The sequence below is a fragment of the Protopterus annectens genome, chromosome 3.part1, assembly GCF_019279795.1.
Source record: "Protopterus annectens isolate FY-2018-M chromosome 3.part1, PAN1.0, whole genome shotgun sequence".
Lineage (NCBI taxonomy): Eukaryota > Metazoa > Chordata > Ceratodontiformes > Protopteridae > Protopterus > Protopterus annectens.
In genome coordinates, this window is record NC_056732.1 from 1813094335 (window position 1) to 1813166423 (window position 72089).

Below are 72089 nucleotides of genomic sequence, written 5' to 3' on the forward strand. Positions count from 1 at the left end.
CATCCATGGGACCAGATGACATCCCGGGCTGTGTACTACATGAACTACAATATGAACTGGCACCTCACCTAAGTGTCATGTTTAATCATAGCCTCACCTCAGGTTTTGTGCCCACTGAGTGGCGCAGAGCTACAGTTATCCCAATCCACAAGGGGGGATCCATCTTGGATCCCGGAAACTACCGTCCCATCAGTCTGACAAGCCTTACCTGCAAGGCCATGGAGCGTATTATCATGGAACTTATAAACAAAGACATTGGCAACCTTCAAACACTGGACCCCACCCAGTTTGGGTTTGTGAAGGGCCGATCTTGTCTCCTGAACCTGATTGACTTCTTTGAATCAGTCTCCAGAGCCATGGACAAGGGTAAGGTGGTCCACACAGCCTATCTAGACCTTGCCAAGGCCTTTGACACCATCCCCCACTCTGGAATCATCGATAAACTTACTAAGTTGGGCATTAATCCCTATGTCACCCAATGGGTTGCTAAATGGCTTACTGATAGAACCCACTCTGTAAAAGTAGCCGACTCCAAATCCAGCTCCAGACAAGTGACAAGTGGAGTACCTCAGGGTTCAGTCCTGGGGCCACTCTTGTTTGGCATCTGCTTCTCTGAAGTACAGGTCAACACTAAGGGACTCTGGCTAACAAAGTTTGCAGATGACTGCAAACTGGGAGCCATTATTGAATCCCGAAATGATGTGGATATTCTACAAAAGGGCCTTACAGAAACAGATGCTTGGTGCCAGAGCCATGGGCTCAAGCTCAATGCCAAGAAATGTATTGTTATCCCCTTTGGGAAAAAACATGTATCCATGAATTACTATATAGGTGGCAGTACACTAAACACAGAAAGTGTGATAAGAGACTTAGGGACACAGGTGGACAGTGGTCTCACCTTCGATAACCACATCGCCACAACAGTCAGGAAATCCTTCTATGTGGCACACCTCATCACGAAGGGCTTTTCATCCAGAAAAAGGAGGTCATTGTCCCACTGTACTCATCCCTCATTAGACCCATTATAGAATACAACGCCCCATTTGGTATGTACCTCTCAAGACATCTGCAACAACTGGAAAGGCCTCAGAAATACCTCACTAAAAGAATCACAGGCCTAAAGCAGATGCCCTACGCTGACCGCCTTAAAAAACTCCAGCTATGCTCTGTCGCATATCGTCTACTCAGAGGCGATCTCTGCTTAACATACAAGGCCATGTCAAACCCAGAGCTGTTGGACATGCTACACTTAAAGAAATCCCAATCCCTCAGAGCTACACGCTCCAGGGATCTAAACCTTGTCATCACAATAAACAAAACATCCTGGAGGGATAGGTTCCTGACCCAGAGACTCCCCAGACTCTGGAATAGATTGCCCATACATGTCAAGCAGAGTGCCTCTTTGGACCTCTTCAAGAGGAACCTTGACGATTGGATGGGAGAAAGGAAATTCACCCCAGGGATCACGTCAGTCGCCCTGCTAGACAGGGGTCCAGGAAAGTAAATAATGTGGGAAGAAATAGCCAGGGAATTGTTATGGCTAGGCTTGTATAGGCCCTAGGGCTGATAGCCTAGTACCAACCTATGAACCTATGAACCTATGACCAAGATATACCTCACAGGTCTATATGAAGAAAGACATTCTGGATCTCTGAGCATGTCACAAGTATGTGCCTTTTCAGTGAGTTGCATTCTGTTTGCCAAGGATGATGTCACAGTATAAGCAAGTAATGATTGGCTTGGTTTCTGGTCATTCCAGAGGAATTTGGTACTTGGCAGCATAGGAACAGACAACATTGTTTTGCCAGAGATGATCTGCACCCATTCCCCCTGGCTTCCAGGTATTGTCTAAAGCTTTATCCACTCTGCTATTGCCTTTTTTAGGCAATATCAAAGTGACGGCTACCAATTTCACAAATAAACTAAAATAACCTAAAGGTGTTACTGCTCAGTGCTAGGAGCCTTAAACTTCATACCCTACAAGCTCTCCTTGTTCTGGAAACTATAAATATCTGTGCCATTAGAGATGCAGTTTAAAGCAGCACAAAGTATTCTTAAACTGCAAAGCTTCAGTGCCTTCCACCAGCTGCACAGACATGGAAAAAGGTCTACCACCTTTCTCCTGCAATTTCTCATTCTGGCTTCCTCACCTGCTCTGCCTTTACTACTATGGTTTCTGTACCATACCGTAGTACTGGTCACTTTTCAGCTTCTTTAGGATTTTTGTCATATACTACACCTGACACTGTCTGCCAGTTGGCTGCAGCCCCTCTGGTTTTAGCTTTGACCTCCTTCAGACACCCCTTCTCAACCACCCCTCCTAGATTCTTTAAGCTGTTATAGGATCTTAGTATTATAGGTTACTAGACCATTGACCTGGAGGTCATTTCAAGCCTAGCTGTTTTATCCCCATTTAATACATGGGCACTGTAGTCAATATCAAAACGCCAACGTCGCTGAACAAAGTAACAGCCAGACTGTGCTGAATGAATTTGTTTAATCAATTCTGGTACTTCGGCCTTCACCTTCTCATGGGAAGGCGAAGGCCGAGGTACCAGAATTGATTAAACAAATTCATTCAGCACAGTCTGGCTGTTACTTTGTTCAGCGACGTTGGCGTTTTGATATTTGTTTTATTTTCGATTGTTTAACTAGTGGTTACTGTAGTCAATACCCAGGATTACATTTAGTAATGACTACCCATGTCCAGGAGGGTTGTGAGAGCTATCCCTGGTAAGAATTTACAGAGCCCCATCCACTCGTCAAAGTGTCCTAGAGGTGCTGTGCTTCACAGGAATTGGCAGCCTGTTCCAAAGATGCAGCAGTTCCTGGGAGACAATTCTGTTGCTCCAGCACATCCTACTCAAGTCGTAGGCTATATTTAGGTCCATGGAACAGGTAGCTCAAATCAGTTTGATGTACAGCATATTCAGTGGGTTTGGGTTGGAGATTGCTCTGTAAGTCAGGCATAAGCCTCTCCTAGATGCCTATACAGTACTGAGTATAGTGACAGGGACTTTAGTTTGTCTGTATAAGGCACATGCTGGATTCCTTTGATCTTGGTTGGAAGCCTTTTGAGGTCTCTCCAATTCCTGCAGGTGCATTGTATGGTATGAGTTGAAAGTGGTTTTACTCTATTATGGGCCTGATTAGCGACAAGTACAGAAGGGTTATAGTCACCTCTGCTATAGAGGTGATGCCTTTTCTAATCAAGTGTGCTACATAGGACAGCTTTCTTTGACTACAATAGACACATGTTGGTCAAAGTTAAGGTCACAGTCTACTTGTGATCCCAGATACTTAACCACTTCGTAGGTACATAGGGTATTAATTTGATAGTGTGAAGGGAGATTAGTTTTACCAAAGGGGATGATGCATTTCTTTGCATTCATTTTTGAGACCATGACTTAAGACACCAGTCTTTGGTCTGCATAATATCCTTCTGAAATATACTGACATTTGGGAAATTCAGTAATTGCACCCAGTTTGCAGTTGTTCACAGATTTGGTCAGCCACAGCCTCTTAGCTTTGGCTAGAACTTCTGAGATGCATATACCAAACAGTAAGGGGTCCAGCACTGGCTCTTGTGGCACCCTGCTAGTGACAGAACTGCTGGTTAATGTGGATTCATCCACTTTGATATTGTCACCAGTTTGTGAGCCAGCTGGCAACCCATCTTACAGCAAAGCGGTTTACATTCAGTTTAAGTTTATCAGTAATGCCTGCGTGTGGGATTGTGTCAAAGGCCTCTGCCAAGTCTATGCTATGTTCACAGATATGCCTTTATCAATGGCTCTGGTAACATTTTTGAAGAAATCCACCAGGTTTAACAGGCAAGATCTGCCCTTGACTAAGCCACATTGGGTCTGATCCAAAGTTTTTAGGTTACCTATGTCTTTGATATCCATGATATATTCCATGGCTTTGCTGATGAGGCTGGTCAGACTTGTGGGTCTATAATTCCCTGGGTCTGTTGCTAAGCCGCCTTTGTGGAATTAACACTATTGAAGGGTATAAAACTTGTCATGTGACCATGAAATGTGGGTAGTCATAAGAACAAATGAGGAAATGTAGGTAAGGAAGGGAGTTGAATGACTTAAAGGGTGTGCAAAATGAGACTAAAGCAGAACAGTTGTAGATGGAACATTTGGGGGAAACATTTTTATCTACAATGATGGAAACCTCAAGGGTGGCACGCAGTGATGAACTGGTTGTGAATGGTACTGCATTCACTGAGTAGAGTGACATAATGAACTTGCTGACAGATTCTCCTCTAACCTCTCCACCCCCGTAAAATCCCTACTAGGAAAACTCCATCCTGCAACATTTTAGGAGGGAGCAGGTCATGGTGGTGCTTGAGGCCAAAAACGCTGCCTAACAGCACCACATAAGAGGACTGCAGTGGTCATCTCTACAAGGGTGGGCCATCAACTGACCCTGAAAACTACAGACCCATTAGTATGACAATTTGATCCATGGCTTTGCATATTAAACTACTCATAGAAATGAAGACACTGGCAACTTAGACACTAGGTCGATCCCAGTTAAGCTTTGTCAAAGGAAGGCCATGCCTTCTTAACCTGGTACCCTTCTTTGATAGGTTTGTCATGGGAATGGAGGAGGGGAAAACTGTGTGTGCTAAGGTGTTCAGTACAATGCCACAATGGTATTATTCTCAAACTGGGCGTCAACCTCTACAAAACTTGCTGGACTGCCAGATCAAGATGACTCGTTAAGACCCAGGAAGTTGAGATTGGGGCTACCTCCAAGATGCAGCTTGCCATCGTGGTACCTCAGGGCTCCATGCTGTCCACTCCTGTTTAGTCTTAACATCAGAAATTGATGTCAGTGTCCAAAGGCCTCTTCTCAAAGTTCACAAACTAATGCAGTTGGGTTAGCTGTAGTTCCTTCAATAACATTCTACAATAGGCTCTAACAAATGGCTGGTGCAAAAGCCATGGATAAAAACTCCATGCCAATGAGAACAGTATAGTGCCTTTAGGGAAAATGTACACGCAGGCTAATTATTCCAATAACATGCCCCTTAAGTGTTGTCCCAGTGTTTGGATCTGGGAACATATGTAGAATGCAGTCTGGCCTTTGACCAACATGTAGCCAAGGTGGTAGTAAAATCATTGTTGCCCAACTTGAGTATAGCATCCAGATCCAAGAAAGCTAGAGTACAACTTGGCCCTTATCAGATCCACCATTCAGTACTATGCCCCCTTGGCATATACCTGACCAAGCAAATGCAACATTTAGAATGTCCAGAAATGTCAAACAAGAGACTCTATGTTCACTAGGCTAACTACCACAAGGGTCTTTTTAAGCATAGTCATCCATCCCAAATATTTGGCCAGTTCTGATACCCTTAAGTGTAAGCAGGGGCTTGGGAGATGACGCATTTACAAGCTGCCTGTTTTTAGAGACTGGTGCCAAACAAAAAATCTAAGAAATAGAAGGGAGGTCGAACTAAAACTTTGAAAACTGAAATAAGCTGGACAAATGGATTAAGCATAATGTGAGAAAAGATCAAAACATTATCTAAAGATATTGAGCATAATGGGAAATGTTTTTATAGATGTGGAAGGAGTAAAGACATGCACATTGACAAACTGTGTGCATATTCTAAAATTTATTCTCAGACAGAACAGATTATAGATTACAAAATCTTATGCAAAACAGTTTGGCTCCACAAAAGGGGTGATGAGTTCTAGCGACAGCCAGGTAACCTCAGATACTGGAAGCAAATTAAATTATACTGAAAATGAACTGCACAAACTGGATCCAAATGAAGCACAGACAGAAGACTGAATTAGTAACAATGTAACAATGACCTGACAACACCAGCAAGAACTTACAGTACCAGTATATCTGTTTACTAGATCATATAAATGTGGGGAGAGTCTTCAAGATTGGTGACATGCACTTTAAACCTGCCTTTAAGGGAAAGGGGAGTAGGACAAACCCAGATTCATAGGACCCTTAAGTCTACTTTCATGAAGATAATATTTGGTAAGTTATTGTCGGAACTGGATAGGCTAGGACTTGAAACCATGTATCAGCATGCATATGTCAAATCTATTAACACAACACTAATCAATAATAGTACAGCTAGGTATTGATCAATTCCTGATAAGAGAGATAGCTGCATGGCGTACGAATATGGCATGGCAAGTATCATACAGCAACTGGACAGGTGAAATCCTTGGTTAGTCAGTGCCCCACAGTGCTCTGTTGTGTTAGACTGTATCTTTGAGCTAACTTTTTTTTCATTTTGAGGTGTTCCGCAGTCTATATGCAGACTTCCTGAAACTGGGTAAACTGATTACATATGGTACAGATAAGGCATGTCATGTCTGCAAAACAACTTTACTAAATTGACCATTTGGGCAAAGGAGAATATGCTTATAAATACATCAAAAACTAAGCATATGAGATTTGGGAGACAAACTGAAAGGTGAGTATTTAATGCAGCACACAGTGAAACTATAAACTCATTGAAGGACCTGGGTATATGGGTAGATTCAGCTATGAGTTTTTCTAATCGTATCAAACAATTGGCTAATGATGGTTATAGAACTATAAGTTGTATAAAAAGATTTAAAGTCTAGGAAATCAAAAATTAAGTCATTGTTACATTAGACCCAAACGTGAGTATGGAATAACAATATGGAAACCCTGTAAGAAAACAAGCATGAGTCAACTGGAAAGAGTACAGTGGAAGTTCCCCAAGGGCATCCTTGGATGTGAAAATTTTTTAAGTCATGAAAGATTAAAATATCTGAATGTGTACAGCCTGTCTCTTAGAAATCCTAGAGATCTTATTCAGGTATATCAGGGCATTTAGAGAACTGCCTCTGGGAATGTTTGGGGTTAGCAAAAAGTATTAGAGAATCGGACAACCTATGTAGAAGATTCAATAGGAATGAGAAGTGTACTAATTGGTTCTCTGGCAGAGTAGCTGATGTGTGGAATAGACTACCACACTACATTAAAGCAAGTACTAGTTTAGATATATTTTAACAGCCTGGACACTTGTTATGTGAACAAGTGTTTTGGTTTCTTGGCAAGCTAGAAGGACATCAATGCCCGTGCTTGAAATATTTGTATGTAAACAAGGGATGACTTTCCTGTCGCCCATCCAACTGTCCAAGTTGCACTTGAATTGGGTTTAGGCGGAACCATGTTTCACATGGATGGAGGGAGCCTCTTCCAGTAAACCTCTCCTTCTGTCAAGTCCTATTTATATCACAGGCAAGGTTTAGCCCTTTAGAACAGGTAATTCTGCTGCTGTTTGTTATGAATATGCAGGAGGTCCATCAGAGCTGCATCTGACAAGGCTTTCTATGCCAGGCAAGGAGACCAAATAGATGGATAGGGCCTTGAAGTGGTCTGCTTAAGGTTACTTATGCACTATATTTTAGTGAGGAACCTCTGTGTTCCAGTTGGATATGCCTGGTTAGGTAGACACTAAAAGGGGCATTGTACTCTGTGACTGGTATGAATGCCAGATAGTGGAACAATGACTTCCTTTGACCCTGATGCCATATCTTTGTTTATAACTTGCACAACATAGAATGCCACACTGCTGTAGATGCATGATGGGTCATGGGCTAGATTACTGTCTGTCCCCATGTCCCTGCACTTGTTAAAGAAACACCATCTGTTACCCTGTACTGCTTTTGGGTTGTTTTAACAGTTTTCTGATATTTCCTAACCACCTCTTAAAGTTCAGAAGCTGTTCTGAGTTTGCCAAATTTCTCCTGAGTTTGTCAAAATATTTACATTTTGGAAAGTTTTTCTGTTCCAAGTTTGCAAAATCTGTATTTGTGAACATTTATCAGGATTTGTGGACTATTTCCAAGGATTCCTGATACTGCAGGAGTTCTGGCTTTTGTTGTAAATTATTTGTTACTGCACTTGTGCTCAAAACCAGTGTATTTGCATTGTGAATTTTTTTGTACTCTGGTGGGATTAGAGGGTTGATATCAATCCATCTGCATTGGGAACTGATGGTGGAAGGTTTTATTGTTTATTTGATGGCTTGAGGGCTTAACTGTAAGCCTTTCATTCTCCTGGTATAAAAAAGCCTCACATTTGCTCAAATGTGGTTACCTGTGCCTTGTATATTAGCAAACCTTTCTAGTTTAAAATCAAATCCTCTCTAGGAAACGCTCTCCATAGTTTCCCACTGTTAAAGGGCGGCACCACTACTGCAAAACACTCTCACTTAATACCTTTGTGACTCTCTCCTACTATAATGGATAGGTGCTTTCCTGTCCAAGGTTTCTGGCCTAGTGGATATGAGCATCCTGAGGCATTGTAGTAACTGCCTCATGTTCACTGACTATGATTTTAATTTTGAAAGATGGTCTCAGATGTCGATATACTGTCATTGGTGGCAAAGCTCTTGTGCATGAAAAATGCAAACCAGGTTTAGTGTTCCACCCAAAACCAACACTTAAGGAACAAATAGACCCATATATGTGGAGGTACTCACTTGTAATGTACCCAAACCTCCAAGACCACATAAAAGCATCTCTGTGGCCATACAGCACGTCACAAAACACAACCCTGAAAATCATAGTTGCCCCTTCTTCCAAGCCCGTAAGGCACCACCATGCAGCCAAACATTCCAGTTATTGGGGATTCCATTGTAAGAATTATTGATGTCCCCCTTACCAGGCTAAACAAGGAAGATCACTGTGAGCTGTCTGGATATAGGACCTGCCAGATCACACATGCACTTAGGGTCTTTAAAACCACAAGTACTAGTATGACATGGTCCTAGTCCATGTGGGTGTAAATCATTTTTTGCTGGTATTGTAGCTTCACTAGTGAAGGTAGGATGCTGCTCACAGCTACAGTCATAGGTTCATAGGTTCATAGGTTTATACTAGGCTATCTGCCCTAAGGCATTTATAAGCCTAGCCCAAAGTTATGTGGCTTACGCCACCCCTTAGGTTAGAAATAATGTGCCCATTAGTTTGTTGTGCCTCTGTCCAGCAGTGACACAGAGATGATTCCCGGGGTAAACCTACGATCTCCCATCCACCGGTCAAGATTTCTCTTGAACAGAGCCAGCGAGGTGCTCTGCCTCACATGGACCGGGATTTTATTCCACAGCATGGGGAGTCTCTGGGTGATAAATCTATCCCTCCAGCACGTCCTATTTATATCCGTGCTAAGGTTTAAGTCACTTGCTCTAGTGGTTCTGGTGGATTTGGATTTTTTTGAAGTGGAGCATGTCCATTAATTCCGGGTTGGTCATGGCCTTGTATGTCAGGCACAGGTCACCTCTGAGCAGACGGTATGCAACTGAATAGAGTTGGAGTTTCTTCAGTCTGGCAGTATATGACAGGTTTTGGAGTCCCTTTATCCTTTTGGTGAGGAACTTTTGGGGTCTCTCCAATTGCTGCAGGTGTCGGGTGAGATACATCCCGAATGGGGCATTGTACTCGATCATTGGTCTGATAAGTGAAGAGTACAGGGGAACAATGACCTCACTTGATCTGGATGTGAATCCCTTCATGATCAGATGGGCAATGTAGAAGGTCTTTGAACCACTTTAGCAATGTGAGTGTGAAGCGAGAGGCCACTGTCAACCTGGGTACCCAGGTCCCTGATAACCTCTTCTGTGCTTAGTGGGTTGCCACCTATATGGTAGCTTGGGGTTACCTTGGTTTTCCCGAAGGGTATGACTATACACTTTTTTGCGTTTAACTTCAGGCCATGGCTCTGGCACCAGCTATCAGTTTCCGTGAGACCCCTCTGAAGGATGTCTGTGTCCAATGTACTATCCACTATGGCACCCAGTTTGCAGTCATCCGCAAACTTTGTCAGCCATAGTCCTCCTATGTTTGCCTGTACTTCTGAGAAGTAGATGCCGAACAATAGGGGGCCAAGGACTGAGCCCTGTGGGGCACCACTTGTAACCGGCTTGGAGTCTGACATGGCTCCGAGATGTGATGAAGCTGGGTTCTAGATGGGTATGAATGCAGCTGTGAGTAGCATCCCACCTTCACCAGTGATGCTACAATACCAGTAAAAAATGACTGACTTCAGCTGTTGGTGTAGTTTGCCACACCAAGGGGATCCAGTATTGGTCAGCCTGAGGAGACCTCATCATCAAACCATGATTTTTGCCAGAGGTGTTACCACTTAGCTTCTTGATAATGAGAAACGTTATCTGTCCCCATAGTGCCTTTTTTCAGCTATGTCAAGTTAAACTGTCAAACATAAAAATAACTCACGACTACCTAAAGGCACTGCTACTCAGTGCTAGGAGTTTAAATAAAAAAAAATGCACTCCCTGGAGAATGCATACATATGTTCAGTCATGGAAACATGGTTCAGAACCATAGAAAGCTCCCTGGCTATCAAAGGCTACAATGCCTCTTGTACATTTCTATCTCCCTTAGGGTAAAAGAAAGGGATGAGGTGTATATGTCCATAAAGGACAATTATACTGCTAGAGTGGTCCAACAAAATGAGCTGTTCCATGCCCAACTAACCATAGGTGTGACTCCTAACATGAGTCCAGAAAACTACACCTTCTACCTAAACCTACCAGAAACTCTTAACATTCAGCTCAACACCATAGTTATAGGTGACTTCAACTTCTCTGAACTGGGAGACTTGTACAGCCTATAATTCACTTGCTCAGAGGTTTTTGGACTTTGTCAATGCAAGCACCCTGGAGCAAACTAGTTAGATCTCCAGCTAGAGGTACAAATATCCCAGACCTAGTACTCACAAACATAGGGGGGGGGTGCTGCTTCCTTCTTGGTAAGGTCTGACCACAAAATGATCTCCTTTACTATTAAAGCTAACTTAGAACCCCCGCCAAACTCCAAACCTGTTAAGAACTTTGCTAAGGCTGATTACCTTGAGCTAAGTAACTTATTAAACTTACAAGTCCCTCTGAACCCAGATGACACTGAGACCTACTCTAAGCTGTACATAAATGCACTGTATAACCACATTTCATAGCTGCATAGAGGAGGCAGTATCTGTCGAAATCAAACTTATGATTACTGACTAAAATAAACCACCCTGGTGGACCTCTAGCATAACTAGACTGTTCAACAAAATTAAAAAATCCTCTTCATAGCCAAGAAGGAACAAAAAATGATGCAAAAACACACTTGCCAGTCTAAAATTGGAGAGCTGGTCAAATCTGGCAAAGCAAACAGAGGCAAAAATAACTATAAGACTTTGTAACCTCAGGGGAAACTCTCGGAAATATGCTGAGTTAATCGTGAATGGCAACACTAACACGCAGCCTGAAACTATAGCAAACCCACTGGCTGACAATTTCACTTCAGAACCCCCTCCCCTCCATCACCACCTACCACACCCAAAGAAACACCCCCAACATTCCCCCTACTTGTCCATTGAGGGGAATAGGTCCTGATTGCACTTGCTAAAGCCAAAAACACAGCCCCTGGGTCCCAACATTCTAGGATGCTGCTTAAATAGCTTAAAATAGAATCCATCAGGGCCACTGGAAACCCTCTTTAACCACAGCCTCTGGACAGGCTTTGTCCTAGAGGACTGCAACAGTAGTCCCCCCCCCCCGCACAGGGGGGTCCATCAACTGACCCAGGGAACTACAGGTCATAAGCTTGATCAATTTATCTGCAAGGCCATGGACAGAATTATCATGTTCCTGTGTTATTGAGGAGGTCCTCTCCAAAAACTAGACTAGACCCAATTTCCCCTTGTCAAAGGGAGGTCTTGCCTGTTCAATCTGGTGGACTTCTAGGAAGTCACCAGGGCAATGGATGAGGTTAAATGGTACACGCTGCTTATCTAGACCTGGCTAAAGCTTTTGACACAATATCCCATTCAGGGATCCTTGATAAACTTGCCAAGTTAGGCAAAACCCTAGATCAGATGGATAGTCAACTGGCTCACTAACGGGATACATGCTGTCTGGAGAGGTGAATCCACTTCTGACATGAAACTTGTTAAGTGTCCCACAGGATACAGTGTTGGGACCACACTCATTGGTCTTCACTTCAGAGAAGTATATACCAATGTTGGTCCTCTGGCTCACCAAGTTTGCTGACAACTAAGCTGGGAACAATCCTTCAAACAGATCTAAAATAAAAAAACGACTGATGCCAAAACCATAGTTTGAGACTAAATGCTAAAGAAAAATGCATAAGCATACACTGTGGTAAATCCAATCTCTGCAGATTTATAATAGCACACCCCTAAAAGTATCAGTAGTGAGGTACCTAAGAACAGTGATAGTAACAAAACGTTTGACCACAAGGTAGCTACAGTAGTGACGAAATCCTTTTGTATGGCTCTACTTATTAGTAAAGACATTGCATCAAGATCGAAGGAAGTCAGTTGCATTGTGTTTGGCCCTAATCAGGCCCATAATAGAGTAAAATGCTGCTCCTGCATGTACCTAACCAGTCACACCAATTGGAGTGGCCCCAAAGGTTTCTTGCTTTTCCTTGCGCCATTTCATATTATTATTGAGGGGACTTGTGCCTGACCTACAAGGCAATCTCTGATCCAGCCCTGATGAAAATCTTACATATTCACAAGAAGTGTACAATGGTTACGCATTCCATGGACCTGAACATTCTCTGCTAACAACTTGCTTCAGAGGATGATTTGTATCCCAAAGTCAACCTCATCTATGGAATAAACTTCCCATTTTTGTAAAAGCCTGTCTTACTCTGTCCAAAAAAGAATTTGAATAAATGGATGGGGAGGTTTGAATTAATTCCTAGGGTACTGCCAATGTCCATTGTAGACAGTGGCAACACCCAAAGACCCCTTACCCTATCCCATATCTGGGAGAATTGAGATGTGAGAATATCCTGGTATTATTGGCTAGTTTTGTAAAGGGTCTTGTGCCATTAGCCTAGTAATGGCCTATGAACCTGTATAGTTACCAGGAGTGGATGACTTCCAAAGGCTATTGTTCATTTCTTGGCATTTAGTTTTAGTCCATGGCTCTGATACCAGTTTGTCAGCCCTTTCTGGAGAACATTTGTGTTGGTGGGGGATTCTATGCCTGCTCCTATTTTACAATCATTTACAAATTTAGTCAACAAGAGGTCAACATTGAGCTTGACTTGGGGAAGTAAATGCCAAAAAAGTGTGGACCCAAGACTGATCCCACTCATTAATGGCCCCTTTGAAGAGGTGAACACAATTCTAACTTCCTGGATCCTGTCTGATCCAACTGGCTAACTGCTGGATGACATAAAGGTTTGCACCAAACCTCTTGAGTTCATCATTGTCCAAGTGGGCATTATCAAATGCCTATACCAGGTCAAGGTAGGCAGTGTAAACCATTTTGCACTCATCCATTCTTTGGTGACTTTCTAAAACTCCACCAGGCTGAGTAGGCATGACTTGCCCTTGATGAAACCAAACTGGGTTGGGTCCAGTGCCTGGAGATTTCCTCTGTCATTTACATGATTCTTTCCATGGCTTTTATGAGACTTGTGGGTCTGTAGTATCCTGGGTCTGTAGATGGCCCACCTTTGTGCAAACTGACTGTTACTGCTCTCCATTCATGAGGCATGAAACCTATTTGAAGGCTATAGATAAATAACAGTTCCAGAGGGCCAGATAGGTCATGTTTCATGCTATTTAAAAGGCATCCTGGCATATTGTCTGGGACCATTGATGCTGTGTTCTTGGCCTTAGAGCATTAAGCATCTGTCCCTAGCGATGGCAGGAGGAGTTGTATTTGGTATCCTCTCAGGGGAGATTGAGGGAGGAATTGGTTAAGTTGGAGCTGAATTTGTTATCAGTAAGTTAGCTATATGTAATATAATTTTATCTTATAGAACTAAGATGGTGGCACCATGATGACAGTGGCCTCTCCAGCTCCTGTTTTGCACTTAACATTTTTTTTTGTGTTATACTTGCCTGTTTTGTCGGGTTGTGGGTCATTAGTATGGTCGGGTGTGTCCGGTGCCAACGGTTGTTTGTGCTGAACCTAATCAGCTCATTCTGAGGGGAGAATAATTGGAGGTGACATTTACACTGTCCCTCCCCTGACCAGATCCTTCACCCCCTGTGCCATTGATTGAACATGGTTATCTGCACTGGAGTTGTTTATAGCTCTAGGCAACGGAGCCACACTTTATTTCTTCATTTGTTAGCTGTTGTATTTAGAATTTACATAATGATATACTAGTGAAATAAGTACTACAAAACAAAACTTTTACTATCTGTAAAGAGCTCTTTTACACCCCTATCCCTTTGTCTTGCCCAATGGGTCCATTTCCTTTACCCGATTTACTCGTACCTTCCTGTCTCAGGATAGGAGCCAGGCATCTCCAATCCAGATTAGTCAGTTTCTTCCCTAGATGCCGGCTAGAGATCTTATTGGCATGGTTTACCAGGAGAGGTAAGGGTCAAAAAAATGGGGATCTGTCCAGTTTACCTGATTCTGTTGACACATTTCCTAATCCTATGAGCTTTTATAACTTGGGCAGTTCTCTTATTTTTCAGAGGGCTGTCAACTGCAAGGAAGCCTGCATGTCTCTACACGCATCTTTCCCATGGCCCACTGCTGTGAACCCTGGCAGTGTGTACTTAGCAGCCCTGTTCTAATGGGACAGCTAATACTCCTGCTATGTTTCACTTAGCAAACTATAGCTACCTTCTCAGGATGGACGGGCTGCCAACTGCATCACTCTCCATCCCCTCCAGAACATGTTTAGTTGAGCACAAGTTACCTAGTTTACAGTCTGTTATCCTTTGATCATGCTGCCAGGCAGTATATAGCCGTAGTAACTTCTCACTAGAGACCACAGGTTCTAGAAAAGCTTTAAATAGCCAGTTAAAATGAGCTCTTATGAGCAGTCCAGCAATCCAACCACCACACGGAGGGATGCAAAAAAAGTTTAATGAGGTAAGCACTTTCACTACAACTGTAGCTTCATCAGACCATTCAGTGATGACGTGACCAGGTGAATCACTCACACCTACTCAATGTTGCTGAGCACTGGAGAGCTCTTGAGCATCAGGATTCAGTAATTTTCATGACAAAGTACAAATTGGGTCCCCTTCTCCTGCTGCTTATATACGGTGTCCCATAAGAATCTCTTTTCCTGTTTATAAATAAACATAATATGTTTTCCATATATTTTATTTGGTTAGAGTAGTTGAGAGCTAGTGCCTCACACTTCATAAAGCTTTAAAGGAGGGTCCCTTGGAGATAAGGTGGATTTAAATTCCTCTTAAATGCTATGATCTTCAACAGCTTACTAAACATCCATAGTCCTACCAATGTGGCAACACGCTGTGGATTAACAGTAAGTCATTAGTGTCCTATTTGATAGCTATCTACATGTGGTTCTGTCAGTGCTTTAACTTTGCCAGTAAGTGGACTGGTCCTATGACCCTTTTTAACCACGACTTGAGCTTGGTGCACATTCAGATTACCAGGACAAATTAACATCCTGTTTCCAGGACAAGAAAAATGGATATTGCTCACCTGGAGTGTAGTGTCCACATTGTCATACATGCTTCCCTCCATGGGGAGCGCATTTCTCATTGCTGAAAATGCCTCCATCGATGGATGATATCTAGGTAGTTATAATGTGACCCCTAAAGCACCACTGTAGCAGCTTAACTAAAGCAAAAAGGGGAAGCAACAAAATTGCCATCCTACTTCAGACTTCGTTAAAAAAAAAAAGTAAAACAGCTCTTCGTTTCTTTGGTAGTAGGTAAACCAAGGACAGCCATTCCTAGAACGTCTTCTTATTCACCCTTTACTACTTTACAAACCAAACCCCTCAAACTGGTTTAGTAATCTCACAAAAATATATAAGCCCAGTGCAAATTTGTATTTATTTAACATTTGTTTACTGGGAAAGTCTGACTTGGAACAAAGCCAATATTCAGCAGAGGCCAGGGAGAAATGCTCCAGATGCATGTCTTTCAAACGTGGGAGGAAACTGGAACACCTGGAGGAAACCCACATGAATGCAGGGAGGACATGCAGACTCTGCGCAGAAGGCACTCCAGCAGAGAATCGAACCAGATAACCTCTTGCTGTGAGGCAAGAATGCGACCACTGTGCCGTCCAAATGTTTTGCATGTCTGTGTAGCCTGGCTAATCACAGCAGATTCACTATAGCTGAGTTTATGAAAAGGTTACCTTGATTTCTTTTTTCTGACACTGTGGTCCTACACAACATTCTTCCCTTTATTTTCTGTATTTAGTTTCTATTGCTTTTTAGTGAATTCAGATCATTTATTCCCCAATGGCATTTCTTTTTCATTAACTCCATGCTTCTTCCTAACCAGAATATCTATCCTATATTAAACTATATAGGTTCTCTGACCACATTTTGAGCGCTCTATTTGTGCACAGTGGTTGTACAATTCTGGGTCTTTCATTGTACTGTAAATGTTCATTTACTACAACTGGTTGATGGAAAAATGTCTTAGTGTTGGGCAGGTTTAGCCCAGGAATACAAACTTCCATTTTAGATTAGTATTCTAACCTGGTTAACAGTTGCAGAAGACCCCTAATGTTTTCAGGTACACAATTCACTGTTACAGAGCTGCTTATAGAATGCTTAAAATTCAGCAATTTGCAGAATGCAAACTGTCCTACCTTTTGGGAGAAATTCACCCATTCCAGAAGCTGTCTTAATTCTTAAAATTCCCAGCTGGATTAAAGAAAAGTACATGTTTAAAAGGTGCATAAGATGTAAAACGTGGTTTACTATGTCAAACGTCAAAACAACTTTTGTTCAACATATCGAAAGTAAACCGTGAACATTTTTAAACAAACGGGACATAATATCGAATTGGCTAATCAAATTCGGCAGATTCGACATTGTTTCTGAACACATCATGTGACGTAAACAAAACTTCTATAGCTGACATCACAATTTTGCAAGGGGGCAAGCCCCCCCGTGCCCCCCTACTAACTATATATTCAACTCTGATTGCACTACAGTGAGGTAAGAGATGAAGTTCCCAAACTGCACTGTACCACAATCTCTGTAAATTTCTTTGAATTTATATTAGTGAAATTCGCTAATATAAACATTCGAACATTGAGATATTCAAGCAGATGAACATTCGAACATCTGTGAACATCTCAATGTCGCTATTTTGATAGTAAACCATAAAACGTATTTGATTGTTATTGACCTTTACCTTGCTTTAACCAAGTTGATAAACATAACTTCAAAGGGGCCCAGTCTAAAGCCTGACCATTTCTAAGATTGGCTTTCATAATTTGAGAGGTCTCACTTATTTTATATGGTTAGAGTAGTTTAGAGAGCTAATGCCTCACACTTAAAAGATTTAAAGGAGGGTCTCTACTGACTGTCTTAGACATTTGGTGGACCACAAACTCCTTAAATGCTATGGTCTTTAACTTGCTAACCATCCACAAGGCTACCAATGTGGCAACGTGTTATGGATTAACAGTTGGCCGCTAGTGTCCCATGTAATAGCAGCCATTAAGTACCAGACCCTTTTAGTTGGGTATAACTTTCTTACCACATTCAGTGCCAAATTATGCAGTTTTGGAAGTGTTTTTACATTTTTAGGATAGCCCCATGAAAGTTTTCTTTGACCTGAAAACCCCTTCCTTGACACACAAGACCTGAATCCACAGTACATCACTACCTAAATGTAGAGTCTGTTGTATTTCCATATTAAATACAGAAGCAGACATGTGCTTCCTAGTGAGGCAAGTTACCAACTAGATGTTTCAGGTGGAACACCTGTAACCCGATGTAGTAATGACACAATAATGTAAGAGGCTACTCTTCTAAGGGTACAGGGTATTTTTATTATCTATAATATTTTTGAGGTTTACAATAGCTCATTCTTTTCAGTCTATTGATGGATGTCTCACTATATAGAGATAGACTAGGAGGCATAGGTACTAAATTATTTTGTAAAGTATGCTGGAAAAATAGTCTTTTAGACTATAGCAGTATGCATCCTAGACATGTTTTTCCGAACATTATTAAAGGACAACTGAATAAAGTTAAGAATATATGTAATGTAGACACTGACGTGGAAAAGGAGGTTGAATATTTACAACAGCTATTTATAGAAAGGGGTTATAGTAAATCCACCTTCCAAAACATTAAGAATAAGACCCTTCAAAATAGTGAGTTTAATCCCATAGAGACAGCTCCCAATGTAGATGTAGGTTTAAAAAGAAATGGGGTAAGTTTTGTTGTGAAATATGCTAGTGACAATAATAGGGTTTGACAGGGGATAAACTGAATATTATAGCGGAGGTCCCTAGCTTTACATTTATAATTGTAACTTGAAGCAGTTACTATGCAAGGCTCAGCAAAAGACTGCTACATCTACACATAAATTAGGAACATATCCTTGTAAAAACTGTAAGATGTGTGAACATATATCTACAGTTCAAGAATTCAAGCATCCAGTTTTATCTTTTATTTTTGAACCCAGGCTGTGTGTTACTTGCAATACGACTACTATAGTCTACCTGGCAGAGTGTAAAGGATGTAAGTGTTTTTATGTAGGCAAAACTCAAACGTCTGAGGGATACGATGTATCAACATAGGTATGATGTGAAAAATAACAATAGATTAAATGCTTTAGCTAAACATATAACGGAATTTCCTATACATAAATTTGGTTTTAAAGTCTCGCAAATTATTTGTGATGGGGGGGGGGGGTAATTCAGGTAGAATGTATTGAATTAAAAATGGATTTTAAGATTGCAAGCCCATGTATATCCAGGACTAAATAACTATGTATGTATCAAACCTGAGCTTGATGCTCGCCCCCTTTAAATGAGTGTAATGATGAATACTGGATAATTGATTCAAATTTGTTTTTAACTGATTTATTTTATTGGTCAATTTTGATTATAAAATGGGTGTGTTTTGTATTTTACTGAGGACTTGAAAAAGCCTAGGTGTTCTACATGAAAGCGCTTGTCTGTATGAAATCTGTTTTTACGCTGAAACGAACCAAAGAATGTAAAAACTGGCAGAGTCCCAACAAGAACGAGGCACAATGAAGAAAACTATTTTAATATAAAATAAAAACAACAAAAGTAAAATCCGTAAGCGCTTTCGTTTAAACAGTGTAAACTTCATCAGACAAGGTTAAAAATGCAAGATAACCATTTAAATACATCTCAAATCAATCAGATTGGGCACAGGGAAAAAGTAGCTGATTATTAACAAGAAAAAAGAAAAAAAAACATAATTAACCCTTCTGTTTTTACAGCCGTGGTGGTCCTGTGTTTTTCTTTACATTATTGTTGATCCGTTGATGATCTTTGGACTTCTGCTGCTATTTTACTTTTGTATTTATCCATAATGTTCTGCAGTTTATGTAAATTATCCACTGCCTCCTGTGGCATCATTTGATGGTGTGGCTATAGAGAAGCTTAAACTGAAATTGGAAAACTTTTTTTTTTGCAAAGTTATTTCCAACATTCACATTGTGAATATAACTACAGATGAAATTGTGAGTGGACAAAACATGGGAGGTTGGATTAATGGTTAAGGTGTTTACCTTACAGACACAAGGTGCAAGGTTTGATTCTCGTTTGGGGTAATCAGCTAGACTTAAAATGGCCCACAAGAGCAGTTAGTCTAGTACAAATCTATGAACAAGTGCTCTTTTTATTTTTACTGCTGAATTGACTATATTGTCAACGTTTAGAAAATGCCACATGCACAGCTAATGCAGCATTTACTAATTGTCTTATTTTAAGAACTCTGCATTCCACCCCTGCAGCTCTATGGCTTACAGGGCTAATGCACTGAGAATCCCATTGGCACCTGATATTCAACTACCAACACAAGAAGCTGGAGACTCCAGGCAGGGGCAAAGTTTCCCTCAAGTGTGGTGCAAAGCTCAAAGTGAATCTTCTCACTTGTTATATGCTGAAGTGGATGTGATCTGAATTATTTCTACTAAATAGGACTGTAGTTGGTTCAGTGTTCACTTTTTCACAGACATGGAAGAATGAGACCTACTTTAACGACTTTGAAACACTTTGCACTGACAGAGGCCAGAATCTGTGACCCCCTGGATGGCGCTAAAAGTTGACACTTCACACTTCACTCTTGTGATTAGCTTGTGATTAGCTTGAGCTTATCACTGCTGTTCTGTGGTGATGTGACTGGTATACGATGTTCTGTGGTGATGTGACTGGTATACGATGTTCTGTGGTGATGTGACTGGTATACGATGTTCTGTGGTGATGTGACTGGTATACGATGTTCTGTGGTGACTGGTATATACGATGTTTTGTGGTGATGTGACTGGTATAAGATGTTCTGTGGTGATGTGACTGGTATACGATGTTCTGTGGTGATGTGACTGGTATACGATGTTCTGTGGTGATGTGACTGGTATACGATGTTCTGTGGTGATGTGACTGGTATACGATGTTCTGTGGTGATGTGACTGGTATACGATGTTCTGTGGTGATGTGACTGGTATACGATGTTCTGTGGTGATGTGACTGGTATACGATGTTCTGTGGTGACGTGACTGGTATACGATGTTCTGTGGTGATGTGACTGGTATAAGATGTTCTGTGGTGACTGGTATACGATGTTCTGTGCTGACATGACTGGTATAAGATGTTTTGTGGTGACGTGACTGGGGTATACAATACTGTCAGTGGTCTAACTCAAGACTTTTCTCACTTGCGTACTGGGTGACATGACTGGGGTATATGATCTGTGGTGTGGTGACTGGTATGTACGATGTTCTGTGGTGACGTGACTGGGGTATACAATACCGTCAGTGGTCTAGCTCAAGACTTTCTCACTTGTGTACTGGGTGACGTGACTGGGGTATACGATACTGTCAGTGGTCTAGCTCAAGACTTTTCTCACTTGTGTACTGGGTGACGTGACTGGGGTATATGATCTGTGGTGACGTGACTGGGGTATACAATGTTCTGTGGTGACGTGATTGGGGTATACGATGTTTTGTGGTGACATGACTGGTATACGATACTGTCATTGGTGTAGCTCAAGACTTGTGTACTGGGTGACATGACTGAGGTATACGATACTGTCAATGGTCTAGCTCAAGACTTTCCAGTTTCTCACTTGTGTACTGTGACCTTAGATATTTAGGAATTGTGGTGGTAACTATTTTGTATCCCTATAACTATGGGTATTGCTGAACCAATTCATGCATGTACATACACTTCATGGCTGCAGCCTTTATTTTATAGCCAGGAAGACTTGACTGTCAATGTCCTTTTGTTTATAAAACAAAATGTTTACAAATATCATTCACTTTGTGAATACCTTATGTTCTCTGGCTCTAAAATCAAATGCAAAGAGGGCACCCATGCCTTTTAGGCTTTTATTTCTCTTGATCACAGGAATGGTTATCTTCTCCCACACTCGTAGGCTGAGATGGATGTTTCACATTGTAGGCCAGGTTGTATGGCTGAATGAGTATTTCATATCTGCATCTGTGGTGAAAGTCCTCTCTAGATGGCGCCATTGAACAAGCCCAAGGTTGGTTTATAGGATCTTGGCCATTTTTGAGAAACTCTACCTTGGGTAGCTGTGTATAGGAGCAGATTTCCTTTGGGTGTGGATTGCAAAAGCAACATAATTGCCTGGCTGGGAGTGGGGTTGGCAAAATGGTTAGTCCTTTCTCACATGTACAGGGTTTGATTCTTACCTTTAGTTATTGGCTAAGTTTATTTGCAGACTGATAGCCTAGTGTTTACCTACAATCATATACATCTGTTAGTGCCTGTAGTGTATTAAGCTAAAATTTTGAGGTAGAACAGTAACAGTTTCCATGCCAGATATTTTTACCTGAAAGGTAGTGTACACAAAGTCAGACCCTTTGGAGAGGGTTTAATTTTGTGCATTGGGATGTAAGACATTAACTTTGTATAGAACTGTGATTTCTGTTTAACATTATTTTTGACTTTCTGCACTTTTCAAGTTTGCACTTCTGAGGACCATGGGAATGTGGAAAATGCGCTATGGACAGTGCCGTCAGCTAACCTGTCTTGTGTAGGTCACTTGGGGTGCTAGCTTTTGATTTTTGTCCCTCTTCATCTTCAGAACCGACAGAATTAGATTGGGTATTCCATGTAAAGTTTAAGGTGATTAAAGACCTGAAACAACACTGTAACAGCTCTATTCAGTGTTTTTAAATATATTAAGAGGTTAGCCATTACAACTTCCATTGTTTTTTTGGTAGAATGGAATGCCATTGTAACCCACCTGGGAGTTAAAACTGGAGACCTAATGCTTAGAATAGGTAAGGAAGGTGGCAAAGGTGTAATGCTTCAGGAATAAGATGATGAATGCAGTGGGATTATGTTTAATAGATGCTAACAGCATTGCATGTGGTTGGGGAGCATTTCTGGGGAATTGTACTTGTCCACTGGAGGTGGTTACAGTATGGTAGAGAAATGCCATATTGGTTGATCATGTACTAAGAAAGCAGTAGGGTATGCTGAGGTCACTACAGCAGTGGAAAAGGTGAGGAAGCACCTGTTCAGTTTGAAGTACTAATCAGGAAGCAGCAGGGTTTGGACTGTATCCTGAGATGACCAGATGGACAGAATTATACAAGAACAGATCATGCTTGCCATAGTGTTGTTGCCTACTTGTTAACCAAATCTGTGAAATGCCCATGGGATCTCTTGCAGCCATGACATGGACTCCAAGGGGTATGTGTGGGTGTGTGTAGTCTGTCAACCAACATGTCCGATGTGGGAGGACACCACAGTACTAGAGAAAGCCCTGGAGACACTGGGAGACTACACTGATTACTGGTGAAGTCTAACTGGGTTAAAATGCCTTTTCAGCATTGGCCCTGGGAGTAAAGCTCCATAAGTAACAATTGTGTAACAAATCTAGTAAACTGAAAATAGTAGGCTACATGTGCAGAGTGCAGCAGTGCAATACAAAAGTGTAAACCTAGAATAACTAAGTACATGACTACATTTTGATAGGTGGATTAGTCTAAAGTGTGGAGGTCCTGGTAAACATGAGTTGAGACTCAATAGTGAGGAAACTCAATAGTGAGGAAAGAGAAGAATTGCAGTAGTACACATTGTAGAGCACTAGGAATGGGTGTAGTACACATTGTAGAGCACTAGGAATGGGTGTAGTACACATTGTAGAGCACTAGGAATGGGTGTAGTACACATTGTAGAGCACTAGGAATGGGTGTAGTACACATTGTAGAGCACTAGGAATGGGTGTAGTACACATTGTAGAGCACTAGGAATGGGTGTAGTACACATTGTAGAGCACTGGGAATGGGTGTAGTACACATTGTAGAGCACTAGGAATGGGTGTAGTACACATTGTAGAGCACTGGGAATGGGTGTAGTACACATTGTAGAGCACTAGGTATGGGTGTAGTACACATTGTAGAGCACTGGGAATGGGTGTAGTACACATTGTAGAGCGCTGGGAATGGGTGTAGTACACATTGTAGAGTGCTGGGAATGGGTGTAGTACACATTGTAGAGCGCTGGGAATGGGTGTAGTACACATTGTAGAGCGCTGGGAATGGGTGTAGTACACATTGTAGAGCGCTGGGAATGGGTGTAGTACACATTGTAGAGCGCTAGGAATGGGTGTAGTACACATTGTAGAGCGCTAGGAATGGGTGTAGTACACATTGTAGAGCACTGGGAATGGGAGTAGTACACATTGTAGAGCACTAGGAATGGGTGTAGTACACATTGTAGAGCGCTGGGAATGGGTGTAGTACACATTGTAGAGCGCTGGGAATGGGTGTAGTACACATTGTAGAGCACTGGGAATGGGTGTAGTACACATTGTAGAGCGCTAGGAATGGGTGTAGTACACATTGTAGAGCACTGGGAATGGGAGTAGTACACATTGTAGAGCACTAGGAATGGGTGTAGTACACATTGTAGAGCGCTGGGAATGGGTGTAGTACACATTGTAGAGCACTGGGAATGGGTGTAGTACACATTGTAGAGCACTGGGAATGGGTGTAGTACACATTGTAGAGCGCTGGGAATGGGTGTAGTACATATTGTAGAGCACTAGGAATGGATGTACGTATTATGGAGGCTGAGAACTGGAAATTGAAGTATTGAGGAGGAGAATGATTGGAATATAGGATTGGTAAATGGCAGTATAAAGGTATGAGGGGATCGGTAAATGGCAGTATACAGGTATGAGGGGATCGGTAAATGGCAATATAAAGGTATGAGGGGATCGGGACAAGAGTACCCCTGGGAGCATACTGAGGAGTTGGAGAACTACACGAGGGGTACTATTGGTAAGGACCATCCTGAGGGGTTTAGTGTATGACATGAGGTACTGTCAGTGAGGAGTGTACTATGTGAGGGGTATGTAGAGTTTTATGACTAGAAATCTTACGGATGTATTGTGCACCATATGAAAAGCTGTGCTGGTGGACAAGGGTTTAAGCTGGGGGGGGTATATAGGAACAAAGCCATATGCTTATTAAATGTAGCTTAAGTTGTGATTTGAAGGATGCTGCATTTGGAGTTGAGTATTTAAAGGGATGGAATTCCATAGTTTGATATGAGTATTGGGAGTGTCCTGTGGTATTTACAGAATTATAGTGAGTAACTTGTCTTGAGCATAACACTGTTGGAGTAGTAATGTATGTTTACAGTTGGTCAGTTTTGGGGGTTATAAATAAGCTTTTATCCAACCATGATTGGCTTATTCATTGGCAGTGGACAGTTTGGTTAAGTGAAGTTGGCTGCTGCATGGAGAAAAATGTCCCTTTCTCCTGAGGTTTTAATAGTGTATGGAGATTTGAAAGGTTCATTCCACATAAGGCATTCAGAACTTGCTTTCATTCCCAGATTGGTCCTGTGTACTTTCAACCTCTGTATTACTTGTAGGTTTTATAGGTGTTTACCTATTACCAGAAAGTCTTTTTTAAGCATAGCCATGCATCCCAAATCTGACGAGTTCTGGTACCTTACAGAAGTGTAAGCAGGGGTTTGGGAGACTAAACCTGTACAAGCAGGGGTCCAACTGTCCAAGTTAAACTTGAATTGGGTTAGGGAGGAACTCTCATGGGGATGGATCCTGTTCCAGAGACTGGGTAGTCTCTGGGATACATGCCTGTTTCTCCAGCAGGCCCTATTTATATTGCAGGCAAGGTTTAAATCTTTAGAATGGGTAATTCTGGTGCTGTTTTGCTGATATGCAGGAGGTGCATCAGAGTGGGGTTTGACAATACCTTCTATGCCAGGCATAGTTCTCCCCTCAACAGCCTGTAGGAGGCAGAATACAGGGATAGATCCTTGAGGCAGTCTGCATAGGACACTAATCCTGTATTTTAGTGAGGAACCTCTGTGGTTGTTCCATTTGTTGGATATGCCTGTTTAGGCACATACCAAAGGGGGCATTGGCCTCTGATAGGCCTGATGAATGCTGAATAGTGGAACAATGACTTCTGTGGACCTAGATGCCATACCTTTAAGTTGCACAACATAGAACAATTTCTTTACTATAGACATGTGATGGTCAAAGTCTAGATTACTGTGTCCCAAAGTCCCTGACTACTGGGTCTACTCTAAGAGGTGTGTTGTTGGTGATTATTACCAGAAGTGAATGACTTCCTGAAGGATACTATTATGCATTTAGTTTTAGTCCATGACTGACAGCAGTTTATCAGCCCTTCCTGGAGAACATTGGTCTGTGTCGGATTCAATTATGGCTCCTAACTTGCAATCTGGAAATTTAGACAGCCATAAACCATTGACATTGGCTTTGACTTCAGAGAAGTATATGCCAAAAAGGAGTGGTCCAAAGACTGATCCCTGAGGAACTCCACTTCTGACGGGCCTCTTTGTAGAGGTGGACTCCCAGTTTTAACTTCCTGGGTCCTGTCTTTAAGCCAATTGGCTATCCACCAGGTGACATGGTACCCAACCTCTTGAGTTTGTCAACCATGCCCAAGTGGGGAATTGTCAGATACCTTGGCCAGGTCAAGGTAGGCAGTTTGAACTATTTTGCCATTATACATGGCTTTGGTGACCTTTTCATAACCCCACCAGATTGAATAGACATGACCCGCCCTTGATGGAATTCAACTTTCTAAGTGTATAACAGCAGTATTTAAAATTGTCCCTGTTTTGGGGGTTTTGTCCCCCCATCATCCTTGGAGAAGGTAAAATTCCAGGCTCTTACCAGCCTGGACACTTATTTGGAGAGCTCCATGATCTGTCTTCACATTAGTCTAGTGAGGTAAGTCTCATCTACATCCACATGGACTGAGTCATACTGGTACTTTTTTTTTTCCTGCTTAATCTAACAGAAGCTTATCAGCATCAAGCAGGAAGGGAAATCAAACCAGAAGCGGATAAAAATCAGGCAGCAACTGAATGTGCCAAAAAACAAAAGAATATAAGGTGAAGGATCAGATGAGAAGGCAAGAAATGTGGAAAGCATAAATATAGTTGCAAGTATACAGAACTTCTTGAATAACCTCGTGTTTATCAGGAGCGGACACAGGAATGGTTAAGGAGGCAAATTCAAACCAAGAGATGAAAGGTTTAATATTGGCAGCCCAAGAGGAGAAACATACAAATGTAGGTTTTGCAAAACTGAATTGGAAACAGTTGCACACCTCGATGCTGGTTGTGACATACTAATGGCAGAAGGACTGTATACTGGAAGGCATAATAATGTGGTGAGACTGTACTGGGGATTGTGCAAACATTATGGCATTGAAGTGGCTGAAAAACACTGGAAACATGAGCCACAAAGGAGCCACAAAGCATGATAGAAAGTGAAGTCTACATCACATGGGATCATCCATTACAAACTGTTCAAAAGATAGATGCTAGAAAACCAGATCTAGTGGTCCAAGAAATGACGAGAGTAGCATTGATCATCGAAATCGCCGCACCCACTGACTTGTGTACAGAGAGAGATGGTGATAAAAATCAGGATCTGCAGGCAGAAACAAGAGCAATTACTGGGCACATTGCGGGTACTGCGAAGAGCACGTTTGGCTAACATCAAGGATTGAAACAATACTAGTTTCATGAACTTTAATCGTACTTTTACTTAGGAATGGGGTCCATTCCCATCATGGTATTAGAAACCCAAAAGACTTGGAGAAATTAAAAAGGAAGTACTTGTGGGCCAATGACCTGAGTGTGTGCATAATATTGTGTATCCTGGCCCCTGATAAGCGACTGACTGTGACTCTCCCTTACTCAAACCTGGTGAGAGGGACATCAGTGTATTTCATGAGTCTCCAGTGAACAGAATGTTGGATTGTGTGGTGGCTTGCCTTATTCGCTTAGAAGTAGAGGCTTCATGGAGGTGTGGTGTGGCTGTACATGATGTGGGTGTTTTGAGAGAGTGCATTCAGTGCTGTTGAGGGCATTTGCCTACTTTGTTGGAGGTCTTCGGGTTTAGGAAGGTTCCATTTAAGTGCCTCAGTTATGTGGGTTTGTATGTGCTTTGAGTTGTGTGTGATGAGTGCAGTGTGTACCACTGACAACCTTATTGACATTAGGAGTGCTTTTATGTGACCTTTGCCTTCAGTGACATTGTGTTAATACATCTCTTGTATACCATATCAGTTTGAGAATTAACTGGTCCTCTGTAAACTTGAGGCAATTTCTGCATTTGCCTCAGGATACATATATCCAACAAGGTGGTAAATGAGATAGTGGGGAAAGTTCATACCCATGGCAAGAGACCCTTTTTACTGAACTCAGTTGGAGCAAGAATATAAAGCAATGTCAGTGTCCAGTTTGCATCTCTGGGGACAGTGCTTGTCACTACAAACTAGCTGTCCTGTGTGCAACTAGATGTTGGTGAAAGTTCAGTCCTGCTTTTACATGAAAAATGTTAGTCAAGGTGTCTGCCTGTACAGGGCACTGCCAAACACTTGAGTGGAAACTAGTCCCTGAACATTTAAGGATGGAGTATTTAGACAGATATTCTGAAGTTAGAAATAAATCTAGCAGTGTTTGCTGAAAAGAGATTGTTTGTCAAGAATGATGTAAATGGAGTTGCATGAATGGCTACTGCCTGGTTACTGCTAGTGCTGGTCTCATCACAGCTTCTCTGCTGGGATGCAGTGCTCCTTTGCATCTCACCAGAAGCAAAACATTGGCACCAGTTCCAAGATGGGAAGAGGGCCACAGCCTGTCTAGTGAAACACCATCTCATCCCAGATGATGCAAGTGTCTGCAGGCTTGTTTTAGCCTTTTCCTGGTAGATGCCTTGAATATCAACCAGACCAGTTGGGAATGTCAAGCAGACATGCTGCCCAACCAGAAATGGTTAGGAATCAATGCACTTTGCTTCTCTCACCAAGAGCAGAATATAAGCACAAATTCCAAGCTGTCACCTATGAAGCATTTAGGCTTTCTGGTGATCAGCATTTTCCTGTGCTCCTCCTACCAGGAGAAAACACGCAATCCGGAGACTACTACTGAGGAGAATGTAGGCTCTGCAATAATTGGTAGTCTTGCAATAGATGTCGAGATTTAACGGTAATATGGAAAAAGATGGTTAATATCCTAAGCACTGCAGTGTGTACTAAGCAGTTGGATATGCAAGGGGGCGGGGTAACTTAAGCTTTAGCTGTCTAAGGGGAGAGCAATTATCTTAAAGAATGAAAGCGGGTGGGCACTTTGTATTCTGGTTCTGTGGAATACAGTGGAATGGCCAAGAAATTTAAATCATTGAAGGGGAGTGATTTCACAATCACTTTGTGCTTTTAACAACCAATGAAAGGGGAGGGATGGAGATATGTTCAAATTAACATAAGGGGCAGGCAAATAGAGAGACAGCAGAGTTTAAGAACACATCACCACCAGGGCAGGGAAATTTTGTGACTCAAAAGAGCCACCGTTGTGGCCTCTTTGCTAGTTTTAATATGCAGTTAAAAACAGAATATAAGTAAAACACAGTGTAAAGAAAACAAATCACGGCATACAAAACAGAAGGCAGTAAAGTAATACAAAAATAATAGAAAGCAAAAGTAAACTAACCTTTCCCTCAGAGCAAGTTGTAGCAGAGTCTGGGTGAGCTTTTCCAGTAAAACCTAGACAGCTTTGTAGCATGGATGGCTAGAGTTGTTAGCAGCATGGATGGTTAGACTTTGCTTTTTGCAAGATCTTGAGGAATGCAGAGAAGCTGTCAAGGTGAACACAAAATGCAACATTTCTGACCAACCATATTACAGTCTTTGAAGTCAGCTGAATTCTTCTACATCCATAACAGTATTCAGCTGGGTAAAATCAATCTGGATTCTTTTAAGGCTGCCCAGATGAAGGTGAGTTATGGTTAAAATAGCTGGGCAGCTCTTGAGCAATTTTACTTCTAAAGAGCTCTAGTAGGATTTTAGTGCATGGCTTGTGCAAATGTGACAACTTACCTGCCACTTTTTCTGTCGTCAATTTTTTTTTTTTACTTGTATGGGATCCTGACAGGACGTTGGTGTACTGTCAGTGCATTAAAAGGTATGTACTGCTTGTGTATGCCATGTCAACTTGACTGCCATTTATTCTGTCAACCAGAGGATTCTAGCAGAATTTTAAGGTAGTGCTTATGCATTTACATTATATTAACTGCCAGGGATCACATGATGACACCTTGCCTGCCTTTCTGTCAAACCAAATTTATTCCTAAAGGATTCTGTCACGATAAAGTAGTTGCGCATTTACTGGGCATGTAATGTTTATCCATGCATTGACAAGTTACCTGACATTTATTAACTTTAATGTGGGGGGGTTCTGACAAGGTTTGTGTAGTACTTGTGCATTGAGGCATGCAATGCTTGTTTTAATGCGGGGACAGCTTAGAAGACATTTTGTCTTCTAGTTTTACTTGTATGGTACTCAGGATTTTGGTGGCCTGTGTGCATTTGTGGGGCATGTAGTGTTCTTGTCCATTGACAAAGTGCCCCCCATTTATTTTGACAGACTGATTTTATTTAATGGTTTCTCAAGAATTTAGTGTACTGCTATGCTTAGAAAAGGAATGGACCAAACTGCATAGAAATGAAAACAATACCTGCAGAATAATGTTCAGGAGGAGAGAAGTTTAAGGGAAGGCAGGAATTTGTCAACTTATATAATGCTAGATTGAGTTTCAAGGAAAGATTGTGATGTATATGTATGTAAATGGGAAAGTTATTTTTGGTTAGTGTGTTTGGCCATGTCTTAAGTGGTAATTTGAGAGATCTTCGAGGTTAGTATAGTGTTTGTGTATTATGGAGCATCTGCTGCTTGCCTGTTTGTTAGGACAGTTTACCTGATATTGTTCTATTGCTTTTGCTTACTAAGGACTCTAGTGCCGTGCTTGAGCATTCGCAGTGCATGTATGGGTCAAGTCTGATTTACCTGCCAGTTCTGTCACCCTAACATTTTTGAAGGGTTTCTGACAAAATGTAATGCTCATGCATTACAGGGCATGTGTTGCTAGTATCGTGGGGCCAACTTGCCTGCCATATTCCAAATTCTGCATTTCCTAGAAAGAGAATTTATCTGGAAGCCTTTGCAGAATGGAGGCCGTAGTCAATGCCTCATAAGAAGGTTGTAGAATATGCAGTGGAAGTTTCTCAGACTGCTTATATTTCCAGTTTCCTCTGGTATAGTCCTAACTGCCACCATGAACCAGCAGTCAGCTGTGTCCTCTAGCAGTTTCTTGTGTTAATCTTGACATGGGAGAACCATCTTTCTGAGTAATGGAATTTAAGGGATGTTACTGGATGTGTATGGGGGGAAAGGCTTCTGATGTACTCTAATTCCTCCTCTAGTTGGTAACAGAAACCAAGAAAAGTATGGTATCTGCAAAAATATATATATCTTTTAATTGTTGGCAGCTAAAGGTGATGTATCAGTTGACTAATGAGCAGGTTAGTCATTTTTCTTGAATATCAGATATATGACAGACTGGACTTCATATTCCGTGAATCTCTTCTTTCTTTGATGCTGAAAAACTGGTCTGCATAACCTCTTAAGTGATTCTTTTTCTATGTCCAGGATGTATGTGATGCCAGCCTTGGAGGTCTTGTACTCTTCCTGTAACCCTGATAACTGTTCAGTTTAATAAGGAGTGTAGATATGCTCCTGTTGCCTTCTGAGCACTATCTTTGATATAGAACAGCAGATTTGGAGACTGACTTTATCTTGAGTGGCCAAATATTAAAGCTTTGATATGGTGTAGAGGCTGCTTTTAGAACCATTGTTACTGTTTCAGGGGCGTTTCTTGGGCAAAATTATTGGATTAAAAGGTGGAAGTTAATTTTGGGAGTTAACATTTTCAGCCCACCCTTTCTTTTAATCTTGCAAATATTTTTTGTGCTTAAGGTATACAAATCCTCCTTTCAGGGTTGTCATTTCTCACCACTCTGCTAATATCTAGGAGTGATAGAACCAGCCCTTTCTTCCACAAGCCCCAGGTTCATATTTCAGAATGATGGCTATAAAGAGATGTCCTGAACACTAGGGGTCACAGTCGCTTCAGTGTAGAAAATTTACATTGCACCCTTCTGGTTTCAGAACTGCTTGCTGCTTTTTAAACTGGAGATGCTGTAGTGGAGACTGGTAGCAGCAGTTACAGGTCTCCCCTTTTTTCCCCAACCATCTGTATCGAATGACTCCTTAGTTTCCCTGGAGAGCAGTCCCTTGAGGTAGATAGGCAAGCCCTTTGCTTTTCTCACACAAAACAAAACCACAAGTTTCAGCTATTTTTCCTCAGTTGAAATTAATGAGTGTGTCCAAGATGTGAACAAAATGGATTTGACTGGTCTTTTGAGAATCCTCATTTAATTAACAAAGCATTACCACCGACTGTTATGTTAAGTATAATAAGTGGGGGAATGTCAAATTGCTACTCTTGTTTCCTTGTGTATGTAATTTTGCTGCTGCCTGCATCAAAGACCAGAGAAACATGTTGACAAGTTTGATCATTTCACCCTGAAGCTGTTGATGCTGAGGCAGGCCTCGGCCCCTTTTGATAAGATTTTAAAGGTTTCTGATTTGCAGCATCTATTCAGAAGGCCCAGCAAAGGCTTTGTGACCCTTTACCTTTTCTTTTGTGCAAGGATCTCACTACAGTTTCTCCCAAACTTGCAGAATCTAAAATGTTTTGTATGGTTCACCACTGCAGTAGAATTCTTGACCTAAGAATTGGCTACATGTAGATGGCTGCCTGACTAGGAGGCACAAGAGCAGAGGCTATTCTTAAACTTTGGTGTTGTCTAATCAGCATCATAGCTGGGGAGGGGAAAGTGTACAGACCACCTGTCCTAGGGCTGTTATAACCTAAGTCAGACCAGCAGAACATGACTAGATGGCTATAAAAAGCCTGGATGGGAGTTACTACAAACCATGGGTCCAATTCTCTAGCACTGTGGACTCTGAAATGCCATATAGTACCCACACTAGCATTTTCCCAGGACGCATCCTTGCATTTACAGCACTTGGGTAAAAAAATGAATTGCGCCATGGCAGGCAACCATGGTAAGCTACTGTCCACTTCATTGCTGGGCATCTCTCCCCAAGGAATCTCTCAGTTGATGTAGCTTGTACCATCCTGCTTCCCAGCATGCTATTCCTCTAATAATGAGGAAACTGTCATCAGGATCTGATTTCCTGCAGAAAGCACTCCCCCCTGAAGAGTGATTGCTGTGAGAGATGTTATCTGATACAAGGAGATACCTCAACCTATTGGACCTGGAAAAGTGAACCCTCCAGCAGTCTGGGCTTGGATGCTTTTGGGGATGCATTTCCTAAATGGAGTTGGACTATCAACTTTAACTCCACAGAAATCCACTGGATCCAAGCCTTTCAGTTCCTCAACCAGTTTAGATGCCATGGCTATCAACCTGGTTCCAGGACCCATTTTGGTTTTTAGACAATAGGCAAACTGTCCCTTAAACCCTGATTTAAATCAGAGAAAATGTTCTCCAGCAGGGTGTTTAATATGTACAAGGTAATGCCTTCTAAGTCAGTTCAATGCAGCATATTAAGCTCTGACAATTAAAATGAAAACGGCAGCCATTGCAATTTTTAGTGACAAGTTAAAATAAAAGCTAAAAGAAAAGCAAGTGTGTACAGTCTGTTTACTGGCATGGATTTATTAAGCATTAAGATTTAAATGCAACTATTGATGTCTGATTTTAAGCCACAGATTAGTCAGTAAATCTGCAGCTAAACTACAGACAGTAAATTGGGGGGGGGGGGTTGAATACATTATGTTGTAAACTTTTTTACATTCCTTCATAAGGAAATCTTTGAAGTTGTGGTCATATACAACAAAGGGGCTGTTGCATGCTGTGTGCATGTGCTGGGGGGGTCTGTTGTGTGTGCCGGGGTGTTTGCTATATGTATCCATGTACACCACACTTTTTTGATGTAAAATACTAGCATAAACCTTGAATACTACGGCAAGTTTGATAAAGTGGAAGAACTATTTTATATCAGAAATAGAAAAATTTAGTAATTCTGTAAAATTTCTGTATTTCTAATCTCTAACATTGCCCTCTATGGTTTGTTGTGGAAATGCACATCCATGTGTGTAGAGGCCCTTAGCCTTCTGCATTGGACCTCAAACACCTCTGGACATGTGTTCTACAATGACTCACCCTGTCTGGCATTATTTCTTGCTTGTTAGGGAGGACAGAACTTGATTCTAGACAGATTCTGAAAGGTCTGTGCAACAAACACTAATTTAGCCTTCTGCTCTAACTGCCACGTGCACATAACCCAGCAGCAAGGCAAAGCCCTTGTATATGGGCCTTAAAGCAGGGTTCAGGGTGCAACCCTGACTCAATTTGTGAGGGCTGTCAAAGTGGGGAAGAATCTTGTGAAGTGTGACTATGCTGCAGCATCCAGGATATCCGCTGTAGTTGAGCAACATGCCTGGCTTAGGATCCAGACATTACCTGCAGTGCAGTGCTGCTTTAGACAAGGATTTCAGGAGCCCTGCTTACATCTTTAAGAGGATGCCAAACGTTTCACCTCCTGTTACAAAGTTAATAGCCTATCCTTTTATACAAATGTTTGAAAGTCTACCAGCCCAAGAACAAGGTGTCTGAAAAAGAAGGTAGAGGACTATTAAGGTGGGTAAAAGTGCAGGCAGCAATTTGTAGTTGGGGCCACTCCTAACTTGGCCATCTCTATCCCCACGTCATTCAACATCTTCGTTAAGTTAGTACAGAGGGTTAAGGCCATGGGACATTAACAAGCTACTTCCTGTGGTGGCTGATTTGCTCGTCTTTTATTTACCTGTTTGTTATGCGATCTTGTGTAAGTTGCTTCACCATGCAGGTCTTTGCAGCAACTGGAAATGTGTGTTAAGCTCCTTAATGGTCTCCAAGATTGCATGCCTAGTAACTACCTATGAAGTTTAAGTCAGTTACAGAAGCCCTAAGCCTTTGTCAGAACTATTGGGCAAGCCTTAACGTGAGACTGTTCCATCCTTGAGCAAGCTTCTCATTTGACTGGACTATATGGAAGTGGCCCTACCACTTGTTCAGCCATTAATTATATGAATCAGAGCCCCAGAGAAGGGTTAGTTTTTTTAATGCAGCTAGTGAACTTGGTTTAGCAAGCATGCTTACTGAATTATGCACTTTGTCATCTTTGACATTTCCACCTACTTTATCAAGCCAGTAAAACTGTCCACTACTCTTGTGCAGTATTTTCAGTCCCCACGAAAATGCCCTTCCCCATCACTGATCTTGTTTGTATAGGTAATGATCTCAACTGTGACTTTAAGGGTATACACAACCCCCCCCTCCCCAACTTATTTACTTTATAATAGAACATCTTTCTTGGTTGGTTTATCCCTTGATTTCCACTTATTGGTTATAGCTTTCCCCCTCCCCAACTTATTTACTTTATAATAGAACATCTTTCTGGGTTGGTTTAGCCCTTGATTTTCACTTACTGGTTATAGCTTTTTTGGTTGCTAACTTAATGAAAACCAAGGTCTTCTTAGATATATATGTACACTTCTGTTTGCTAGAATATATGTAAAAAAAAGTTAAACTGCTCTCTGCTGAGAAGCAGGCATCCACTTGTATCTGGTACAACTTCAAGGAAAAATGCTGATAAGGATAACTCTATTCCTGAGGCCCAAGTACAAGAAATGAACCACTCCCTACCGGCTTAGAGACTGGAACAGAAACAACTCCTTTAAAGTTATTCACCTTGAAATGGAACGCAAAGTAGCTTAACCAACTGACATCAGGCAAATACCAAAGTACTGCCTTTGCAGTTCCCAACAAATTGCATTACGTCAACATCAAAAGATTGCTTTCATAAGTGTGTACAAGGACAGTAAAATTGAATGGTAATGCAGCTAATTTCTTGTTAGATCTGTATACTGGAGAACATCAGTGTTGTCTGAAAAGCTTAATATAAGACATTAAAACCTGCTGGACAGTATTGTACATGTCATCTGTTGCATAGACAAGTTATTTTGAATAACTGTGCAAACAGTTTTATATATATATATATATATATATATATATATATATATATATATATATATATAAAATGCTGAAAGGTTAATGGTCTGCGAAGTTTAGTGCAGTAATCAGACTGATTTGACAAGGCACCAAAAGCAGCAGCAGAGACAACTGCATTTAATTTCAGTGGCAAGCCTTGCCTGTATTCCAACACAGGGGGAGTGGTCCCTTGTATAAGGCCACTAAAGTAAAAGCAGTAACATTTATGTATGCGAGTCCAGAATAGGAGCACTTCAGTTTCCAGTTTGTAGCAGTACAGTTCCCCAGATGTCTGAATCCAGAGTGAGACTGCCGTGCAGGAAGGAAGCAGTGCCATAAATTCTCTGGGTCGGTGAATTCTCAAGTTCAGATCTGCAGCTGCCAGCTTCATTTCACCAGCTTTTCAAGTAACTACAGAAGTCTTCAAACCATCTACTATAATTGGACTGGCCAACTGTGTCTCTGTGGACTTGGAAGAAACATTTTTGTTACATGACAGTATGGATGCTTAGATAGTAGTAGACACAGTATTACTCTTAATGTGTCAATTTAGACTACACAGGTTGTATAAACAGCATATTAGCAAATGCAAACCTTTATTAGAGCAAGCTGACAGTCAAAAATGATGTAAATGCATTATGTTTTACTGGTATCTAAACAGAAAAATCTGTGGTATGACATTAAATGTTTATTGTGTAAGTCATATGACACTGCACACAAAGTAATTTTATAAGTACAGTTCAGACCATTGTTAATAGTAAACAACCAGATAAAGGTCATATACTTGCATTTATTTCCAGATGTTAAACAGTTATGTCCTGTCACTACTTGTGAAATGTTAATTTCAGAATTAAAACAGCAGTCAAATCAGTTATTGACAAATCTCCTGTACATCTTGTTACACCCTTTAGATAAGTGTAATAAAGCCACTGCACAGACTCCAGTACAAAATAGAAGGACAGAGAAGAGGCTCGTGGTGAACTGACAAAGTTTAGTAGACTTCTGAAAGAGAAGACAAAATTAAGTCAAAAGGTTTAGACAAGTTATACAAACACTTTTTCAAAAGTGCATAAGAGCTTGTGTCCGCAGAACAGGTTACTGGGATATATCAGACAGCCTGTGCAAACTTACAAGACAAGATGAATCTGGTTAGTAAAGAGTTGGAGAGAGATTCCAGATCTTACCCAGCAGTTAGCTAAGCTGACAAAAAAATAATTTACAATGCTCTATTCTAAATTTAGTAAATGGTTAGCATACACAGCAAAGTCTAATGTATGGACAAATGCATTACTTGGATGTTTCTAGATTTCTATTCCCAAATGTTTTAAACTTTCATCCAGTTAAAGGAAAATGCTTATTTAGACAATAAGTAGGACGTATGATGCTGTTCTCAGAGCATACACGCAGGGGCAGCCTCTCATAGCTAAGCTGTTAGATCATTTCAAAATCACCATTTCAAATAACAGAACAGTTCTAGTGCATAAAGATAAAATGAGAGTAGTTAAAAAGCAGTAAAGACATGAGGTCACAAGAGTGACATGCATGTATTTTCATCTAAAGTGCATCTGTTTAAAATGCACAAGAGCAAAAGGCAGAGAACAGCAAATGTAAATGCATCTGTTTTAAGCATGTGTCAGATGAGCTAATATCCATTTTGTTTTTTACAATACTTTGTAATTGTATAATAGCACCAAAAATATCAGTGACTCCAGCAAAAACAGTATTCTGAAGCAATATTAGTAATATAAGGTTGTACTGGGTAAATGATACTACAAACATAACTCGAGGTAATGTCTTTTGTCCAAAAGGACAAAAATGCCATGTTAAAATCCTTTCCTTAGGGCAGAGTGTCATGGTCTAAAACAGCCAGTGGGCAAGCATATGTACAGCTCTCACAGCATGAAGCAAATATAGCTTTACTACAGGGGGAAAGGACACTCTTTCAGTTTTACACTGACTGTGTAAACAGTACTGCAGAAGGGGCTCAAAGGTACAAGAGGAAAACATATTGGTCTGTGTTTTTTAGTCACTATTAAAAAAACAACCTTGTCTTTTTAATGTCAAAACTTTTAAATGTCACTAAATTTGTAGATTGTACTTTGTACATTGCAGACTTTGTACATTGCAGTCATTGTATGTACAAATGCAGAAAAAATTGTGTGCAAGAAAAAACTGATATAATAAATATGCTTGGCTTATGCTGTACAGGGTGGTGCTGCGGTAGTGTTGTCGCCTCACAGTAAGACACTGTCCTGTTCGATTCTCAGCTAGAGCGTCTTCTGTGTGGAGACATGCATGAATGGGTGTACCTTCGTTGAAGGTTGTGCGTCAGAGCTGGCAAGTCGGCACATAAAAATCTACTGCCAATCATTAGCGGACCGGAGTTCCGCTGTGGCGACCCCTAACCGGGAAAAGCCGAAAGACACAACATGCTGTACAACAAATGGTTTACTTAAACAGCATTCATCAGTGTCTGTACCATATTTTCCATCTGTAAATAGATAATTTTGCCATCAAGTTTTAAACTGTTCACAAAAATTGCTACTCCAAGTCATTGTATGACACATGTTTATTCCAGAAAACAAGGCTGTAATACCTTTACAGTGGAATCCACAGACACTGTCAACGATTAATGTAGGTTTTTCATTAAATCACTACATAGTCATAAGTAAAAGCAAACCGTAATTGAATAGTTACAAAAGGGTACTAGAACAATCCTAAGTCATTAATTAAATTCTGTAATTGTAAAAAAAAAAAGCCAATTAAGCTTTCAGAAAAAATTGAAGCCAATACAGCTCATAATTGGTGAGACATTTTTACAAAATGGACTTCAAAAGAAAAAAGTTGGTACATCCAATTCTAGTAGTAATGGTTGTTGTGTTAACCATATGGGACTGCTTTAACTTACTGTATCAAAAGAAAACTGAAAGGTTTGTTTCCCAATGTGTTTTCAGTAGATCAGAATAAAAATTATGACCTAACCAAAGATTAGATATCAATGTAAACTTTGCGTGCTTTAAAAACATAAAAGGAAAAACTGATTTATTTATATATATATATATATATATATATATATATATATATATATATATATATATATATATAATATTTTATACATAAAAATATATTTTTATTTTATTTATATTTTATATATTTTTATTTATATATTTCTATATGTATGTATTCTTTGACAAACAAAAGTACGACCTGAATTATGCAAAACTGCACTGTCATGAATTACAGTTCACCAAACCGTTAAAAATAAAATGGAACACAATCACGGCAGTTTTGCAGGGGAGCAAGCCCCCCTTCACCCCCCACATCCCTGCCACTTTAGATGTACTAACTCAGAGCACGCTACTTGCTACAGTGGGGATAAGGGAATATACCTGTTTCCTCACTGTAGCAGGATGTCTGAGTGAGAATATAAAAGTAGCAGCTGTGTGGGGGGGCTTCCACCCCCCTGCATAAATGTGGTTAGTGTTTTTGATTTTTTTTTGTTTTCTATGAATTTCTTTTTGCACTTTCACAAAAAAGTTTGCCTAATTACGTTTCATTGAAATGTAATTTTGATGGGTGAAAGTAGACGTGTGTGTATTTAGAATAAAATATAACAGTATTATTACACTTCAGTTTGCTAGAATACAGATGTATATTCAAGAAAACAGTCAAGTCCAAACAGGCTGTGCAAACTTATTCTATAAAAACAGATAAAATGGTGATAAAACTGTCTTATCACCATTGTATCTGTTTTTATGGAATAAAGGTCTGCACAGCCTGTTTGGACTCTGTTTTCTTGGCTATACATTGTTTTTTGGCAAGTGATTCCATAAGGAGAGAGAGATAATTTTTATTCACTGTTTTGCTAGAATACATGGAAAAAATTAGCTAGTTAAAGGCACATAAAACTGAAGAAATGTAGAAACCACCACGATGATGAAAGGTTAAAATGAGTTTATTGTAGATCAAAAGAACAAGCGCTTTCACGCAATATAAATTGCGCTTCCTCAGGTTACAAAATTACAAAGCCAAATGAGTACTTTTATATTAAATGCATTACCTTTCAATTAGATCATTAAGACAATTAATAGTTAAGCAATCAAAGTGCTTGTTTGTATGCAATAAACATTCAGAAATGACATCACAAACAGTCTAACATATTCAAGCACAAACGACATTACCATCATTCAAGGGCACTCAAATACAAAATTATGAATATAAATAATGTTGTAAAACAATCATTAAATGAATATCTTAACTTAGACAAAGATAGCATAGAAAATATTCATGCCGTAACCATCAAGATATTGATAAAACTTTTAGTGGGCGCTTGCAGGAAGCTATGCCCATATTTAGAAAGTCTGATGCTATAATTACCAATATTACTTGACTCTGCATTAAGCACAATCAAACAATTAGGGTCTAAAAAACCACTAACTCAAAGATTCATGCATCAGGAAATGTTGCCCATAAAAGGCTAGAAATAAAGCCATAATACTTAAAATCACCGTAGAAAAAGGTGATGACAACGACAACAATACAAAAGTATCTGACAACTTTCATTTAGCTCAATGGAGGTTTTGCAGCATACCGCAAATATAAAAAAGTAATCATTAGAAGAATATCTTAACTTAAATAAAAATAGCATAAAAAAATATTCATGCCGTGCCATTAAGATATTGATAAAACTTTTAGTGGGCACTTGCAGGAAGGTATGCCCAATTTTTAAAAAGTCTGATGGTATAATTACCAATACTACTTGATTGTGCGATAAGCGCAATCAAACAATTAGGGTCTGAAAAACCACTAGCTCAAAGATTCATACATCAGAAGATGTTGCCCATAAAAGGCTGAAGACAAAGCCAAAATACTTAGAGTCACCGTGAAAAAAGGTAATGACAACGACAACAATACAAAAGTGTCTGACAACTTTCAATTAGCTCAATGGAGGTTATTCAGCATACCGCAAATATGAAAAGTAAGAATACAAGGATACAAAAAATATATAGAGAATATATAAGAATGCGAACAAATAAAATAACAATACACATCAATCATGAAATTTCATTCTTTCAAAATTTAAACAGTAGCAGCATAAAGATAAAACTATGAATACAATCTATACTAACTAAAACTAAAAACTCATATTAATTATTGATAATAAATAAATAAATGTAATACATTATTAAAATAATAATAATAATATGTTAAAAACAAAAATGTTAAATAATTCCATTAATATTTTATGTTATTCAACTTCATTATTTATTTATCATTTTTGTATTTAAATGTTTGAGAGATATACTTCTATCATATTAAGTTACACCAAGTTCCACTATAATTAGTGGCTAACATACATGAAGTTGGTATACCAAGAAGGTGCATATTTTTATTTTTATTTCTAGATGTTAGCAAACATACTTCCGGCATATAAAATGCGCTATATTAAACGCACAAGTCGGTAGCTAATCAAGCATAGATTTAGTATATGACAAAAGATAAAGAGCGTCGTTCAATAACTAACTCACATGAGACATATCAAGGTTCATCTTAACATATCTAGGCAAAAAACCATACCCAAGGATACTCACTAAAGACAATTCCCATTCAGAACAGAATACATGCAAACCTATACAAGATTATATGTCTAAATTAATGGGGTTGTGATGTTATTCATAAAGCCAGTTTATAAAATAGCAGAAAGGTCTGCGACAATAATATAGATAAGTAACAATTATAAAAATTCACATCAAACATAATCAGCAAAAAATACAAAAAAATAATAAGTAAAGAGATTAAAAAGAGATTAAAAAACTCTACATCAATAATATAGAAGACAATAACCACATTATTCATGGTTACAAAAATAATACCAAAATAATGTTGCTGATAGTGACTGAATAAACCAAATATACATGTAATAGGACATTGAGAATATAAAAGTATAGTATAAGTCTATGTAATGAGATATATTAGGAGCAATAGAACTGATAGAATCAAGATGACCGAAATCATATAAAATGATGGCTTAAGGTTCAAATGTCAGATTCATAAGTGTAATCATACTCCACAAGTATTCACTTCAACATATTAAGTAATGGTGTACCAGCTATAATACATCAGAGAAATCCATATATTAATAATGGCAGAGTAGAGTCAAGTAGGACCTGACAAAACAGGTCGTATGTTAACAACTGTATTAAGGCCTGGTGGTATATGGGCCTTTAGTTGTAGAATCCACCTGAGCTCGAAGGTTTCTAAGGTATTATTAGAATCACCTTCCCTTCTGTTCGCATTCACTACTTGAAGCACCTGAAAGGCAAAGTTATGCTTGGGATGGCTATTACAATGTATAGCCAAGGCGTTAGTACTGCTATTCCTTCTTATCTCGTAGATATGGTTATAAATTCTATCTCTTAATCTACGTGAGGTTAAGCCCACATAATAACACTTGCAGGAGTTACAAGTGGCTAAATATACAACATTTCTGGTAGTACAGGTTGCATAAAACATACATTTTGCATTCAGCTCAACACCCAAGGTATTAGTGCTAGTGTTCTTAATAATAAACCTACAAAGCGAGCATTTCCCGCAAGGGAAAGTCCCTGTTTTCCACTGAGACCTGATGTCAATAGGTGTAACATTAAGCTTTTCATTACATAGTAATCTTTTCAAATTCAGACAATTCGTATATCTAAAAGAGGGTTTATCATCAATCAATTCTGCCACCGTCACGTCTGATAACAGGATTTTCCAATTATTTTTTACTATATTAATTAAAGGTAGAATATCGCTAGTATATTTAATATCGTATTGTATTCTGTGTAAGAAACTTCTCTTCGCTTTATATCCAAGGGATATTTGCTGTGATGTCATATTATACATAATAGAGTTCAGCACATCATCTATTAATTTCAAAGGATAACCCCTGGCTAGGAAATAATCCTTCTGGGTGTCAAGCAACTTTAACGCATCAGAATAATCACTGCATATTTTCAAAATTCTATTAAACTGATTCCTCACCACATTAACAAAAATATGGCGTGGATGTAGACTGTTAAAGTGAAGTATACTATTCTTCCAACAGGTTTTTCTGTGAAGTGTGGTTGATAGACCACACTCAGAGTTTTTCTTAATCGTAAGGTCCAAGAAATCAATGGTAAACTTGGACGATTCACAAGTAAAGTGAAAAAAAGAGGTGGTACTATTCATATAACTAATGAATGCAGTCAAGGTGTCTTCACCACCATTCCATAAGATTAATATGTCGTCAATAAAGCGTCTATATAGAACAACATACTTAAATCTAGGATCATTAAATATGAATTCCTTTTCCCACTCTAGAACGACAAGATTAGCATATGCATTAGCACAGGGGGTGCCCATGGCCACCCCCCATGTTTGTGCATACACCTGTTCTTCATAAAGAAAAATGTTGTTGTTAAGAACCAGATCTAGCATACAGCATATATTCATCACATCAATGTTATCTACCTTAAGCTCTGTCATATGTGTTCTTATTGCATTTATACCATATTCATTGGGAATATTTGTAAAAAGACTTTCAATGTCCAGAGTTACTAATATGGTATCTGGTTGAATATTCTCTATCACTAAGTCTGATTTCAGATCATCCAGTAAACTAAAAGAATCTAATAGTATGGTAGGTATTTTCTTGACATAAGGTCCTAATTTCGTTTGGATGTATAACGATATATTTTGTGTTACCCAGTGATCACCTGATACAATAGGCCGCAATGGGGGTGGATCCTTACCCTTATGTAGCTTAGGTAAGCCTTTGATAATAGGTATCAACGGAAAATCTATTGTCAGGTAGTCATAGAGGGGTTTGTCAATGGACCGAGTCATAAGCATATCATATAAGGTATCAGAGACATAGTGCACAATGGTTGCTACTTGTGATTTCTCTATCAATTTATAGGCTTTGTCATTCTTTAGCATAGTTAGCATAAGTTGTCGATAGAACGAAGTATCCATCGCAACTATGCCCCCACCTTTGTCTGCTGGCTTAAAAACCAGACTAGGATCATTACACAGATTTCTCAATTCAGACATCTCCAATACATTCAAATTAAAAAAGTTATCCTTTTTAGTATAATTATCATAATATGAATAAAAGTCACGTTCGCTGGTTTTCAAAAAAATGTCAACAGTGTGTACAAGCGGAGGTAAGAACACACTCTTCTTTCTGCAGGCGGCATCTTCACCAGAAAAAGTTGGCGAATTAGGGATATTGTCCTTGAAAAATACTTTAAGGGAGAGCTTTCTGCAGAATTTACGTAGACCTATTAAAGTGTCAGAAATGGCACTGCGCCTTGAAGGAATAAAGGACAAACCTCTATTCAAGATGTCTTCTTCAGTCACAGTAAAGGTTTTAGTTGACAAATTGAAAAAAAGATGGTTTATGGTATTTATTTTTTCGCTCTTCTTCGTTGTTCTATCATCTCTCCGGACAATTTCCTTTTCCCCCTTCCCCGACTGGTGGAGCGGACACGAACCGCTTCCTTGTAGGGTAGGGGAAAATTCAAAGGTAATGGCGCCATAAATTTGTTACTCAGCCCTACTGCTTTAGACTTAGCTCCCAGCGTATTGTGCTGTATAAAACCCTGCTGATTACAGGGTAGTGAAGCTGACGGTGTGTCCGATGGAGTAGGAATATCATCAGCAGCCTCATTTAAATGCGGTCTATTGCCAGTCATATCATGTTGCACAGTCGTAGTATCATTAGTCACAGTGCTAGAGGTTGAAGCTAATGTTTCGGGTTGTGATTTATTGGCTTTATTGCTAGAACCAAATCTCGGCCATACAAAGATACGGCCGAGGGAAAAGTCCTCACAATCGCGCTTCAATTTTTTGATTTTAATCTGTTCTAGTTTATCACTGTAGAGAGATAATTGTCTATTCATTGCCTTAATTTTAGAGTTACAAAAATCTATTTGAAAAGCAGTGGTAATAGAATTATAATGTTCCTCTACCTTGGTAAGTAGCTCTGCCTCGATCGGTGCAAAGTAGTCCAGCAATAGCTGGATGTATTTATTGCCGAAGTCGATGTTTAGCTTTTGCCACTGCCGCAGCAACTCAGGTTGGCTATCCCCGTAGGTCGGCATACATAGAACACGCATGCCGCGGGGGATAACTTTATAATGCTGGCATGCTTGCAAATGCCTTCGTTGCCAAACCAGTCTATGCAGGCGATACAAGTCATTCTCAAGAGTTCTCAGACTTCCAAAGAACTCATATAGATTATCATTTGTCGTAGATGGACTAACATTAACCTCGCTGTTAATGTCCATATGCAATAAGGGATTATCTTTCTGATAAAAAATAGAGTTCCAGTCACCATTCGCCATCACCTGTACTGGGTTGTAATCCAGCTCAATATTTTGAGTGTCCATCGTGTGAAAACCGGTCAGTAGCAAAACGATAAGTACCAACAGCAATAGGCAGAGACCGATCATCCAAAGGTTCCAAACATCAAGGTTCGAGGAACAAAGACTGAAGAAATGTAGAAACCACCACGATGATGAAAGGTTAAAATGAGTTTATTGTAGATCAAAAGAACAAGCGCTTTCACGCAATATAAATTGCGCTTCCTCAGGTTACAAAATTACAAAGCCAAATGAGTACTTTTATATTAAATGCATTACCTTTCAATTAGATCATTAAGACAATTAATAGTTAAGCAATCAAAGTGCTTGTTTGTATGCAATAAACATTCAGAAATGACATCACAAACAGTCTAACATATTCAAGCACAAACGACATTACCATCATTCAAGGGCACTCAAATACAAAATTATGAATATAAATAATGTTGTAAAACAATCATTAAATGAATATCTTAACTTAGACAAAGATAGCATAGAAAATATTCATGCCGTAACCATCAAGATATTGATAAAACTTTTAGTGGGCGCTTGCAGGAAGCTATGCCCATATTTAGAAAGTCTGATGCTATAATTACCAATATTACTTGACTCTGCATTAAGCACAATCAAACAATTAGGGTCTAAAAAACCACTAACTCAAAGATTCATGCATCAGGAAATGTTGCCCATAAAAGGCTAGAAATAAAGCCATAATACTTAAAATCACCATAGAAAAAAGGTGATGACAACGACAACAATACAAAAGTATCTGACAACTTTCATTTAGCTCAATGGAGGTTTTGCAGCATACCGCAAATATAAAAAAGTAATCATTAGAAGAATATCTTAACTTAAATAAAAATAGCATAAAAAAATATTCATGCCGTACCCATTAAGATATTGATAAAACTTTTAGTGGGCACTTGCAGGAAGGTATGCCCAATTTTTAAAAAGTCTGATGGTATAATTACCAATACTACTTGATTGTGCGATAAGCGCAATCAAACAATTAGGGTCTGAAAAACCACTAGCTCAAAGATTCATACATCAGAAGATGTTGCCCATAAAAGGCTGAAGACAAAGCCAAAATACTTAGAGTCACCGTGAAAAAAGGTAATGACAACGACAACAATACAAAAGTGTCTGACAACTTTCAATTAGCTCAATGGAGGTTATTCAGCATACCGCAAATATGAAAAGTAAGAATACAAGGATACAAAAAATATATAGAGAATATATAAGAATGCGAACAAATAAAATAACAATACACATCAATCATGAAATTTCAAAAATCTACTGCCAATCATTAGCGGACCGGAGTTCCGCTGTGGCGACCCCTAACCGGGAAAAGCCGAAAGACACAACATGCTGTACAACAAATGGTTTACTTAAACAGCATTCATCAGTGTCTGTACCATATTTTCCATCTGTAAATAGATAATTTTGCCATCAAGTTTTAAACTGTTCACAAAAATTGCTACTCCAAGTCATTGTATGACACATGTTTATTCCAGAAAACAAGGCTGTAATACCTTTACAGTGGAATCCACAGACACTGTCAACGATTAATGTAGGTTTTTCATTAAATCACTACATAGTCATAAGTAAAAGCAAACCGTAATTGAATAGTTACAAAAGGGTACTAGAACAATCCTAAGTCATTAATTAAATTCTGTAATTGTAAAAAAAAAAAGCCAATTAAGCTTTCAGAAAAAATTGAAGCCAATACAGCTCATAATTGGTGAGACATTTTTACAAAATGGACTTCAAAAGAAAAAAGTTGGTACATCCAATTCTAGTAGTAATGGTTGTTGTGTTAACCATATGGGACTGCTTTAACTTACTGTATCAAAAGAAAACTGAAAGGTTTGTTTCCCAATGTGTTTTCAGTAGATCAGAATAAAAATTATGACCTAACCAAAGATTAGATATCAATGTAAACTTTGCGTGCTTTAAAAACATAAAAGGAAAAACTGATTTATTTATATATATATATATATATATATATATATATATATATATATATATATATATATATATATATATAATATTTTATACATAAAAATATATTTTTATTTTATTTATATTTTATATATTTTTATTTATATATTTCTATATGTATGTATTCTTTGACAAACAAAAGTACGACCTGAATTATGCAAAACTGCACTGTCATGAATTACAGTTCACCAAACCGTTAAAAATAAAATGGAACACAATCACGGCAGTTTTGCAGGGGAGCAAGCCCCCCTGCACCCCCCACATCCCTGCCACTTTAGATGTACTAACTCAGAGCACGCTACTTGCTACAGTGGGGATAAGGGAATATACCTGTTTCCTCACTGTAGCAGGATGTCTGAGTGAGAATATAAAAGTAGCAGCTGTGTGGGGGGGCTTCCACCCCCCTGCATAAATGTGGTTAGTGTTTTTGATTTTTTTTTGTTTTCTATGAATTTCTTTTTGCACTTTCACAAAAAAGTTTGCCTAATTACGTTTCATTGAAATGTAATTTTGATGGGTGAAAGTAGACGTGTGTGTATTTAGAATAAAATATAACAGTATTATTACACTTCAGTTTGCTAGAATACAGATGTATATCCAAGAAAACAGTCAAGTCCAAACAGGCTGTGCAAACTTATTCTATAAAAACAGATAAAATGGTGATAAAACTGTCTTATCACCATTGTATCTGTTTTTATGGAATAAAGGTCTGCACAGCCTGTTTGGACTCTTTTCTTGGCTATACATTGTTTTTTGGCAAGTGATTCCTTAAGGAGAGAGAGAGAATTTTTATTCACTGTTTTGCTAGAATACATGGAAAAAATTAGCTAGTTAAAGGCACATACAATTCTGTTTGCTGGAATATATGTAAACAAAAAGGTTTAAACTGCTCTTAGCTGAGAAGCAGAAAGGCTTCCAGCTGTATGTAATGCAGAACATTTTTGTGTCTAGTACAATTTCAAGGAAAAATGCTTTTAAGGATAACTGTTCCTGAGGCCCAAGTGCAAGAAATGAACAATTTCCTACCGGGTTAGGAACAGAAACAACTCATTTAAAGTTATTCACCTTGAAATGGAACACAAAGTAGCTTAACCAACTGTATGGCATCAGGCGAATAACAAAGTACTGACTTTGGAAGTTCACAACAAACTGCATTACATCAACATCAAAAGACTGCTTTCATAAAAAGTGTATACAAGGACAGTAAAGAATGGTATTAGAGCTAATTTCTTGTTGGATCTGTATACTGGAGAACATCATCCATGTTGTCTGAAAAAGCTTAATCTTAGACATTAAAACCTGCAAACTGTACAGTATTGTATGTGTCATCTGTTATGTAGACAAGTTATTTTGTTAGTACTGTGCATAATATACTGCTGAAAAGGTTAATGGTCTGCACAGGCTTGGTTTTACCAAGGCGCCAAAGCAGCAGCCCAGACATTTGTATTTAATTGTTTGCTTCTGTCCTAACTTACTAGCTGCCCTACTCCAATTTAGCAATGTAGGCTCTGCTGTAACTTCTGCTTGCTCCCCCATCTATCCTAGGGTACTTTGCACTGACAGAGTTTAGACACCCTATCTGAATAAAAGCCCAGTAGTTACCCTGAACCTGAGTGGAGGTACTGTGCCATTTTGACTAGTTGTATTGATCTAAAAAATTTAAAAACTAACCTGTGGTTGAACTCCTACAAATTTCTCATTTAAAGGTGATAAGCAGCCTCTCTACATTAAAAGCACATTTAAGCAAACAACTGGAGTTTATTTTAACTATTTGGAAGCTCAGAGCAAAATATCAACTTGAAATGGCCACTAAAAAACAATCTTTTCCTATCAACTGTCATCAAATTGAGAACCAAAACCCAACGTTTGGAGATGCTCTACAATAATGCTGTCAAATCTAAGACAAGGAAACTGCTAATACCTTAGCTGAATGTCATTTTTATTCTGTCCACAGTTCAGCCACCAAAGGTGTAGCTAGTTCAACTAGCACCCAGTGCTAGTCCCAAAATCCAGTTTCTGCACCCTGACCTTGACCCCACCTCCATCACGTTTTAGTTTTAAAAAAATTGTGTTGTACCAAACTATACCTGTACATTGGCCTGGCCTGCTCTTCTTTTTTTTTTTAGTTGGAAACTAATAAACTGTAGCTTACAAAAAGCAAGCAGTTGCTGCAGTTTGTATTCGGCATGGAGTACTACAGCACTCAGATTTTATTTTAAAATAAAATAACTGTAGCAAACTAATTACTATAATGTATGGTTTAAACTACTTGGAGTGTTACAGCACTCCAATTTGACTGCAGATACAAAATTGGCTCTTAAAGGCTGATACGAATTAGAGCAATCAGGATTGTCTGACTGTGCCTCCCCTAACACTTTTGACCTGGGGCAGTTGCCCAGCCCTAGCTACTCTTTTGTCAGCCACCCCTTTAGTTACCATGGTACATGTCCTCTTAGCCCTGTTAAAAAAAAACTTTATAATGGGCCTGGGAAACATGTCTGCCTGATATGTACCAAATATGGCTTATCTGAACTCCTTCCTTAACCTCCTTAATCTAAACCTATTCAATGGCTGCATTCCTGAAGCCTGGAAAACTGTTGTAATGCTGTTTTATGCAAAGGTGAGGTGGTCCAATCAGACCCTGGTTAACTGCAGATCCATTAATTAAGTAAAACTGTGGCATGTATTCTGACATCCTTAACCTGGACAAACCTACAAATACAGGAGTTACATATACATTTATGAAAACTGCCATACAATGTGTATAAATATTTGTAATCCATAGTTTCAGTATAACATGTGGAATACACAAATGAGAAATCCACATAGCATGTTTCTGAGCAATGTTGTGATGTGAGGTAGTGCCAGGGGTTTAGGGCAGTGCATGTGTAACATATGCCAGCATAGCTAGCTGGAGGGAATTGTATGTCATGTGAATAACAAACTGATTTGTACAGGTGTTTGTGTTTTTTTTTAACTCTTCTACAAGGCATACTCTGTTCTCTGCTTACCTCCTTCCCTTCCTATTGTATGGTGTCCCTCTAACCAACCTATCCTCCTCCATCACTTCCAAACTCTAAAACTGTTGTAACAAACTTTCCAAATTTGCCACCAAAGCTAAACACTCCACCCGTCACTGTTACCCTCCAATCTCTGAATTGGTTAGAACTCACAAATTACCTGGACTACCTCCAACTTACCACAGCACATAGGCTAATATTTAATCCAACCAAATGCCCTGCACTGACAAACGTCCTTTCCCCTTATACCCCAAATAGAACTCTCAGATCTGAACACAAACTTTAATTACAGTACACAAACCTAAACGTCCTGCTGGACAACTTCTTTCTCCTTAGGCAAAAAATGGAATTCTCTCCCATCCACACTAAGGACTATGTCAAACACAGACAAAACTCCAGTTTACACCTACCTCTCTTCCAAATGGAAATGTAACTGCATTCTCCCTACCTAGAGCTCTTGTAAGTAAAAGCCCTTGGAAGGGTATACTCTTGTGTACCTCAGCTCCTTATAGCTTGCTATATCTTTCTGTAGCCAATTGGCTAATCTCTTGCACTATGTAAATATTGTAAATAGCCTTTAACCTGACTGTGTGAATAGTTTTGTTAAAATTAATCTATACTTTATAATGCATATGATATTTTTGCAATGGGCAGAATTGCTCATGGTTTGTATTGAATTTGATATGTATTTGTATTTGTTCTTAGATTTACTGTAATCTGTATTATGGAGCTTTACTCCCTGGGTCTCCACTGAAAATGGGCTCTCTGGGCCCAGTGGACTTCCCCGGTAATCAAACTGGAAGTAAAAATGGTATTTGTAAAGCTGCTTGTATCAATAGTGGGTCCCACTAGACAGAATTAAGTGTAGGTCAGACTGTATTGTAATCGATTTAAATGTATATATTAAGAGTATGCTGGAAGGGAAGGGGTTAAACTCAACCCAGCTAACATTAAGAAAAATAGCATGGAATTAAATGACTTGGTTTAAGCCATAAAGATTTTCTGAGATGCAATGTCTGTAAAAAGCCTGGGGTGGGATGATCTAATAGCTACTTAGAGGTGCTAGGATGATCTGATTGCTAACTAGAGGTGTCAGAGTATGGCTTAGTTTCTGCAGGAAAGTGGAAGTGTTGGCATTTGTACAGTTTCCAGGTGCTGTAATACACCTTGGCAAAGTTTCTATGTGGGTATTAACACATCTGTACCAGATTCTCTCTCAGTTTCTAATGAGAAGGTAGTGTGGGAACCAGTCAGGTGACAAGATGTAATGCCAGCACTGAAATTGTTTTTGAATACTACAGAGATATGTGATAAGGGCAATTCTTATTAGAACTGATGAGACACTCATCTAACTTCTTTTCTTGCTTCAGTAAGCAACTAGGGGACAGTAATTATTCAGTTATGAAAATGTAGGGGAGATAGTTAAATGTTGTTTTTCTAAGTCTTTCCATCTGTTTTATATTTCCTGTGAATTTAAACTGTTTATTGTAAATAGATATTCAGTATTAGTGATTTCTATTTATTAAAAATATCTACCTTTAATTGTGGCTGGTCATTTTTAGAAAATATTAAATTCCCATTTGTTATAAGTATTTTACTGAGTAACTGGGTACTATGGTAAGAGCCTTGGAGTAGCTGGCTTTGGGTGCACTGGTCGCAGTGTATCTACCTTAGTCTGGGTGGAGGTGGCAAAGTGGGTAAGCTGTGCCAACCTTTCCTAGGTATGTGTAAAAATCATATCTGTGTCGGCTACTTTGAATAAGGACACTTGGTTCTGATTTCAGAGGGTGGTGGAGGCATTGGCTTGGAACACCTGGCTAAGGACTCTAAAGCTGTGTCAGTAAGGAGTCTTATTTGGGGCCTAGTGAAACCCCAGCCCCAGGACTAGTGTGCATTCCCTGTGTGCTCTTAAGGGAAATTGTACTTGGTGCAGAGAGCTGCATCTGAAAATACTGTATTTTTGTCTCTGAACTTTCCCTACTGGTGTCTGTGAGGATTGAGGCATCGTGATCAGTGCATAGTTCTCAACCTTCCCTCTCCAAAATGAGAAACACTTGCCCTCATAATGTGGAACAAATGGGCAAAATGTGGAACACATACTAATGGCTTACTAACAACTTTAATTAGGAAGGCAATAGGAAGGTTAAAATATGCTGGTTTTGTTTATAAAGAAGCTCTGTTAATGAACTAATATGATTCATTTCGATTTACCATGGATTTCACTTAAAAAAAATTCCTAACGCTGAATGTGTGACTGAGTATTTCAGTGTGGAACTTTGAGGAACATGAACTTTTTCAGAACCCAAATGAGGTACGTTCCTCGTAATGAGGTACACTTGAGAGGTATGGATCAGTGGCCCAGAGGAGGGACTTTACAGCATGTTATAATTATGCAAGTGTATTACCCATAATGCAAATGTCAGAGTGGAGCATTCAAATGAGAAAGTGTTAAAGGTATTAAGTAGGGGAGATAGGTGTAGCCACCGTAACAGGTACAAGCAAGCAAAATCTGAGGGTAATGCTACTCAATGCTAGAAGTCTAAACCTCAAAATGCACTCACTCGAGGCACTCCTTAAAATGGAGAACATCAACATCTGTGCAGTGACAGAGACCTGGTTCAAAGCTCCAGAGAGCACCCCTGCATTACCAGGCTATAATTCATACCACACCTTTCGGCCACCTAACCCGGAATGAAGCACTAAAGGTGGAGGATTGACCATATTCATTAAGGATATCCACACCTCCAGACTAGTTGCACAGCATAATGCATCCGAGGTTATCCAAGTGCAACTAACTCTGGGCAAGACCACAATCCAAATTGTAGCTTGCTACAGACCCCCCACCATGCCCCAGGATTCCCACTCCTCATTTTTTGATACACTGGAAAGTATTACGGTACAACCCAACACCCTAATAAAGGGCGATTTCAACTATCCCACCATTAAGTGGGAAAACTTCTCATGTACCAACTCTTTTGCTCAATGTTTTCTGGAATTCATAAATTCCAATGCCTTGGATCAACTTATTCACACCCCCACCAGGGGCAGCAATATCCTAGACCTGGTCATTACCAACATGGGCAACCGGTGTTCCACACCAGAGGTAAATTCCTCGTTGGTCAGATCCGACCACAAGCTAATCACCCTAGACATCCACATCCCGCCCCCACCCCCAATTAGGGAAACCACTGTAAAAAACTTCTCCAAAGCCAACTTCACACTTCTTAAGACAGAAGTGGCAAACTTCATGACACCCATGCAGATGGACAATAGAGGTACGACTGCTGAATCCTACACAAATGCACTTTATAAGCATTTACACAAGTGCATGGATCATGCTATCCCTAATAGAACCAAGATGCTATCCTCCAAAAAAAGGAAGCCAATCTGGTGGTCCTCTGCCGTAAACAAACTCTACAACAGAAGAAAGAAACTGTTGCAAAAAAGAGTAAAATACCATGACTGGAGGAACTTCCTGGTCAACCTCAGTAAGAAGCTGAGATCCCTCATACAATCCTCCAAAGCTAGTTACGAAACCAAAATTGCCACTGACTCTAAAGACAACCACAAAGCATTCTATAGCTATGTCAAGAATCTCAATGGTAACACTCAGATCTGCTCTGAGTTACAGCACAATGGTACTAAATATACAGAACCAACCGATATTGCCAACATCCTGGCAGATAGGTTCAGTGCTAACTTTACCCCCCTCTCACCCCCTAGATGGCCCATCTCTATACCGGTAGAATGCAAAGTTCCTGTAATCATGGCTGCACAGGTAAAAAAACACACTCTCCAAAGCCAAGAAAACAGCATCCATGGGACCTGACAATATCCCAGGCTGCGTTCTACATGAACTACAGAATGAACTGGGACCCTACCTAAGTGCCATATTCAATCATAGCCTCACCTCAGGCTTTGTGCCCACTGAATGGCGCACTGCGATGGTTATCCCACTCCACAAAGGGGAGCCACGACGGACCCAGGAAACTACCGCCCCATTAGCCTGACGAGCCTGGTCAAGCAAAGACATTGGTAATCTCCAAACTCTGGACCCTACCCAGTTCAGATTTGTAAAAGGCAGATCATGTTTCCTAAACCTGATAGACTTCTTTGAAGCAGTCACCAAAGCTATAGATGAGGATAAGGTGGTTCACACAGCTTATCTAGATCTCACCAAGGCTTTCGACATATTTCTCACTCTGGAATTATAGATAAGCTCACTAAACTAGGTATAAATCCCTATGTCACAAGATGGGTTGTCAACTGGCTCATGGACAGAACCCACAATGTGAAAGTAGCAGACTCCAAATCCGACTTCAAACCAGTGACAAGTGGAGTACCACAGGGTTGAGTCCTGGGTCCTCTCCTGTTTGGTATCTACTTCTCTGAAGTACAGGCTAATACAGAAGGTCTTTGGCTAACAAAGTTTGCAGATGACTGCAAACTAGGAGCCATAATCGAAGCTCCTAACAATGTGGACATACTACAAAAGGGCCTCACTGAGACAGATGCCTGGTGTCAAATCCATGGCCTGAAGCTCAATGCCAAAAAGTGTATTGTCATCCCCTTTGGTAAAAACTCTGTACCCATGAACTACCACATAGCTGGTAGTCTACTTAATGCCGAAAATGTGATGAGACCTTGGGACACAGCTGGACAAGTAGTCTCTCCTTTGATAATCACATCACCACAGTGGTCAGGAAATCCTTCTACGTGGCTCACCTCATCACAAAAGGCTTCTCATCCAGAAAAAAGAGGTCATTGTTCCCTTCTACTCATCACTCATTAGACGCATTATAGAGTACAATGCCCCTTTTGGTATGTCCCTCACAAGACATCTACAACAACTGGAAAGGCCACAGAAATGCCTCACAAAGAGGATTACTGGCCTCAAACAGATGCACTACGCAGACCGTCTCAAAAAACTCCAGCTTTACTCAGTCGCATATCGCCTACTCAGAGGTGATCTCTGCCTAACATACAAAGCTATGTCAAACCCAGAGCTGTTGGACATGCTCCACTTAAAGAAATCCCAATCCCTCTGAGCTACATGCTCTAGAGACCTAAACCTTGTCACAACAACAAACCAAACATGCTGGAGGGATAGATTCCTGTCCCAGAGACTTCCCATACTCTGGAACAAACTACCTATCTATATCAAACAAAGCTCCTCATTAGCACTCTTCAAGAAAAATCTTGATGATTGGATGGGAAATAGGAAATTCATCCCGGGGATCACTTCTGTAGCTCTGCTCGACAGGGGCACAGGAAAATAATTTTCTTGGGTGTCGAAAGCCAGGGTACATTTTTGGCTAGGCTTATATAGGCCCTAGGGCCAATAGCCTAGTACCTACCTATGAACCTATGAGAGAGAGCATGTTTTAAGAGTAAAGGATAAGGACAAGAAAAATTAAACGAGAAAGGTGTGTGGGGGTAGATTAGAGGAGGAGCTGAAATTAGCCAGGAGAGCAGTGCGAGTAAAGCCAGAAATCTGAGATGAATTTGTAGCGTAAATAAATGAAGGTTATGTATTGCTCTGACTGGAGCAGGGATTATGTTGCAGACTTCTATACAATGCAAGTATGATCTTTGCTTGCAGGATTTGTAAAGCTTGTAGATGTCAAAGATATTTTGTGTCGGATCAAAAGTGACTGGAGAATTTTGCTTGCAGCTGGCCAGGATTAGACATAATTTTGTGTTGAGAAGTAGATATAATTTTGTGTTGAGAAGTTTGGTGTAAGTGTCAGTGGTGCAACAAGTAGTGCACTCTCCTTTGCTGCAGAAGACATGGGTTCTAGTCACATACCAGGTAGAGGGATTGCTGACTACAATGCAGCATAGGGGAGTGCTGCACTCCCGAGGGTCCTTCAGATGAGATGTTAAACAGAGGTCCCATCTGCCAGTTTTTGGTAGCTTGGGTGGGTGTAAAAAATCTTTGCACCTATTGAAAGGAGTTGAGTTAGGGAAATTCTCTGATGGCCTGTTCAAATCTTCCCTACTAGTATAAATACTACCTGAACGTCTCCCTTTAAGAGGCTACTAGCCTTGTGGGGTTAACTTGGTCAACAAAGGATGAATAAAAATTTGGCTGAGAATTCAAGTCTGTTTAGAGTTTTTGGAGCATAACATCATGTAACTTGTATTTGTGCAAAACTAGCTCCCTTGTAAGACTGTACCAGTTCTTTTGGAGTAGCCTGAAGGTTCGTCAAGATGGGAGAACCATACAGTAGAGAGGGGAGTAGATATGTAGTGGCAAGTGACTCTGGATGCAGTAAGGATTGTTTCTATGTAGCATCCCTAATTTTTATATTTTGTATGTGTAAGACCTATTTGCGGTTTTCCTGCATTGTAACATCCAGCAGTCTTGTATGGGGCAATAAATTTGGTGTCTTAAGGATGTCATTTTAAAGTTTCTGCTGGGTAAGTGACTTGGGGAGCGTTTTTCTTGGGATTAAGGAGTTGGTTACAAAGCTAGTTTTCAGTAGAATTAAAAACTTTTTTTTCAGATTAAGACAAAAGTGTGAATTCATCACCATACTGTACAATGGATGCTTGTTTAGAAGTATGAAGATGGTTTCTCACGATATCTAGAAGAGGACCAAGGATAGGACTTTGTGGGGCACCTGTATTGATGGATAAGTAAGGGGGAAGAGTAGAATTACTTTCCAGAGCTCTAGCAGGCATTGAAGTGGAATTGAAAACTACTGAAGAGGATCCCGAGATACCCGATGTGGAAAGCTGTCAAGTCTAGGAATAGTTTACCTGTATGTCTATGTTTATCAATAAAAGGATAGAAGGGAGGTTGTGCTAAGGGCGGATTTAAAACCATGTTAATTTGAGATGCTCGCATAGTTGTTTAGGGACACTTTCCAATGATTTTTTTTGGGGGGTGATGGATCTGAAATTGGATAGCTCTATAGAAGGGCCACCTCTGTGAAGAGGGATCACGTGGCATTTTTACCTGATTGTAGGACTGTAGAATTCCTGTTACTTAAGGATGGAGAATGGTTATGCAATGACATTAGCAATTGAGGAGTTCTGCTTACGTTTTCATAATTGTTTTATAAAGGAGGTAGTGACTGGTTTGTTTGAGGGTGGGGGTATTGATGGATGAAGTAGATTAGTAAGCTAAGGGACAATATTAGATTTCACTTTCTACATAGTGGTGCAAGGCTGTTTAGGATAAAGTTAAATGGTGGCACAAGGCTGTTTAGGATAAAGTTAAATGGTGGTGCATGGGTGTTTAGGATAAAGTTAAATTGAACCTTTCTGCTACCTCAGGTAGTGGCAGTTCTTTTAGAATTGTCCAGTTAAATGAATTTAAATAAACTAAAAATTGGCATTGTGGTGCATCTGATAGGATATGTAGAACAGTGATCACCGTGCGATTCAGGAAGGGCTCCTGATTCAGTGTAGTTGCAATGATCAGAGACCAGAATCCAGCTAGGAATGGGACTAGTGTCCAGGGTTTATTATAGTGATGGGAGAGATAAGCTGCTTGAAGCCATGAAGGTTGATGCTAGGATAGTTGAAAGTAAAAAATTCTTCAGTTAATGTTGACATCACCTTGGATGACTGCTGAATCTCTGACAATATTACCAATAAAACAAAGGATGTCTTCAAGTATGGATATTGTTTCCAAGGACAATTTATGTAGTACAATTATACTAGGGGCTATGTGATCATTAAACCTTAATGCGGAGCTACTCATCTCCTACATTATCTATTCATCCTCCATCTTCAACCCCTTTTCCCATTTTACACATGGGGTTAGGGTGTCACTACAACAGTGACAATCATCTCAAGCCAAGGTTTATACCACCAGGTGGCTAGCCCTGCTGCTGCTTCTACATTATATTTGGGTAGAATTTAAGGAAATTCATGTGTTGTGGTAGAGGATAACCACCCATCCAGCTCTGTTTAGTCTGTTGGCTGTAGTGATATGCTATATCATGAGGGAAGAATTTGATTCTTTTGAGGTTTTAACCATGTCTCAAGGGCAGGAATATATAGTGTATGAGATCATGCATGTAGTTCAGTGATTATGTTAAATATACATAGCATCTGGAGTTGGATGTAGCTGGTGGAGACTGAAGAAGGACCTGGGTTAGGGTGTATATCACCATAGCTTAAACTGTTGAATAATTGAAGAGAGTGACACTTTACTAGATTTCTTTTCTCTTAAATTTGGATCCCCATTAGTTCAGCTTTGAGGGTCCAGCTACTTTAACCCTTAGTTGTCAAAGCAGTGGACAGTAGTTACACAGGAGATGGAGTGTGTATTAGGTTTGGCCAAGTCTTTACACTGTGTTCTCTATGTAGGCATTAACACTTTTTTTTTTTTTTAATTTTAAATCTTAATAGAAATTCTTATGTTGTGTTGTGGATAGCTGTCTGGTTGTCTGATAAGATCTATGGGGTTGGGATGCTGCTTCTGGAATCAGTTTACCAGTGGTGTGCAGGTCTATATTAGATAAACAGAAGTTTATCTAATCAAACGCTCACATGAACGAAAATTGCGGAACTCTAAACCGCAATTGTGAGATTGCGGTACAGTGAAGATGGGATTATTTGCCCTTTCCTCACTGTAGTGCGATCTTGGAGTTGGAATATATATTTATCGGGGGGTGTGGGGGGCACAGCCCCCCACAATCGCAGTTTCGAGTTTCTGGATTTTTGCTCACGTGAGTTTTCGGTTAGATAAACTTTCGTTTATCTAATATAGACCCGTGGTGTACCATAGGGCTCTGCTGGGCCCTTTTCAGTTGGCATCTGACACCTTTAAGCCATCACTCTTGGCCTGTTTTGTTTGCTGATCAGCGTAAATTTTCAGTTCAGGTCCTGATAACTCATCACTTGAGTTTTTCTTACTGTAACCCAGTTTTCCATCCAACGCTGGACAAATGCAGTCCTTTACATCAAACCTTACTCATTACTCTGACCTCACAGTAGCTCCCTGACCCTCTAGTGCTACTTACTGACCGTGCTTTTCCTCCCCGGCTTCACCTGGGTTCCTTTTTGCAGTCTGCATTAGTCATTACTACCTAATATATGATGCCTAATATGGTAGGCAGTGGGGTTTCTCATTCTCACAATCTGTTTTTTTTTTTTTTTTTTCCCTATTCTGCTGTGTTTACTTCTAGGTATCTACCATGTAGCTCAGACCTGACTAAGCTCTTTCATTCCCATAAATGCTTGACTCCTACTTCAGCTGCAGTACCTACTGAGGCATTGGGTGTTATACAGTGCAGTGATCTACTCCAGACTGAGTCTGAGGGTAGTATTCAGGCCAGGAAGGAGTTGATTGTGGCAGGCTTTCCACCCCTGGCAATTTTTTTATAGCTGTTATAAGGTGTAAAAAACAACTTAAACATTTGTAAGGGTTTAGTTCCGTACTGCTGGAATAGTGGCCCTTTTTAGTTTATTCCAATTCAGGAAGCCAGGGTAACCTTGTATGGCTTACCCATGCAAACTGTTTATTGGGTGGATTTGCCATCCTGTTCAGTGAGGGCTATACTGATTTATACTAGGAGTAAATTTGATGGTGCTCATCCAGTTGTCAAGACAAAACTTGGAGGTCAGTGTATTCTGCTATTTGTAGGGAGTGGTTGTTCCAAAGGTGGTATTCCTTGGGTATGGAACCTGTCTCCAAAATGTCTTACTAGGTTGCAGTGGAGTTTGAGGACATTTTAGTGAGTTTTTTAGTATTGCTGTATCTCAGCAATGGAGTTTTAAAAGGAACAGGATCTTTTATAGGCAGGAAAGGCAGAGAACCTTATAAAATGTGATACAGAAAAGCAAGAGGCTTTAGTCTGTCCAGGTAGTGAAGGAAACTTTTACGTGCTGGTAAACATTTTAGCCATTCTAATTGGGCAGGGCACTGGGAAGCTGTACATTACAAACAGTGCAATGTATTCTGTGATTCTCCTTATAAGGAGAAATATTGGGGGATGATGCCATCCTTAGACCTAGAGAATATACCCCTCTTGGTAGCCGGCCAAGGTAGGATTTCCTAACACTGACCAATACACGATTGAAGGATAGTTAATAATGAAGGTACCTAGATCTTTAATGACTCGTTTTAAGTGGACCTGCCCGTGTGGTAATCAGTAGCATGCTTGTTTCCTTAAAGGAGGCTCTACTAATGTTTTTGGCATTTAACTTTAAGGTCTTAGTCTGTACACCCAGTGATGGAGTCTGGTGATCCTCTCATGAAGGACGAGTTTTCATGGGGCAGTCACATGGGCCCTTCTTTTTATTCAATGGCAGATGTTCTTGGCCATAACCCTATTGACCTTTGCTTTCCAATCAAATGTAAATACTGAAATGGAGGGGTGACCCAAGACAGAGCCTTAAAGGACACTACTGGTGATCCTTTCAGATGAAAAGTGACCCTCAGCTCTAACAACCATTTGCATTCCAGTGGGCAACACTGATTTCTGTTTTAGACTAGTGAGTTTGTCAATCCCAGAATGGGGAGTCATATCAAAGGCGTCATCAAGGTCCAGATACAGTATGGATGGAATGAATTTGGTTGACGGCATGTTCTGTATTGTTGACAGTAATAGAAATTAGGACTGTTTAGAAAGTGTAATAGTTTTTTTCTAAGCACTGCTGATGAACGTAGGGGGAATGTGGCTGTCGCATGAAGCTTCAGTCTGAATTGTACTGCAGAGGATTACATGCAGAGTTCCTGTTACCAGGTCAATGATTTTTTTTTCCTTCGTACATAGTTACTAGACATGCAGTCAAGATAACCATTTCAGAGCATTGCCCAGTTCCTCATTTGCCTCGGAGCATTGCCCAGTTCCTCATTTGCCTCGGAGCATTGCCCAGTTCCTCATTTGCCTCAGAGCATTGCCCAGTTCCTCATTTGCCTCGGAGCATTGTCCAGTTCCTCATTTGCCTCTGATTACTAAGTCACTTATTCAGTCGCACATTAAGCCACTTGGCCTGTAAGAAGCAGCTCTTTAACCGTGCATAGTTAATCCTTTGCAGTGACACTCCTGAGAACTGCAGAACATAAAATGAGATCCCATCTTGTTTGCAGGTAGTTGTCAGATTTTTGTACAGGATCCTAGTTCCTTATCACAGGAAGTTAAATGAGATGGCTGTGATCTGACCGTGTACCTTAGTTTGTGCAATGTTTTTCTTTTTTCTTTGCTAAATTTACTCAATTTCAAAAATTCTTCACTGCATATTACATACTACTTGTATTGAGATGCATATAATTTGAGGACTAGTACATTTCTATGATATCTCTGTATGTTTACATTCATACTGTAATTTTTTACTGCAATGTTTTTTTTTAACTAAATAAGTTTACTTATGTAAAGAATTTACTTTCAGAGCTTGTCTCCTGTGGTCTGTACTAAAAATGGGTATGTGCTCAGTTGCGTCTGAATTTTTTTGGTTTCTTTTTCGTTCATCGGAGGTTTGTCTTATGTGCTCAGTTAGACCAACCCGGTTAACAAATGTGAAATAAAGTTGTGACTTGTGAAATTCCATTCATGGAAGACTTTCAGTTATTTATAAATTGCATTTTGTAATGAAGTTGCACAAATTCAGAGTTTCTATGGATTGCTTGTACTTTAAACCAGAGTGCATTCTGTATTTTTACAGTGCAGTTTAACTGTAGACTTGGGTTTATACTAGGCCATGGTAGGTTTAGAAATGTGGGAACAATACTAGGCAATCGCCCAAAGGGACAGTAAAAAGCCTAGTCATATGTGTTAAAGTAGACACACTTAAACCTTCTTGCCTCCCATTTACATAAGTGCCCACCTCCTAAATCAAGTGGGGATGTACACGATAGCCTTGGTGTAAATCTCTGCCCATATAATCAAGATTTAAAGGCCAGTCAAGTTGTGTTCTGCTTTACCTGCAAGTGGTAGCTTATTCCATAGGCTGGGAATACATAGTTGGGTACCTGTTCCTCTAGTGAGGCTTGTTGCTGTTAATTTAGTTCCCTAGCATGTTTGTAGAACCAGTGGTTTCATAAATACGTCAGTAGGATTGAGTCTTGTGGCTTGGTGAGATGCGGGTTACCTCTGACCAGCTGGTGGGGTATAGGGTATAAGGAATTGTGCTAATCTGGGTTTGTTGACATATTTAAGGCCTGGAAACATTTTAAATTCCAGTTGAATATGGCTGGGTTTGTACATACCAAAGGGGGCAGTGGATTAGATGAAGGGCCTCTTAAGGAAGTGTACAAGTGGCAAGATTTCATTGGATTTTGAAGATATTCCCTTAAATGTAACTGGGTCAGATAGTATTTTGACTATGGTGGAAATGGGATGGAGAGTGACTTGTCTATACAACTACCCAAGTCTGTTATCACCGTATGCATTTGAGAAGTAATGCTCCTCTTATGAGGAAAGAACAGCTTTTTGTAAATGCTGCTATGCTGCACTTCATTGCATTTGTATTTAAACCATTTTCAGTACACCAGGTGTGTGCATATTCCATCACTTTTTGGAGCAGTTTAGTATTGAACGAGTGGATAAGTGACTGGCTTGTGGTATTCAGTCAATTGGTCTGCCATACTTTAGGGATATTGACTTTGTCTGTGAAATATTGAACACAAGAGGGCCCAGCACTGAAACACTGCTGTTACCCCAGTGATTAGGTCTAGAGCAGTTGAGTTTCTTGGGTCTACATAAATTAGTTCTGCTATGATAAGTTCTGTGTGTTTTGCATACAAGGCTGGGGAGGCTGACAGGCGTATAACTGCCTGGGTCTGTAGAGGCTCTTGCCTCCACTATAGTGCTTTTTTTAGGGAAGATCTCAAACACTACCAACATGAAATTAACCAATCGGAACAAAATAAGGGCCATCCTGCTAAATACTAGGAGCTTAAACCAAAAACTGCACTCCCTGGAGGCACTTCTATTATTAGATATAGATGTCTGTGCAGTTACAGAAACCTGGTTTAAGGCCTCAAAGTACCCCAGGTATGCAAGGCTTCAATGTCTTCCACACCTTTAGAGCACAAAAAGAACATGTGAAAGTCAAAGGAGGTGGTGGTTTTATTTATATTAGTGATAGTCACCTCGTGTCTAGTTAGATTGGACACCTCCATGCAGATACTCCAGGTCCAGGTTACAGTGGGTAAAACCCCCAATCAAGCCCTAGCTGGTTATAGATCCCCCTCCATGGGTCACGACACCCATGAAGCCTACTTAACCAAACTAAAGACAATCTAAATTTTTACCGAGCACACTGGTTATGGGGGAATTTCAATTATCCCACCATCAACTGGGAAACCTACTCAAGCCCAAGCTTGCTAGCACAAAAGTTCCTTGACTTTGTGAATTCAAATGCCCTGGGGCAAATTGTCCATACTCCAACAAGAGGAACAAATATTCTAGATCTGGTCCTCACCAACATGTCAAATAGGTGCACTGCTGCAATTGTTGGACCCTCATTAGTTAAAACTGACCACAAATCTGTCACCCTTTAACACCAGAACACTCACAGAGTGAAATCAGACTAAAAAACTTCAATGCAAACTATACCCTTCTAGGTGAAAGTATAAATGCAGCCCAAGCTGCACCCCAAGCTGAAAGTGGTAATGATGCTGAAGCTTACACTAAAGCCCTGTGCAATCACTTGTATAAGTGTATAAACTCAGATGCACCAGATAGAATCATAGCCAGAGCCCTAGGTAAAATCAAGCTGCCATGGTGGACTTCAACATCAACAAACTCTACAATAAACGCAAAAATTTGCTGTCCAAGAAAATAAGGCAAGGACTCAACAATGGAAAAGCACCCTCCTCAGCCTTAACAGGCAAATATTTTATTTTATTTTACCCCTAACTGGGAAAAGCCGGAAGAAGAAGAAGATTTTACATTTATTTCCAGTTTGGGCCTGTTTTCAATGTAGGCCCAGGGAGAAAATCTTCATAATACATAATAGAAATAGTACCATTTGAGCAAATCGTAATATTATATAGTAAAACTAAGCAAAGTAAAACAGCAAAATATACAATACATATTTACATGCTTACAGGTTAGAGAACAAATAGTACAGAGTAAAATTGTACAGAGGTTTTAAATCTGTCAATGGTATATGTCAAAAGATTTTAATACTCTTAACATATACTGGAAGAATCACGCAGCAAAAAGGTAGGCCAAAAAAGAGTTTATTTTACATGCATGGAGACCTGCCACAAAGTTCTTGGTATGTCAGCAGTCTAATTTCTATACACTTTACATGGGTTTTTATACCCTCTTTTGTGCATACACAGCAGCTGGTTACTTAGACAAGGAATTTCAGTCAAGGCTATAAATTCACTCACTGGAGCCTTAGATGGTAAAAAGTCAGACACAAGATAAGTTGGTGCCTACATCAAGGTAACATCTATGCACTCCTCCTTGGTCAGAGGTCAGTCCCAAGATAGGCCTGTGCCTGGACCAAAGTAACATCTGTGCATTCCTTTCTGGTCAGCAAATTCCTTACAAGAAAAACAACTCATTTTAGCTTATTTCTTTGCACGCAGTGTAGTTTCACATTTTAACCCTTCCTATACAGGATACAAAGATGTTGAACACAAAGATTCTTACTACAGTATAAAAGTAACATTTGTAAGAAGGCAGTTGTGTTTGTCTTTCGGCTTTTCCCGGTTAGGGGTCGCCACAGTGGAACTCCGGTCCACTAATGATTGGCAGTAGATTTTTACGAACGCCGAGGTGCCAGCTCGACGTCCAACCTTCAAAGAAGGCATGCCCATTTACGCATGTCTTTCGAATGCCACCCATCCACGGGAGGACATGCAGACTCCACACAGAAGGCACTCCCCGTAATCCAGCCGAGAATCGAACGGGAGAACCTCTTTCTGTGAGACAACAATGCTACCACTGCACCACCGCGGTAATTTGTAAGAAGGCAGTAACTGCACCACCGCGGTAATTTGTAAGAAGGCAGTAAATAAGATTAATCCCCTAAAAGGGGAGAGTAAAGGTGGAAGGTACCTTATGTGTAATGAATGCATTCATGTAATAAGCAGGCTAGGTAGGTACTATAGGAGAGGTAAGAATGGAGGCAGGTTTTGAAGTGTTCATAGTTATCAGAAATTCTTAGAGATGGAGGGAAAGAATTCCATTTCTTGGCTAAGGAAAAGGATAGGAGAAGCTGACCAGCGGGACGGTTTGGTTTGTGGACAGTGATTAGATTTTGGTGGGCAGATCTTAGAGTTCTGTGTTGGGTGTATGATGGTAAGATGTTTGTTAGTGCTGGGCATTTAGTTGGTTTAAAAATAAGCTTGTGGACTATAGTGAGTTGGAGGTAGTCAAGGTAGTTGGGAAGTTCTAGCCATTGCAGCAGGTGGAGAGGTATATAGTGGTGGGTAGAGTACTTGGACTTGGTGGCAAGTTTTGAGATTTTGTTGTAACAGGTTTCCAGTTTAGAAGAGAGAGAGGAAGATAGGTTGGTTAGTAGGGGAGTACCATACATCAGCGATGGTAGTAAGTAGGTAGTGGCAAGGGTCTGTCTTGTTGAAGGGGAGAGAAAGTGGGAGTTTCTGTACAGTATGCCAAGTTTATGATGTGCTTTCTTAATATTTAGCTGAATATAGGTATCGAATTTTAGGTGTTCGTCAATAGTAACCCCAAGAAGTTTAGCAAAAGGAACAACTTCTATGGTGGAGTTGGTATGGCTGATAATATTGAAAGAGGTTTTGTCAAGAGGGAGTGGTTTTGAGGGAGAGAATAGTAGAATTTTAGATTTGTTGGCATTCAGAGAGAGGTGATTTTGAAGCATCCAGTTCTCAGTAGTTGAGAAGGCAGTTTGAGTTTTTGTTTGGAGCTCGGGGAGGTTAGAAACAGAGCAAACTAGAGTGAGTTGTCTGCGTATTGAATTATCTTAGTGTTAGGAATGGCTGTGTGGAATTCATTAATAAAGATATTAAAGAGCATTGGGCAGAGTATGGATCCCTGGGGTACTCCGGTTGGGGTAGGAAGGAAGGCTGAGGTGCCATTTTTCCATTTCACTGCCTGATGTCTGTCAGAGAGATAGCAGCTGAACCAGGTAAGGGTATTTTGTGAGAGATTAAGATTAGAAAGGTGGTTTAAGAGGTGGGTATGGGAGACTGTAACAAAAGCCTTGGAAGGGTCAAGGAGGACTGTGGATACAAGTTCTCCAGAGTCAAGGGCGTGGTTTACTATGTCTAGGAAAGAGAGAAGAGCAGTTATTGTGCTATGGCCAGGATGGAACCCATGTTGTGTTGATGAGGAGTTGGTTATTTGTAAGGAAAGGCATGAGCTGGAGGTGGATGCATTTCTCGAATTTTTGAGATAGAGGAAAGAATGGCTATGGGTTGGAAGTTGGAGATGTTATTTTTGCCTCCTTTATGGAGGGGTAGATAAAGGCTGCACGCCACAGTTTGGGGACATATGATTCCTATATGGATCTATTAATGAGAATGCTAATGGGGATGGTGATACAGTCTGCTGCAAGTTTTAGAAAGAGTGAGGGGATATTGTCAGGGGCATTGGAGCATGGCTTAAGCTTACAGATAAGTTTTTTTTATGTATGAGGTGGAGATGGGTTTGAGATGAAATATGGGAGGAGTGGTAGGGATGGAGGATTGGGGAGAGGGTTTGAGTTGGGGGGGAGTTGTTGTTTGGGAAGGTCTTGGTGAGTTCTGCTATGGAGTTAGTAAAGAAGGAGTTGAATAGAGTAGGTATTTCTGGGTCAGATTTACTAGTGTTGGGGCAAGGACTGTTTTTGGTACCTGGGCTGAGAAGAGAGTTGATGGAGTTCCAGAATTGTTTGGGTTCTTGGAATGATTAGACTGGTGTTTGGTATAGTATGATTTTTTATCCTGTATAATATGTTTTTTGGCTAGGTTGCAGAGTTGTTTATATTTAAGAAGGGTGTCAGGGTGCTTATGGTGATGGTAAAATTTCCAGGTCTTGTCCCTTTGTTGCATAAGTGTTTTGGTATCTTTAGTAAGCCATGGGGTGGAATTGGATTTGTTTAGAGGAAGAGTTTTTAGATTGTCCCAGTTTATTAGTTTGAGAGAATTGGAGAAAGTTGTGGGGTTAAAGTTTGTGAGGTTTCGTGTGTGGATATATTGGTGTAGGTGACGAGTGGAGGGGGTTGGTCTATGGATGAAGGCTGACATGTGATCACTAATGGAGTCTGTTGACCGGGATAGTCTGACTGGATACATGTCTATTTTCAATGGAGGCCCGGGAAGAAAATCACCAAGATAATACACATTGAACTGCTAGTTTCAAGCAGATTACAGTCATAAGCAATACCAGCATTTAGAATATAGGACTAACTTATTATAAAACACTTTACAAAACATAACATTATTTTCAAAGTTATATATACACAACGTTACATTCAGGTTTAAGACACAATGAGCAGCAGTTATACAATTGACCCTTCCTGAAATGGTGTGGTAGAAAAAAGTTAGAAGTAGTAAAGGTAAGGCACCTAAGTAATAGAGAGGTCACTGGGCACTCTATCAGAGTGGGTGACTCCACAAAATAAGACAACTTGTCAAATCATCCAAGAGCTCCTTCTGAGAGAAACCTAGCAAGTACTGCTAAGGATAACCATAAAGCCTTTTATACCTACATATGTAACCTAAAGGGTAGGACCCAACCATGTGGAGAACTGGTGGCCAATAGAAGCTCACACAGACCCCACAGAGATAGTGAGCCTGCTAGCAGATAGGCTTGGAAAAAAGTTCACTCCCTTATCACCTAATTTGCAACAAACCCTCCCCCACCTCCACCCTCCACCCCAACCTTGCATATCTGAAGAGCAGGTTTTCAAATCCCTGTCCAAGGCAAAGAACACTGACTCTATGGGACCAGATGACATCCCAGGCTGTCTTCTAAACAGGCTAAAATATGAACTAGCATCACATTTAAGTACCTTTTTCGGTCATAGCCTAACCACAAGGTTTGTTTGTGCAGAATGGAGAAGAGCTACAGTTATTTCCCTCCACAAAGGTGGCCTAGCAACAGCCCTGGGGAATTATACCCATAAGCCTGACTAGCCTCATCTGTAAGCCTATGGAAAATATTATGAACCCAGTAAATAGACATAGCGAAGGCAAATCTGTACACACACCATACCTTGACTTGGCACAGGTTTTTACACAATCCCACATTCAGGCATTACCGATAAACTTGGCAAACAATGTAAACCCTTTTGTAACATGGGTTGCCATCTGGCTCACAAACTGGGCACTCTATCGAAGTGGGTGACTCCACATCAACCAGCAGATCTGTTACTAGAAAGGTGTCACAGGAGTCCTTGCTGGCCTCCTTCTGTTTGATATATACTTCTCATAAGTTTAGGTAAAAAATAAGGGTTGTGGCTGACCCAGTCTGCAGGTGACTGCAAACTAGGTGCAATCATTGAATCCCCAAATGATGTACTCTAGGATGGTCTTGCACAGACCAACGGCTGGTGCATTAGTCATGGTCTCAAACTGAATGCAAAGAAATACATAAATCATTCCCTTCGGCACAGTGTCCCTTCACTATCGCATCAATAATACTCCAAGTACCTATGAAGTGGTAAGAGACCTGGGGTCACAGGTTGACCACAACCTTAACTTTTACCACCATGTGTCTACTGTTGTAAGTTAAGCTTTCCACATAGCCCACTTGATTAGTAAAGACAGCCTCGAGAGCTACAGTTATAACTCTCCAATAGTCTGCACTTATCCAACCCATAATTGAGTACAATGCCCCATTTGGTATGTACCATAGTAAGCATCTATAGCAGTTAGACCTCGGAGGTTTTTAACAAAGATCAAGGGCCTCCAGCATGCACCTTACACAGACTGACTAAAATCTGCCACTATACTCTGTATTATAGACTTCTTAGGGGGTGGCTTGTGCCTGGCTACAGAGCAACCCAAACTTAATGAACTTACTGCATATGTGAAAATCAAATGGGTCTAGGGCTACCTGTTCCAGGGACTGCAACTTAAACCTGTCCCTCCAGCATGTCTTAGTTATCTCCCAGCGACTGCAATGTCTTTGGAACAGGTTACCAGTTCATATGAAACAGACCACCTCTATGCCACTGTTCAAGAGGAACCTTGACGAGTGGATGGGGCACCATAATTTTTTGGAATAGCACCCACAACCCTCCTGGACATGAGCAGTAATCACTAAATGCAATCTTGGGTATTGACTAGTACCTCTACAGTACTGCATTGGGTTGAAATGACTAGGATTAATGACCGGATCGATAGCCTAATAGTCTCCTATGATCCTTTGTGAAGAGGAGTCAGTTGCTGTAATCCAGGCATCCAGAATAAATCCTATGGAGAGTTTGAGATTAAACAGCTGACATGGTTAAGGTCTTCACCTCCCATGCACAAGGTTTGATCCTGTCCTCCTTCCAATGCCTGTTTGGAGTTTGCATGTTTCTGTCTCTGAGGTTTTCTCCCACCTCAAAAAAAATGCTGTTTCCATGTCAAATTCACCAAAGAATGAGCAGAGGCACTAGCACACTCTTCATGGTGCCCTATAGAGGGAGAAGTTCTATAAACAAATGCTTTGGGCATCTATGTGGTACACAGTATCCTCAAGATAGAACATGGATCAGACTGCACAGAGGCAGGGCTACCCACTTGATGGTGTAAACATATGCCTCTAGGTGATCTGGTTATGTTGACAAATGTCAACAAATGGGCATGGATTTTTGCTGGTAAGTGGGTTGAGGACCCAGCCTCTCCAACCTATGCCAGGGACTCATGCTAATTGTAGGAGGGGTGTATGTGATGCTGTTAGCCATTTTGTGCCTGCCATAAGGCCCCAGCAACCCTGGGTCAATGAGCCACTGGCCAGTTGGTTTCTGGTTGCACTGCTTGGTTTACCTGGGATATTGAGTGAAAGCTGGGCATAAAACCAATCAACCTGCCATACATTAAGAATTGCCACACTCTGTGTAAGTTCACTGACTGGATTAGATTTAGAAGCAGATGACATAAGGAGGAGGCTGGACATCCTATGTATCCAAGAGACCAGGTGGAAGGGCAGGCAGTACAGCCACTTGGCTTGAGATCCAGAATCTACTAATCAGGACAGGCTAGAAATGGTGTGGAAATTGTGGGGAGGGAGAGACTTCATAAGAGAATGAGGGATGTCATTGGAGATAGTGACACTTATGGCAGTCAGACTCCAGTGTAATGATGGGGCAGTATTCATAATCTCAGCCTAGCCTCACAATCGCAACCCTGCTGTGATGCAAAGTACATCCAGAAAGCAGTTGCAGGAACTACTAGATAAAGCAGGACAACAGGAATTGGTGATAATGGGTGACCTAGATGTACATATTGGGACAGACAGAACAGGATATGAGGACTGCCTGGGTCCATATGAGTGGGGCAGTAGGAATAAAAGAGGCCATGCCAGACTTCTATCTGGCAAATGGCCTGATGGCCAACACATGGTTCAGAAAGGCAATCCAAGATCATATACAAAAGTGTCAAACCTAAAACTCAGACTTCCTCCTAGAAAGGGCACCAGGGTAGAGTCAGTGATTGCAAAGTCATCCCCATGAAAGTCAGCCCACAGCATAAACCACTGGTTGCCACAATCTGCTGCAAGCAGTGGTCAGGAAGGCTCAAAGATCAGAGGTCAGGCTGTGATTGGGTAAGGCTCTAAGGTCAGAGACTAGGCTGAAGACCTGGAAGCTGACTGGAGAGAAAGCATAACAGTTCAAGGAGTTAGTCTGGGCTCCAGCACCTGAAGAGGAAATAAGTGAAGTTGGAGAATAGCAGCATGTTGCAACAGCCTGTGTAAGAGTTACAGAAGAGATGCAGCTGAGCCCAGTATGGAAATAAGGTCCATAAGGAAAGCTGGTAGTGGAATACAGAGATCCCAGAAAGTCTTCTAAAGGAAGGAGTGCAGGAAAAGGTGGGAAAAGACTGACCAGGCTAGGAAGGAATACTGGTTGGCTAAAAACGAAGTTGCAGTAACAAAGAACAAGACATGGATGCACTCTACCAACCTTTGGAAATTTGACACTGTGGATGGCACACTCTTAATCAGGTTGCAAGGCAAAGACAGAGTAGGCACCCTTCATAAGGGATGCCAGCAACAACCTGCTCACCATCTCACAGGACATCAAAGGCAGATGGAAGGAGTACATCCAGCAGCTTGTGAGTGAAAACACTACAGATGCTGTACTGCCCCAGACAGCCCAAGTGAGAAGAGGAGCCCTCCCTACAAGTACAGCACTAAGGAAAATTAAGTTGGGGAAAGCAGCAGGCTCTGAGGTCACAGCAGATATAAAGATGCTGATTTCGACAGGAGAAATAGCTCCTGAGGGTACTCATAGCAGTATGGAGAGAAAGATGTATCCCGGATTGTTTAACACTGGCACTAATTTGCTTATTATCCAAAGGGGGCATTCACAGCTGTGAGCAATATAGAGGTATCAAACTTGCATTACACTGCATGAAAGTTCTGGAGAGGGTGACCGAAATGAATACAGAGTTGTAAAAAGATGGGAGATGAGACGTTTGGATCTGGATCAGGATGTCACACAACCAACTTTGTTTGCAATGAGACATACTTGAAACTAGAAATGAGGAAAGAGTGCAACTGGGTGTTTATAGACTTGGAGAAAGCATATGACATCCCCAAGAAAGCTGTTTTTGGCAGTCCTGCAGTGATTTGAAGTACCAGTAATTGGTAGAATTGCTGCATGTTGGGTTCTGTCCAAGAGATTCCCAGTGGGATTGTGTGCATCAGGGTTCAGCTCTGAGCCCACTGTTCATATTGGTGATGGACTACATTAGCAAACGGGTCAGAAGGGACAGATTAATAAAGCTGTTTTATGCAGATATGCCATTTACAGGCAGACTGAGCAAAAACGTGAAAGGATAGGGGAATGGAATGCAAAACTGAAGGCACATGGGATGAAACTATACAGATAAAACAGTTGTAATGGAAACAAATGAGGCAGATCAGAAGCTGAAAATTGAGATAAAAGGGGAAAATAGTAACACGTTCACAACCTCAGACTTCCCTTCTGAATAACCACCCCTCCCAGGTACTTGGGGTTGTTCAAGCAAGACTCAGTGGGGCTGCAGCCAACTGGCAGTGTCAGGTGTGGTGTAGTGTATGACAGAAGGATGACAAGGATGCTGAAAAGTAAGATGTAGTAAACTGGTGCAACCAGTACTATATAGTACAGAAACCTGGGCAGGAAAGGC